Source organism: Capsicum annuum, chromosome 6 (genome assembly GCF_002878395.1).
Source record: "Capsicum annuum cultivar UCD-10X-F1 chromosome 6, UCD10Xv1.1, whole genome shotgun sequence".
In the NCBI taxonomy this organism is placed as follows: Eukaryota; Viridiplantae; Streptophyta; class Magnoliopsida; order Solanales; family Solanaceae; genus Capsicum; species Capsicum annuum.
In genome coordinates, this window is record NC_061116.1 from 224930674 (window position 1) to 224984486 (window position 53813).

The 53813-nt window shown below is 33.9% G+C and overlaps 2 protein-coding genes and 1 non-coding gene across 4 annotated transcripts; 1 reads left to right on the top strand and 2 right to left on the bottom strand.

Moving 5' to 3' along the window:
• The first annotated feature begins 7347 nt into the window (after nt 1–7347).
• Nucleotides 7348–7420, top strand: TRNAR-CCU. The gene has a single exon. It is a non-coding gene; the product is annotated as a tRNA-Arg (tRNA).
• A 2229-nt stretch (nt 7421–9649) lies between these two features.
• Nucleotides 9650–18376, bottom strand: LOC107875405 (eukaryotic translation initiation factor 2 subunit beta). Its single transcript, XM_016722115.2, has 10 exons — nt 18185–18376; nt 17353–17405; nt 15889–15997; nt 15630–15682; nt 15111–15165; nt 14945–15033; nt 14284–14429; nt 13822–13964; nt 13575–13660; nt 9650–9875 (listed from the first exon to the last, which is right to left on the bottom strand). Exons 2-10 carry the CDS (start codon nt 17389–17391, stop codon nt 9798–9800), a joined length of 798 nt encoding a protein of 265 aa, XP_016577601.1. The 5' UTR covers nt 17392–17405; nt 18185–18376; the 3' UTR covers nt 9650–9797.
• A 22179-nt stretch (nt 18377–40555) lies between these two features.
• Nucleotides 40556–42625, bottom strand: LOC107875404 (zinc finger CCHC domain-containing protein 10). 2 transcript variants are annotated; one of them, XM_016722113.2, is made up of 2 exons: nt 42479–42625; nt 40556–41726 (listed from the first exon to the last, which is right to left on the bottom strand). In XM_016722113.2, exon 2 carries the CDS (start codon nt 41659–41661, stop codon nt 40867–40869), a length of 795 nt encoding a protein of 264 aa, XP_016577599.2. In that variant the 5' UTR covers nt 41662–41726; nt 42479–42625; the 3' UTR covers nt 40556–40866. The 2 variants fall into 2 exon arrangements, with proteins under 2 accessions (XP_016577599.2, XP_047270138.1); XM_047414182.1 differs by lacking the exon at nt 42479–42625 and adding an exon at nt 42384–42445.
• Between the last annotated feature and the right edge of the window lie 11188 nt (nt 42626–53813).

A 53813-nucleotide genomic window follows, 5' to 3' on the forward strand; every position in this document is an offset into this window, starting at 1 on the left:
TTTTGTATTTGAGCCACAATTTTCCTCTCAACTCAACGTCACACGAGTTATGTAACTAATGATCTCATTGCCGGCCTACTCAATAGTATATTTTATATTTATAGGCCTTTCTTGGGGTTAGGGAAGAAACTCGTCAAAACTAACTTATGAACAACACCTATGTGGTGCATCGGGTGAGATTGTTTTTCCTTTGATTAGAAATTTTGGATTCGAGCTCTGAATATAAAAAAATTCTTGATAGAAAATGTTTCTTCTGAATAGACTCTACGCGACGTGAATTTAAATTAATCAAATTTTAATGTAAATATCGAACACCGAATGGAGAATTAGAAAACAAAACTAACTTATGATAAAAAAGATAAATATGAATTTAAATTTGGGGCATCGTCGGTATCTTTTTTTTTTTACATTATCAGGTAACTTTTACTTGGCGGGTCATTCATTTCTCAAGTAAAAATATAAAAATGAAAAACCTGCTACAATAAGTAAAAATTACATAATGATGAAAAAAAAATATATAACAACGGTGCACCAAACTTAATGTCAATGAATATTTGCGTTAACTTATGGTGCATCCTACTTGTTGTTACCATGATTTTATTACATTTGTTAATAGTGTGTACTAGTTTCCTATATGAATACGGCCTTTGTGGGTAATTCAGTGTTTGATTCGGAGAGGTTTTTGCCGGTTTTTTTTTTCAAAAAATTGACAATAATAATTAGTAATTCAAATTCATTGTGTTTAATCTCAATAATGTTTAATTTTAGATTTTATATATAGAAAGAAGACACATATGCTTCTACATTTAAATTCATTAGTTTATAGAATGGGTCCAGAGAAACAATTTTGTCGTAAGCGTACTATCACTTTCGTCGTGTTTGGTGGTATCACAATTTCTTATAATTTGTTTTAATAAAATTTCGAGTAAATGTTTTTTAAGACTTTGGGAAAATAATTAGTTTTATATTCAATCTCGAAGGATCTGCCCCCTCAGACTATTTTTCCAGAAATTATTTCATTATCTTTTTGTACATAACTATTTAAAGAAATTTATTCAATTTTGTTCGTAACTAATGACACTTCACGGTGTTGACAAAATTTCAATAGTCCTATTATTTTGCATTCATGCCACGTAGATTTTATTGAAAAAATGTCCTCTGTTAAAATATTTTTCATTCATAGATTCAAATTTGAGAATCGAAAACTTATATAAAAATGAAGAAATTTAATTTATTTTATATTAATCGTGATAGATAATGTTGACAAAATCTGAACAAAGTTATTAAAAGTAGTAATTTCTTAATTATTCATACATGTGAGATCGTACTTTTCTACTTTAAAAAAAGAGAATCAAGGACTCTTCAAAGTTCTAATTAGTAGTACAAAAATTTCTGGAGGATTATATTATAAATTTTGATTTTTCTTTTTGGTTTCCCGTTTAAAGTCGAAGTTTGGTGCTTCATCACTTTCAAATAGAAAATGTCTTAAAGGGATAAATAAAACAAAATTTAATACTTAGCACAATTTGACAGGTCAACTTGAACATCGAGATAACTAACGTCCGTCAAGTTTGACGGGTTATTTTTTTTTAATTAGATTATGGAGAGTTGGTGCCTGGTAGGTTAATACTTAATAATCTAATACTGCAATTTGCCATCAATGTCAAAGTGATATATATAGCCATCAACGTCAAAGTGTTATATATATATATATATATATATATATATATGTGGCTGCCACCTTTTCAATACAACCATCACATGTTTATTTATTTTATTTTATCACAAATAATTAAGCCAGCAAATACTATTGGTTTAGGGGTTAATGGTCTTTTTCTTCTGGTATCAGTATCTCTTAGTATTATCTTTTTTTTTTGGATTTTATATTAATAATATATATTATCGAATTATATTTTGTTATTATTGTTCTTTTCTTCTTCATCATATTCTATGTAGTTTCTTTTCTACTTTATTTATTTTTCTTCTTGCTTCTCATATATTTTACTTATATCAAGCTCACATCCATAAAAAATAGCCTCCATACCCACACAACATACTATATACATATTATGCTTCTTATATTCCACTTAATAAGATAACACATGTATGTTATTATATTGACTTCGGGATAATAGTTTTGCTATTGTTAGGTCAAAAGTTTTATATGGTATGATCAAAGGACTACCTTTCTATTTCGTTACTTTTCTCAAATATCGTGTTTTAAACTTTATTATTTTTCCTTTTTGAAACATTGAAAAAAAAACTTTAAAAATAATAATAGTCAAACTTAGATTTCTAAAGCATATATAATAAAGTTAATTTATAAAGTAAAGTCTCAATAAATTATTTTTTTAAGCGAAGTATCAAATATCAACCGGGTGTATTTCCTCTTTTCTGAAATATTTTGAATATATTATTATTATTATAGTATCAAATTAACATAACCCAAATAAAATAAAACGAAAAGAATACTTGTAACCTATTAAACTAAATTACTGTTCAGCTATAAATGTGTCGCCATCAGAAAACCATCCACCAACTAATATGGAAAAAGAATATTTAAACCATATGACCAATAACATTTGGTATTAGTAGTTTATTAACTAGTCGAGTAATGGCTAGAATTTTTCAAACCATGTATAAATTATATTATAAAGTACAAAAGAGGACACGAAATGTTCAAAGTTCAAACCATGAACTGCACCTACAACCGGAGGTGGACCCACGTGTAGTGGAGTCGAAAAAAATTGTGTCTATATATATACTATAGTACACCCAAAGTTGATAGATAGTGCATCTTGGTGTGTTGGTTGACACTCACACTTTCATCCATGCGATCAAGGGTCAATTCCCAGGAATTACACAACATTTTAATATAAGTATGAATGAAAAATATATGAATAAATTTTTTATTTTTTTTTTATAAAATGAAATATCAATTGTTTAGCCTTCGTATAGGAAAAGTATGTATTAGAAATTAGAACCTAAGCTGCACATTAAGCGAGACGAGCACTCAACATATTTTGAGTCTTACTTCGAGACTTATGTGCGCCTTTGACAACACTGGTACACCCACATGAATTCAATGCGAGATAAAGTAGTTAGTGAATTCGACCGACGATTTGTATGAGTTTACTAACCCAAGTCATTTTAAAGTTCATAAAGGGTTGACACGCATTTTTCACATGTTTGAGTAGATATGAATATGGGCGAGTGAGATCAAATGAATATGATGTGAATTTACATTTTTTTTTTCCCTCAAAAGGCCTAATATTTGTATAAATAATTTCTCCTTCTTTTCCATTTTTCGTGAGTAACTTTGTTCAGACACATTGAATCTTTTGGACCGAATAAATCTGGACTAAAATAGTACTTAAATGATAAAAATCTTTTTCTGCTTGCACGCTTCAATTAGCTTAATTAAGCCCATACTCTGTGTAATTATAAATGAACTTTTACATTCATTTTTAGAGCAAAATTTATGAGCAGTCATCTAGCTTGTGTTCATTAGTGAAAAGTCATTTAGCTTTGACTCATCTTTCACATAAGTAATTTCGTCAAAATATTGCTAAAACTCTACCTAAAATGTGTAATAAAATAACAAAAAATGCTTTTATGTTTGAGGATAGGTTTAAAATAATCCCTCGAATAGTCAAATATACTTTTAAGCAACATATGTATTTAGAATAAAAGTTGGCTCCACATATAGAAGCCTTCTAATCAGCTGATTTAGATGATATAAAACACAGTAAATAAACTATTTTATCTCTCATGTTTAATGAGTTAAAATAATCTCAAATTGGATTGTATTTATACTGTCTTTGATCGACTATACAAATTTATCACCTCAAACTTGATCCTAAAATATTCTATTTTATCCCGCGTACCAAATTAGCTTTAAATGTAAAATACAACATAAGCAGGCTATTTGGACCAAAAAAAAAAAAGTTTGCCAAAACCCAAAAGAAAACAAAATGCTAAAGCAAGAAAGAAATACAATTGTTGAATATGTGATTGGATTGTCCAATTATCTAAACCTCCCAAAATGTAGCAAAGAAGCGCCTGTAGCTCAGTGGATAGAGTGTCTGTTTCCTAAGCAGAAAGTCGTAGGTTCGACTCCTACCTTTCGCGTCACTCTTTATTCTATGGAATTTTACTACATTCAACATTCATCGTCTTGGGTGTTATTGGGTTATTGGTTCGGTTCGACCCCTACCTGGATGATACAACTAGGGAGGGGTGTGCAAAAACCGAACCAATAAAAATGTTATTGGATTAACGATTTTTTTAAAAAAAATTATTGGGTTATTGGTTCGGTTCGACCCCTACCTGGCGCGTCACTTTATTCTATGGAATTACAACATTCATCGGCTTAACTTTTCGATGATACAACTAGGGGTGTGCAAAAATCGACCGACTGATAAAAATGTTATTGGGTTAACGGTTTATTTTTAAAAAATTATTGGATTATTGGTTCGGTTCGATTTCTTCTTATTGAGTTATTGGGTAAACCGATAACCCAATAAGAATATATATATGACTTATTAGATATTTCTCTTTAATTTCTGCAAATTAACAAACATATTATTTCAATTACACAAACTCTTAATTTCTCCTAATAACATTTAGTTCAAACTTTAAAATTATTGTAAATTAAAACACATTATATAGGATTTTTGTTTGCAACTAAGATTTGATTTTTTTTCATGTTAGTTACTACTATTTCTATTTTATGAGTATTTTCTTATTGGTTAAATCGAAAACCGAACCGTTAAGGACTAAAAATCGATAAACCGAAAACCGATAAAAAATATCTTACTGATTTGGTTATTAGTTTAGCATATTTAAAAACCGAAAATCAATAATATGTAAAATCGATCGAACCTTAGATACAACATTTTCTAGTTAAGTTCAAGTGTAGCATTGAAACAAAATGAAACTTAGAGAGTTAAAGAGTTCTGAAACAAAAGAGCAGAAAACTAAGTTTTGGGAGTGAAGGCATTTTTTTTTTTTTTCTGAAAATGCTTGTTCATTAGATCAATTTGATTGTCCTTACAACTTTGTTGTGCATTCAAGCATTGAAACTCAACATGCTAGCTAACAACCACATCAAATATGGTAGCATTTAAAACCTTATTTCTTGAATAATGATATTTCAAATATAGGTCAGGGAATGTTAAGTATGCAATTGGGAACAAAACACCCAAGGACATGAAATGTTAAGCAAGGGAAAAAAAAAAGAAAAAAGAAAAAAATGCAATGCACTTGGTATGATTATTCAAATATGATCATTCCTGGCGCGCGGAGTGAAGCTCCATGTTTTCTTCTAATAAGGACTTGCCCGCCTGCATGCCTTTCATGAAGAAATTGATTTTTTCAGTCCTTGAAATTCTTCATCCTAGTCTGAAAAGTTAATGTCTTTAAATTCCTCATGATAATTTGGTGATAAATTTCTTCATTTCTCTTCTGGCTCTTTTTGAAGTGTGTCCTCAATCATATCAAAAGGATTCGGTCAAACTATTAACATCATCATCATTGTCCGCTGCTCGTGTTGAATGAATCATGTATGTTATATTCTGATCGTGATTACTATGTAGTAGTTGCATAGAGCCAGCTGAGCTAATCTTTTGGGATTGAACATTGGTTTTGATCTGAAGCTCATCTCTTGTGTCGTGATACCTTACGTACATTTCCTCAACGAGGCTGACTAATTCGAGTCTCTTCAGATAATAATTTTTCGACCCTTTTAATCAGATGCATCTGTATCACCTTCAATGAGTTTCAACATCCTTCTCACATGTTGTGACGTTGCTAAAAGAAAAAGAAAAAAACAGTGAAATTAAAGTAATAATATAAAGTAGTAATAAGCATATACATATTTAATCTTAAATTGCACTCTGTGTTTTTCTTTTTCAAAATTTGTACTTGCTTGGATTGATGAGGCACGGTTATTGTTATTGTAGAGCATATATATATAGACAGGCTACTCTCAAGTCTCTCATCAGTAATGAGTCATTTATCAGGTCCAATTACCTGTATTTTTGTTCAATCCAAATCTCTATTTAAAACGAGGTAAGAAGGCTTCTTTCATTCATCAATTCTTCCGCGTTGTTGTTCTCCAACAGATCGATCACTTTGCTGTTCTCCACAATAAGCCAACGACTCTTTTCTTATGAATCAATGAAGCGCCTTGTCTAATGATAGGCACCGATTATTTGTTTCAGTGCTATAGTTCTTCAAATATGATTGTATTACCTCGCAGAGTCACAACAAATTACTCTGCTGGATCTTTTCGATATATGTCCTCAATAACATGGTCAAACTCCGGTCCATTATCATCATCATCATCTGTTAAGTATCTCATATCGGAAAGGGATGACTTAAGCAATTCTCCCCTCACGAGCTAGCTTCTGAGGTTGAGTTAGATTCAAGGTCTATTTCTTTATCTCTTGAGCTAGGTCTTCAACAATATCGAAGTAGGAATCACCATCACTAGAGCAAAGGCCTCTTAACGCAAGTATATCTACTGCTCGTGATGACTGAATCATGTTATTCTGATAATGATAGATAGTTATTAATAATGGAGTAGTTGCTTGAGAGCCAGCTGAGCTAATTTTTTGGGATTGAAGGTTGGTTTTGAGAACCTGATCTTTTGTGTCACGGTAACGCGCCGCCAATGAACGGTACACGACGGACATTTCTTCAACAAGGTTCAATAATGCATTTCGACCCTTTTATCATGTTCATTTGTATCGCCTTCAATGAGTTTCAACATCCTTTTGTGCCATTTCTAACCAAAACAAAAAAAGTGCAAGTAATACTATAAAGTACTAACAAGCATACATATTTAATCTTAAATTGCACTTTTTTGGTGTGTATTTTTGCTTCAAATTTTTACTTGCTAAGATTGATGAGATATTGTTATTGTAGAGTATACAGTAAGGCAAGTCATTTATCAAGTAATCTCGATCTCGTATCCCTCACAACAAATAATCAGTGCAATTGAACTTGTAAACTAATAAGATTCACTTATTTTTTTTCTTCTTCTGGTGATGACTGATTTATAGTAGATATATGCATGTGACCTTTTTTCATTTTAACCTCAATAAGAAGAGATCATTGCATGCGTAAAATCTCAAATTTTAAAAATCCCTTTTTTTCTTTTTGCTTTTTAAATTTTGTGCTCAATTAAATAGATTCACATAAATTAAAATGGGATGAGTAAGATATATGTTGACCATCCCACCCCGCCACGCCGGGACCCCACACACAGAACTTTTGTTAGCTCTCGAGATATGCGTGTGCATCAAGTTGAATTATATTACGAACCGACCTACAAGCAAAGAAGCGCTTGTAGCTCAGTGGATAGAGCGTCTGTTTCCTAAGCAGAAGGTCGTAGGTTCGACCCCTACCTGGCGCGCGGCATTTATAATGGAATTACAACAATATATTTTGGTCAAGTCATGCAAATTATTTCAACATGTTAAAAAGAAGAAATATATATATTTATGGAAATTTTCATGAATTTTGATTGAGGTTTTACACATACCTCAGCCTCCAACTCATCATCAGTCCCCTCATGTTGCAACTCTTCTCTATACTGCTCCACCAGATGAATTGTCTCCGTCGTCGAGCGTCCGGGCATAAATCTAAACTGATTCTCCGAAATAGACACTATCCTCCTCAACCTCCGCTCGACCACTCTCTCCCAACTCTTCATCGTGTGACTCAACGACTTTAATACCCCATGGTTGGTGCAACTCTGGATGACACCCTTGTTCTTATATAAATAAATCTACTTTAATTCTGGTTCACACTTGTATCTTGAAAAACTTTTTGCAGAAGCAAGTGGAGCAGGAGGTGCATCAGTTTTTGCTTTGCATTGATAATTACTCCGCGTTTCAGTTGCTTAGACCCCGAACCGGCCAGGTGCAGGCAAAGGAGGCGGAGGTGGTATATATTGGGAGGTTCATTATATAACCTTGTGATTGAAGATCACGTAGCCCTCCTTTTAAATGAACATTTAGCTGCTTAGAGCTATGGAATTTAGGTACTGGGATTAACATTATTGGAGCCTTATGATCGAATAAGATCTGAATTAGGAATGTTCTTCATGAGCTCTCCTGTCTCGTGTTCATAGCGCTCAGCCAACGAACAGTGTATGCGGTAGCATTTCTCAACAAGGTTTATTAATTGTTTGTCTCCTTTGATCATACATTTCGACCTTTTTAGCAAATGATATTCTGCATCTGAATCTTCAATAATTTGATGGCTATCCTGCCGGCACTACTAAGGAACAACGCCCTGCTATCGATCAGCTTCTCGGTAGATACGACACTCAAATTCGTCAATCCTATGGTTTTGAATTCCATGACTACCCCGGTGGGTTTGTTGAAATAAAGCCAACTATTAATCTGAAGGAGTTAAATGCAATTTTGAGATAATGATGAAATTGGCTAACCAGGATACAATGAGAAGGAGTGCAATGTTTTCAAGTACAAGTGTTTTTGAAGATTGAGAGAGCCAATTATATGATATCGGGATACATATAATTTCTATCAAAACTTCTTACATACATTCTGCCAAAAGAATCGGTGATGGTTTTGAAGAAGTCCTTTCGTGCAATGCAAAAGGAGAGGAGCCGGATTTTAGTATATATTTGGCAAGAAGAGATGAATGTAATCCTAGTTTAATTTGATTTTCTACTAGCATTACAAACAGGATATGCTCATTTTCCTTCAGTCACAGGAAAATCACAGTGGTGAAAGTCCTGGCATCCACAACTACGACTGTTTTCCAAATTGAAAACAGGAAAAAGGGAGTCAGAGATGACATGGTTGCATACTTGAATCATGCAACCAACTGATTACTTTTCATCTTCTGTGAGAAAAGATGGGGTTCAACTTTTTGACCATATAATAAATTTCTCAAATCTAACAATGCAATGGGGTTCAACTTTCTGACCATATAATAAATTTCTCAAATCTAACAATGCTACTTGCAGGATATATTTAGTATAAAGTATATTATGAAACGTGTAAACTTCAGTGCAGCAAGGTCATCTCTCCCTCATATTGGCCGGGGCTCGGGGTAGTCCCTTAGTTCATTACTTGTGTAACTTATTTGAACAATATTTTTCTTCCTTGCAAGAAACTGAAGATTTAGCCAAGACAAATTCATGGATCGTTTATTCATACTAATTCCATTCAAATTAATGTTTCGCAATTTCATTATCCAATCTTTTGATGTCTAAGGGACCCTTTGGATGCACATCACTCCTAAGATTTCGTGGCTATCTGCTGCACTTCACCAGCTTTACTGGCATATGCACAAAATAAATAACAATATCCTCATTACCTTTCAATAAAAATAAATATTTTTCACTAGCAGAACTAACTTGTCTCACGAGAGAAGACTATAACCACTTTCAGCCCTTGCAGGTGCAGCAAGAACAGGCCTGAAAACAAAAGTATAGCCAGATCTATAGAAATACACAAGATACATCAACAACAACAACAACAAACCCAGTGTATTCCCACATAGTGAGGTCTGAGAAGGGTAAGATGTACGCAGTCCATACCTCTACCTCTAAAGAAGTAGAAAGACTGTTTCCGATAGACTCCCGGCTCGAGACACAAGATACATCACATCAAGTTAAATATTAACTCTCTTCATAAAGCAAAGTAGCACCAAATGTCGATATGTTCCCTCAGGTTAAACAGAAAACAAAACATACAAAACTCCAACATACTCTTTTATGAGAAAATATTGTCCAACTAACAACCCCCAAGTCCAAATCAGGTCCCAGCTTTACGACGGCCAACACGAGCAACGAAACCAGCCTTGATGGGAGCCACTGATCTTCCGGACCCACACTGCAAGAAAATAAACAGCCAAAACGACTTTGCATGAGAAATAAACAATATAATCCCAACTTCTTTTCCATTTACCCTTTCCTTTGAAAATAAGAAAGCAGTCATTTTCCTACCCTCCTTTTTGAGGTAAAAAGAACGGAGACATTATTCACCACTATTTCACACTACAGCAGTCTTTCTTGTTTATTTTGATTGGTTAGAGAGATGGGAATACTTGAGCATTCTTGAGGCAACAACAACAACAACAACAAACCCAGTGTATTCCCACCTAGTGGGGTCTGGGGGGGTAAGATGTACGCAGTCCATACCTCTACCTCTGATGAAGTAGAAAGGTTGTTTCCGATGGACCCCCGGCTCAAGACACGAGATACCACACAAATACATAGTAAAGCACAGAAGCAGATTACATAACATAAATACGGCACCCATAAGTAATATAAAACAGAGGAAAGCAGAGGAAAGCACACAGATTCGTAATAAAACATGGAACACGGAAGACGGAATCATAACAGGAATAAAACCCCCACCAAGTAATTCCCTACACTAGCGACCCAAACTGGCCCTAATCCTCTGCCGAAATTCGCGCCCTCCAGACCTTCCTATCTAGGGTCATGTCCTCGGTGAGCTGTAACTGTTCCATGTCCCGCCTAATCACCTCGCCCCAGTACTTCTTCGGCCTACCCCTACCCCGCCTAAAACCATCCAACGCTAGCCTCTCACACCTACAGACAGGGGCATCCATGCCCCTCCTCTTCACGTGTCCGAACCATCTCAATCGTGCTTCCCGCATCTTGCACTCCACTGAAGTCACACCAACCTTCTCCTGGATAGTCTCATTCTGAACTCTATCCCCTCTAGTCAGTCCACACATCCAGCGCAACATCCGCATTTCTGCCACCTTCATTTTTTGGATGTGGGAGTTCTTAACTGGCCAACACTCCGCTCCATACAACAAGGCCGGACGGACTACCACCCTGTAGAATTTGCCTTTAAGCTTGGGCGGCACCTTCTTATCACACAGCACCCCCGACGCGAGTTTCCACTTCATCCATCCCGCCCCAATACGGTGCGAGACATCCTCGTCAATCTCACCGTTACTCTGGATCACGGACCCAAGATACTTGAACTTATCCCTCTTACATACCTCCTGTGCTTCCAGCTTCACTACTACCTCATTCTCCTGCCTCACGTCATTAAACTTGCATTCCACATACTCTGTCTTGCTTCTGCTCACCCTGAACCCTTTAGACTCAAGAGTTTGCCTCCACACCTCTAATTTGTCATTCACACCCCCTCGAGTCTCATCTATCAGAACTACATCGTCTGCAAAAAGCATACACCACGGCACCTCCCCTTGAATGCGCCGCGTCAACACATCCATCACCAAAGCAAACAAAAAGGGACTAAGAGTAGATCCCTGATGCAATCCTGTCAGGACAGTGAAATGCTCTGAGTCTCCTCCCGCCGTCCTCACCTGGGTTTTCGCTCCATCATATATATCCTTAATTACTCTGGTAAATGCCAGCGGTACTCCACTCACCTCCAAGCATCTCCAAAGCACCTCTCTGGGGACTTTGTCGTATGCCTTCTCCAGATCGATAAACACCATGTGCAGATCCTTCTTCCGCTCCCTATACTGCTCCACCAACCTCCGCACCAGGTGGATTGCCTCCGTCGTCGAGCGGCCGGGCATAAATCCGAACTGGTTTTCCGAAATAGACACTATTCGTCTCAGCCTCACCTCGACCACTCTCTCCCAGATCTTCATAGAGTGACTCAATAACTTAATCCCCCTATAGTTATTGCAACTCTGAATGTCCCCCTTATTCTTATAGAGAGGGACCATGGTACTCCACCTCCACGCCTCGGGCATCTTTGCCGTCCTGAAGATTTCATTAAACAATCCAGTCAACCACCTTACACCAGCCTCTCCAACGAACTTCCAAAACTCCATCGGTATCTCATCCGGCCCCGTCGCCCTACCCCTTCGCATCCTGCGGACAGCCTGTCTAACCTCTTCTACCTTAAAACGTCTACAATAGCTAAAATCCCGACACTCCTCTGAGTGCTCCAGTTCCCCTAACACAATAGCTCTATCCCATTCGTCATTCAAGAGCCTATGAAAATACGACTGCCATCTCTTCTTAATGTGGCCGTCCTTCACCAACACTCTACCGTCCTCCCCCTTAATGCACCTCACCTGATCGAGGTCACGACCCCTCCTCTCCCTAGCCTTAGCGAGTCTAAACAACTTTTTCTCCCCTCCCTTCTCCTGTAACCCTGCATACAAGCTCTCAAAAGCAGCCGTCTTAGCTGCCGTGACTGCTGACTTCGCTTCCTTCCTCGCTAGCTTGTACTCTTTCCTGTTTACCCGCTTCTCCTCTTCGTCCTTACTTTCCACCAACTTAGCATACGCCCCTTTCTTGGTCCCCACTTTCTTCTCCACCTCTTCATTCCACCACCAATCCCCCCGACGGTGCCCGGCCCGGCCCCTAGAAACACCCAACACCTCACTTGCATTCTCCCTGATGCATCTTGCCGCCCTGTCCCACATACTATCCACGTCCCCCCTACACTCCCACACCCCCATTCCCGCCAACCTCTCCCCTATCTCCCACGCATTTACTGGCGTCAGGCCGCCCCACTTAATTCTCAGTCTACACTCCTTAGTCCTACTCTTTCTATTCTTCTTTATACCCAAATCCATAACCAAGAGCCTATGCTGGGTCGAAAGATTCTCACTCGGGATGACTTTACAGTCCTTACACAACGCCCTATCCCCTTTCCTAAGCAACAAAAAGTCAATCTGAGTCCTTCGAAAGGTGATCAGGTGCTCGTCCTTCTTCGGGAAGCCCGAGTTCACCACCACCAGCCCAAAGGCCCTCGCAAACTCCAGTAGGGTCGCCCCCTCGTCATTTCTCTCCCCAAAACCAAAACCACCATGCACGTCACCAAAGCCTCCCGGTAGCGCCCCGATGTGCCCGTTGAAATCCCCTGCTACAACAATCTTCTCCGAACTAGGCACGCCTCTCACCACCTCCTCCAAAGCCTCCCAAAACCGCATCTTCTCCTGCCCCTCCGATCCCACTTGCGGCGCATAAGCACTACACACGTTCAGGGTAAACCCCCGAACAACCAACTTAATAGTCATCAACCTATCGTTGATCCTCTTCACCTCCACTACCTGACCTCTAAGCTCTTCATCTACTAAGATGCCAACTCCATTCCTACGCCTGTCGCTCCCAGAGTACCACAGCTTGTAACCATCCACATCCCTAGCCTTAGACCCTACCCACTTGGTCTCTTGAACACACGCAATGTTGATCCTCCTCTTCCTAAGAATCTTCACAAGCTCTATGGACTTACCCTGAAGGGTCCCTATATTCTAAGTCCCAACCCTCAGATATCACATGATCAAAAGCATAAACAATTCATTCAAGAAAAGCAACCCAATATAAATTAAGATAAATGGAAGGCCTCACTCATCCTGTATCAGTGTATCCCATGGTTTCAAAGGGAACAAGAACCTAAAAAAATACCTACACAATCATCGGCCACATAGATTATTATCTCTATTTGACTGATGGAAGAAAATTGGAGAAAAAAATACAAAGATATGCTTTTTACATTCACAGTTGTTAAAGTTGTTAAGGTTGAATACAGATAATAAATGGATATCGCATCTTATTATAAAAATACCTTTTCACATCTGAGGAAGAAAAGACGGTTCTCCTTTGTGAGGATAGTATCTGGACTTTTACAGCCATTGCAAATGACATACTCATCTGAAAGCAAAAGAAAGTTGACAAGAAAGAGCTGTTATATTGTAGGATGCAAAAATGCATAACACAGCACTAATTAATAAGTAAAAAAGAAAAAATGTCGTCTCTGAAAAGTTGCAGCCTGCAGCCTACGTATAGATCAGGGATCGGCAACAGGAACTTACTGACATATCGCCGGAGGATTCCTTCGAAATTTTTAGGAGCAAATCTTCCCTTGATAACCAATCTTTGCTGCCCATCAAGTGACCCACTAGTCCCCATTTCAGCCAGCAAGAAAGTCATAACATGCTCAGGCTGCCTATGCATCCTATAAATAAGGAAGAATTATTCAAGTAGTGCAATGAGGATAAAACATTCAGAAAGATAAGATATTACAGTGGTGCTCCAAGTTTTCATTTCCACTTTCGAAAGACAAGAAAATACTACAGTACTGGTGCAAATATTCTCTACAAGTTGTCAGCTAATAAAGCAATTCGCATATGAGGCATTTTGTCAACACAAATAAAAACACACATCCATGATACTGAACATAAAACATTGAATGGAAAACGACAAGTGGACGATAGAAAATGATGCAAAGGTTACAAGGAAAGAGAACCAAGTGGAAAAAAAAAAAAGAAGCTTACGTCTTGCAAAGATCCATAAAATTCACAAACACAGTTTTCTTTGTGCCTTCACGAAGAACTTGAGGTGGCCTCATAACTGTCCTTCGCCTATCTCCAGCAAGCTCAGGGTTATTCTCACGTAGAATATTGAATACTCTGCCCAGAAGCTGCAAAACGAAAGCAAAATCAATTGTCATCAACAAAGAGCCTAAAAGCAAACCAGTAGGGTGCATCGGGAAACGACGATCAGACCGATGCCAATAGTTCTGTATAGCAAATCAAGTAGGCAAGCTTTGCATGAAGAAGTACAATGGACATCCCCTCTTAGATATACTCCTAGTCTTAGCACAGATTCCTATATTAGAACTGTATACAAACGATACTGACCTTAAGCATAGCTTGTCTTACGGTGTTGAGTTATACATCAAAACGTTTAACATAGGCATAAGATAACTGTCAAAGTACCAAACATTTGACAACTTTTCGAAACTTAGGCTCCTTGGTTTCACAACTACACAAGGTTTCTATTCATACACTGGTTCTGGGAGGTTGGTAGTTATGCATTATTACTCAGTTCAAGTTCATGTCTGGACCAGCTATCTACTAAATTGGACAATCTAGTGCATTCTAAAAGTGTCTCTTAGCAGGTATATGCAGAAAATACGAACAATTAAGAAAGTACCTCCTCATATTCATAATCTCGATCAGTTCCCTCCCAAGGTAACTGCTGCAGGACAATTTCTCCAGCTTCTTCATCTTCTTCAGGGTGATCTATAAGAACAGAGCAGGTTATTATCTCAAGTATAACCACAATTAAACTCAACAAAGCTGAAAATCGAACATCTCACCATCCGCATCCTCGACAATGCTTTCCTTTTCATCACTCAGGAGATCAGTGTGTGCCTGCACAATTTTAAAATGGCTTGCGATGGGTCATGACGTGGATCTCAAGAAAATACTCCTAATACCCTATATCAATTGAATCTCATTGAAACATTTTGAGGTGCTACGAATAAGCCTTTGACTATTTCTGTGGCACTTTAATCCTCATGAAATCCAATAATAAAACTGTCCATGTTTAGGTCCGGAGGGGGGGGGTTACGAAAAATGGGTTTCTTGGGGTACAGAAGAAAGAAATAAAACAATTGTCTTTCTTTTCCCTACCTCCTCAAACTTCCCTTAGTCATCTCTCCACTCCCACCCTTTTTTTTGTTCCCTCTCCGTGTAAAAATATATGTTATATCGCACCATTCAGTCCTCCAGTGTCCTCTTCCAGGAGGGATTGGTGCCAGAAAATAGATGCGGTTGCAAGGTATTCACTGATAATTCAATCAAAAAAACTCCATGTGAAATTGAACAAAACTAACCGGCTTCTTCTTCTTCTTTTTACCAGAAAACGTAGCCTCAAGGCCCTCAGAAACTGCATAAGCAAAACAAATGAGAGAGATCACATTCAAGTTTAAAATGTTCTTCAGTAGTCTTTATCTTAGGAGGGTGTGTGCATGTACGAGAGTGTGCGCCGGGTTTCAGGGAGGGAGCATGAGGCTCAATAGGCGACTATACACTACCACCTCCCTTGAGATTATGGAAAAAGTTCGGTGAAACCAGGTTTTACAACTAACGTACCAGTTAAATTCTCAGTTTTTTCAGCCAAGCTATCAACAGAGTCATCTGCAGGATCTTGAATTACAACCTTCTTCTTTTTCTTCTTTTTTGTAGGATCAAAAGGTGCTATCTGCAAATATGCAGCAAGAGGGGAAAAGATAATGAAACCAACCAACACAACTTAGGTTACAAGTAAATCCTATGTTCTCCTGTATGACGCGAACGGTTAACATTAAATTGTGTATTTCATGATACTATTAACAAAATCCAAGCTATCAGAATGTTCAAAAAGGAAGAAAGATCCGTGTATGATTGAATTAAGCATCCGTCATTTTCACTCAGGTACTTCTATTGAGGCATGCATATTTAAAGACCAATTCGCCAAGTTAGAGTGTGTAGAGAATTGTGATTGTTCTGATGCCAGTGAACTGCTAATATTAAATTGTCTATCTTTACTATTATTAGGGGATCAGTATCTGTAACTGTTTAATAAATTTAACCACTGCAATTTCTTTTAAGCATCTGCCTTCACATTTGGTGTTGTCAAGAACCATCCGAACCTAATGAAAAATATTCCTTGTGCATATCACATGATATTTTATTGCTCTCTGATGCTGGATGAGCTCACTTGCATCTTTCATTTCCACCATTGCCTTCCAGCCCAACTATCACCTCTAAAATGAACTATGAATAGAAAAGCTTTCTGCTACGTGTTACATTCCACTAGATAAGAGAGGAAAAAAGCCCATCTCAGGAAGCTAAGTTGCGCATACTCTTCACTTTTGATGGAGCACTCGTGTCGGATTCTCCAAAAATACACTACTTTTGGAGAATACAACACACACTCCCATTGACACTTTTGAAGAGTCCAAGCAACACAGTCGGGAAGTATGCTTCAGTTTCTACTTTTATTTATATTCTCTTCAAGGTCATTGTAGTCAGTTTTCCTCAGGATTGATTTGCAACAGGAACAGGAACTCCTATTATACAAAAATATTTATTGATGATATCCTAACTCCCCTTGTCCACATAATTACAACCAACAAAGAACGTTGATATATCTATGTCTTGCCACTTTTACAAGTTAAATAAAGAAGCCAAAGGAGACAAAGTTAGAAGATGATTTCATACAACTGTTAACAACAGACTTATGAAAAAATAAGCACTTCGTCCTGACAACTAGAATATAAATATTTCCCAATTATTGCTTGCCTTCTAAAATTGTGAGAGCATTCTTCCAAAAATAGAAACTCAATCTTTAATTAGGTCTTCTTATTTCACGTGCCTTTTTGTTGGTTAAAACTCTTTAAGAAGTATTCAAGCAGCATAGTACCCTAAAGGCAGGAATTATTACTCTCATAGTCGGACAACGCACAAACAAAAAGGCCTTACCAAGAGATGATACAAAGAGATATAGAAAATACAGAAACTTCAAACAACAATACTCTAAAAGAGGAATGCAGACAGAGGAAAAGCAGAACTTACATCAGCCACCAGCTCGTTTTGATTCTCTTCGTCAGCCATGATTGCACTAAGATCTAAACCAATACAAATCAACAAATTAGTGAACACATATATCTGGATGTGTAACTTCTCTGAATGCTAAAGAGTACAATATCAACTTCAAACTATCTCAATTCTCAATCTGGTCCGGAAATTTAATAAATTTACATAGGCAGAAAAAAACGAAACATGAATGTAATATGTATTGTTACTAGCACAAAACACTAAATCCTTTTGACTAGCTTTTGTAAATGATGCTTAAAATACATAATAACTCATCCAAACAATCGCAATCCTCAATCATAAATTCATCTAATTAGCTTTTCTAGATGCTCAAAAATACATAAAAACTCAGTCAAACACTCGCAATCCTCAAAAAATAGAGAAAATCGCAAAAATAGCTCCAGAGATTTACCTTGTTTCAGGTAAATTTAATGTGTATTATTACTATTACATGATCCCTAAACTCATCTAACTAGTTTATCTAGATACTTCAACTTACATAAAAGCTCATTCAAACCACAAAAATGGAGGCAATCGTAACAACCAGAGATTTACCTTGTTTCAGCTAAATTTAATGTGATAATATTACTCGCGTAATATAAACCCTAAATCCTTCTAACTAGCTTTTCTAGGTGCTTAAAAATACATTTAAAAAAAAAATCAAACCATCGAAATCAGCTAAAAATGGAGAAAATCGTGAAAATCGCTCCCTAAATTAACCTTGTTCCAGCAAATCCACACAAAATTGTAAAAACAGAATATCAATGTATTATTGTCTGTAAATAAGAAAAAAATAAGATGTAAAGCTAACCTTTCAATGGTATGATTCGTTTATCGTCGCGGCCGATGGAAATGCCAAGTCCCTTTTTTCTTTGTATTGGGATACACTAGCGAGAGTAGCGCTGTAATTGCCCTTATTATAGGGCTCGGTTTTGGGCTACTAATTGGGCTGCAAGGTAGTTACTTGGGCCGCAAGGCTGTTATTCCCTACATGTAGCCCACTGTTTTAGTCCTTCGAAAGAAAATCTAAAATTTATAACTTTACATTATAACAATAAATCCCATATTGACAAAGTAATTACATAAATCTCAAGGTTATAACTAAAATCCCCTACTTTTTTATTTCTCAATTCTTTACTTTCTCTCTCTTTCCCATATTTGTTCCCTTTTTCCTCCCATTTAACAATTTTTTGCTTTCTCTCTCTTTACCATATTTGCTCACTTTTTTCTTCCATTAAACAACCCATTATTACTCCATTATTGAATACCTTTCTCATGCTCAAATTCAAGCTATCATATTTAGATGATACGAATTTGTAAGTTATCAAACATTTATTGAACTTATATACTGATTTTATTCACTAATTTTTAATTTTTTTTTCAACCTTACCAAATCACAACCTGGTTTGATTTTTGGTTGCATATTTGTTTTTAATGAAATTAATTGCTTTTGCAAATCCATTTCAGTGTGATAGTTCGATAATATCACTTTTTTTACAATTATTAAAAGTCAGATCTTTGTATTTTTTGTTTTAAAGTTGTTAGTTCTTATTCGGATTCTTGTTTGGTTGCATGTTGATTTTTATGAAATTACCTTATTTTGCAACCCCATTCTAGTTTGTTAGTTGATTTTTTTCGTTGTTTTTCATATAATACAAGTCAGATCTTTGAATTTCTTGTTTATAGTTGCGATTGCTTAATCAATATAGTATAAATTTAGTAATGAATTCTCGTCCTAGCTTTAGTTTATGATTTAGTCAGTTAGATGCTCAAGAACAAATATTTTCGTTGGTTTTGTTCTTGGCATATTTGATATTATACATTTATATTATACGATTATACATTACTTTATTTATCAGACTAATGTATAACATTAGTCTTCTGTTTTATATTCAATTATATTATACAATAAGAAGGTGTACATAAAAGAGACAGTTTTTGTAATAAGTGGAATTATACGTTGTGAATGTTTGAATATTGTATAAGATGACATTATACATTCTTACTTTAGCCAAAGTTTTGCACTTTTTAATATTGTATAAGGTGACATTATACATTCTTACTTTAGTCAAAGTTTTGCACTTAATAGTGTGATATTATACATTATGAAATATTACATTATAATGTATAAGTTATAATATATCAGTCATTATACATTACTTATTTTGAAAGGTGACATTATACAATCTAACAAGCTTATAGGTCATACATATTTAAGGTGAAATTGTGTATTATGACATTATACATTACTGCAGTCTATTATTTAAATGCATAAGTTACCCTCATACATGTCTAACTGTTGTTTAATTATGGTCTGATTTATTTTTTAAATGTATAAGTTATCATCACACATGTGTAACTGTTGTGTAATTAGGGCCTGATTTTATCTTTCCAGGACATGAAGTATCGATTGAACCGTTTAAGTAAATTTAATTTTTTTTACATGTATTGTCAGACCCCTTTTTTTCTCACTCCCCAAAAGAATTAATTTTTAAGTTTTGAAAGGGTTTTATTATTAAAGTGACAAAAGATGAAAATTGTTTCGAAAAAGGATTCATTAGTTTCAAAACTCAGAGTCGCCACTTAGCATAAATCAGATGTGCCAAGTCACCCGTGGATATCCTTTTTCAACACGATTTTGACTCTATAAAACTGATCCGCGAACAGAGATTCCGGCTAAGGAATTCTGTTGACCAAGAGGAAGGTGTTAGGCACCCCTCGTGGTTCAACCACGGTCACTTGGTGGAGTATATCGGCTAATTTGGACACTGTGAATGTATAAACAACACCAAACATAAATAAAACGATCAATCAAGCACACAAATTCAAAAACAATGTTCAGTCCAATTATACAGTCCAAAATAGAAAAAGAATACGAAAATGTAAATCCTATTCTACCCTACACTAATTTTATACTACGCTCCCATGCTATCCGATGCCTCGAGCCTTCATCACGGACGTCCTCTAAATACAAAATACTTCGGGGCATTCCAAGGCGAATAAATACAAGTGATCGCGGGGTATTCCTCGATTAAATGAATACATTTCCAAATGCAAGAACTAAATTTAAACCGTTCAACTCAAATTACACATTCAAGCATTCAACAAGAAAACTTATTCTTAAATTTTTGCCTACCCGAACCAACAATCACCTATCCATTTCAACATATCATAATTTTATCACATTCCAACAATATTCATGCTCATTACGAATTAAACAAAACAACAATAAACCAAAGCTAATCTAAATTCAACTTTTTTTTTTATCAATTTCTCAATTTCATCCCCCAAATCCATTTTTAACCACATTATTAAACCAGTTCGATTATCAAATCACTTTTCAAAATTCGAAACCAACAACACATACCCCAACGAAGATTCAAATATTTAAGCATACCAATCATTCATATCCACAACAACAATTAACATTTTGCTCGAAATATTCAAAACCGCACCACAAAATCACGATATTAACCAACTTCGATATAATAAAAAAGTAGAGTTGAGAGATGGACCTTTGAAGGATCGATTTCGTTGATAATAAAATCAAGAAAGCCCGGACTATAGAATTCCTAATAGGACCTCAACAATGACGAATTTCAACTCCGTATTGAAAAATTTGAGACCCAAAACTGAAGCTCCGTAAACCCAATCGAACTTGAAAATCGACATTGTTCACGACACTGTTCACGGCACTGTTCACGATACTGTTTTTCTCTCAATTTTTTTTTCTCTCTCACGCTATCCTCTCTTCTCTCCCTCATTTTTTTTTTGTTCTTCTTGTGAGGAAGATGATTTGGTGATTGTTTTTATTCTGGAGAAGATGATGATGAAAGAATGAGCCTCTCTTTTTCCCTTTTAGAATTTTTCTTTTATATTTTTTATTTAATTTTTTTTCTTTATTTATTATCATATGTGGAAGTATATAATTGGTAGCTTATGTGAATAAGTGTGTGGCATGTGGAAAGATGAGAGTGGTGTGTGGAAAAATGAGTAGGGTGTGTGTCTTTTGCATGTATCCAATAAAAAATGGAAAGTGAGGTGTTGAGGTGGCATAGTGAGGTAACAAAGATGCTATGTATTTAATTATTTTTAATTTTTTTTTTTTGGGAGAAATTATCAATTAAACAAAAGTATGGTAAGGTGAATAAAATAAAAATAAAAATAAAATAAAATAAAATAAAATAAAAATGTCTAAAATATTTCTGAAAAAGGATAAAATTACGTGTCTACATGTATAACGATGTTATAATTATTGAACGGATGTTACTTCATCGTTTTTTTTTAAATCAGGGACTGTGACGTTTTTGTGTCTGCCTATGCAGAAATATTAAGTGAAGGGCAGCAAATCCATTCATGTGGGTTTGATGTTGGAACTCAATGTGCACACTATGCTTCATTACAATGGCATTACGGAGTGACAAAGTCAAAAGAAGGGTACACGAGTGATAATGAGGATCCTCCTCGACCGAGGAATAGTTATCTCTAAACAATTGATGAAAGTGCATTTGTTACTTCAGAGTAGAATTTTTTTATAATAGTCGTCATTGAAACAACTAATTTTTTTATGTTAAACGGTTACAATGTCACTTTTTGAATGTTAATTCACATTTTATGAATGTCCTTATTTTTATTATACATACATATCTTCAGAAGAAATGTTTTGCAATTACTTACACTATATTGTAATGTTACTAATATAGTTTGGTAGTTATTGAGTTTGTCTTACATTTTATTAAATATAACGTATAAAACTAAATTACAAAACAATGTGCTATTGTGTATCAACATATTGAATTTTTAGCAGTAGGTAAATTATGTTATAAGTTGATAATACATTGAACAAATGTCTCATACGTTAAAACTTATATATTACATAACATCATACATGTTGTTAAACGTTCATGACTTAATAGAAAATAAAAAAAATATTTAACGCCATACATATTTAAAAACTATAACACTATATCATATATTAGTAACATACTTTTAATGTATTTTTTATACTAAATACTTTGTGAATGTATTATACATTTACACGAAAGTATGATCTATAACCATACACATAAAGCAAAATGAAAAAGGTAACTTAAATTTTCACGAATTATGTTACATAAGTCTGTCATTTCTTATGTTGTTTAAATAAAAAATAATACATGTGGTCAGTTAAAAATCATTGTTGTCGGTAAAACATCATGCATGTTAATAAAGTATAATAGTATATCATGCATTACTTATATATGAAAGTTTAATGCATAATTGTGTAATACACATTACGTTTCAACAACTATTTACTATAATAGTTGCCAAATTACATAGTATATACATACCCACAACAGGTCGACAAAATTCAAAACCCCTTATCATGGGATGTAAGGCAATAAACAAGTATTTAACTCGTTATCTAATATCTTATGCATCCGAATATGCGATTCTGGATACATTTGGTCCAACATATTGATATAACGGGGCATTTTTCGATATCCATCTGCTGGTCCACCTCTAAGCATCACAATCACCTGTTCTTTTGCGCGTCAAACTTTCATGTAGTTAATATCAAATCCGTAAACAACCTTCATCTTTTCAATTATGTCGTAAACAACCTTCATCTTTTCAATTATGTTCTCTGGTGTGTGTATTCTATTATGATTAATTAATTTTGGTGCTGTAAATTCACTCACAAAAAGAATTTTTAAGACTGCAAGTATGCCTCGAATCAAATCTTTTTATCAAAAATATTTTCGAACGATTCATACAAAACGCCTTCAACACCCACTTGTAGTCTATGTTACGACAGTGCAGTACATATCTGCATCAATTTTTTACACCGAGTCATTGTATTATACAAAAGTTCTACAAATCATAATTTCAGTAAAAATAAAAAATTTGGGCTTGACACAGTTTCATTATACATTCGCTCGAATGTATAATCATATGTTATACATTTGAAATTTTATGATTAAATTCCCCAGAACCCAACTTCAAAACATGAACTTTTTCAAAACGTCTGATAGCATATTACCATACATTAAACAATCAACAAATAAAGACAACACTTATATATCATACCTTTGTTACAACGACCTTTAACGCAATCGAACCATATTCACTACCTTCAATACGAAGTACAGACCCTGTTTCTCTTTCAAACTCGATTTAATCACTTCAATTTTTTGCGTACTTCGTCGAGATTCAATTCCATGGCGATCGTAGCAATCAATTTCAGAAAGTTAATACTTTTAGAAACAATAATGACATCACTTTTGTATGATTTATAACTGATTTCCGACTCCCAGACGTCGAAATGATCCGACAATATGGGGATGTTCATCTTTTTTTTTTTTCATAAATCAAGAAAGAAGTCGGCTTTTTTATTCTCAAGAACGTATATCAATAGTTATGAAAATTAACAGTAATGTTTAAGAGTTTTTTTTTTAATTTAAATTTCAGTTACTATATTAACTCATATACTACTTAATTATAGGTATTTAATGGAGTAATTTAAGGATATAGGTATTTAATGGAGTAATTTAAGGATGTGAAAGATATTTTCTGATAGCTCTTTTCCTTAATTGTAGGCAAAATAATTTTGTCATACATCTCACGAATGTATAATAAACCCACGAATATATAAGTATATTTTATAAAATAGGGAGAGAGAAAATCTAAAGGAATTTTCTGTAAATACTTTCATATTACACGGGATTTTTGTGGTTTACACAAAGAAAATAGATTTAAATTAGGGCAATATAAGATTTGCACCGGGTAGGGCCCATTCGGAGATAGCGCTCGTACCAAGGATTATTCCATACCCGAATTATTCCATACTCAGAGCTCGAACCCGAGACCACTACTTAAGGGAGGAGCAGCCCCATCCACTTCACTACATCCTTTGGTGGTGTCGCAATATAAGTTGAAAATAGTACGTAGTAATAATTTTACTTATCAGTTTTAATTGTTCATACGAGGTTATTTGGTTGAAAAGAAAAAAAAAACATAAAATACTCTCGTTGTTTTAACTTATTTGACTGATTTAAACTTAGACATCAATTTAGCAAAATAAAGAAATTAAATTGTTCGATTTAAATTTGACACTATTTATTTGTTCGATCTAAACCTGGCATGAGTTTAGAAAAAAGTTTTAATTAATGTGATCCTAAACATGCTGTATGTAAAGTTGGATTTAGTTGTCAAAAGAAAATGTGTTTCTTTTGAAACAAACTAAAAAGAAAAGTAAAACGAATCGAAACGAGGAATAAGAGGTTACTTTTTCTTTTATCTTTTTTTGAATTATATTACTAATTTATTTTTGCTATAGACACTCATTTCTAGTTAACTTTCAAGTAATTATGCATGTAAAAAGATTTAGGAGTCGTTTGGTAGAATGTATTGATAAAAACAATATATGTATTAGTCTTATGTGCTACTGGTACTTTCTTCCGTACAAATTTTTAGTCTATGTATAACTAATGTTTGCATAAGCTGTATACTGAAGTATGTATTGTTAATACCAACCTTTTCTATGTATTAGTAAATAATAAAACAAAAGAGTTTAGCACATGTATTAATTTGCTTAATGACAAAATTACCCCTAAAATCGGTCTAAAACATTTTCCAAAATCTATTTTAAGTTTTCAATACAATTTTATGAACTTGCATATATAGCAGATGCAAACTTCGCATCCAAACCTCTCATCTATTCATTCTAAACCCAATTTGACTGCTAACTAATTTTAAGCTTTTAAAAAACAATTGTTGAACCCCTAATGCAACATTTGTTCATAACTCCTAGCCTTTGTGACACAAATCTTAGTTTGAGATGATAAGTGTCTTAAATCTGAAATGCACTAACACCCAATAACCTTATCATTGCTAGTTAAGAAGAATCATAGAAGGAAGAGCTTCTCTTTCTTACAAATAATAGTTCATCTTCTTAATTAGATTCTGAGATAAAACATTGCTCATATATACCTTAATTATTTAATTATTTTGGAGTGTGATTACAACTATTTAATTTTATCTTGAAGGAAGAAAATGAGCTAGTGAAGTTTTTAAGGTAAAAGAATTTTGTTGATAAAAGTGTCTAAAGTTAAAGGAGGGTATTTTTGTAAATAAATATTATTTTATTGAAATTATGCAATGTATGTTAATTTGTAATACACCAAACCAAACACCTGATAAGAAAAATCGCAACATTACTAATAATTTCATTACTAATGCAAACTTTATTAATATACCATATTTTGGATTATTCCTATACCTCTACCAAACGACCCCTTAGAGTGTATAAAATAGCTCAAATATAATCTATAAGCATATAAAAAAAACTGAGTTTGTGATTTATTAATTCATAATAATAAAAAAATATTTACACACATAATTGATGCCCGATATTTATAGCAAATCATATAATAACTTCTTTATGTTAAATTTATAGTTTAATTTTGTGTAAATATCAAGTAGAACAAACAATAACAACATATCAGTGTAGTTCTACAAAATGAATCTGAAGATGATAGAGTGTACGCAAACCTTACCTCTACTTTAAAAATGAAGCAAAAATATTGTTTTCAATAAACCTATGTAAATATCGAATACGAGTAAATATTTTCCAATAAAACATGGTCTTGCTTGTAAGGTTGATGGCATGTATTCATGTCTAGGATGGGCATAAAATACCAAAAATCGAATTATTGAATCGAATTGAAAAATTTGGTAATTGGCATTCGGTAATTTGGTATTTGGGAGTAAAATTTTAAAATTACGGTATTTGGGTTCGGGATTGGTAAAAATTATTACTACCGTTTGATATTTGGTATTTCCCGAAATTCTAATTATAGTTAAGTGACCCATAGGCCACATACCTAGTCCACACTCCAAAGGTTACATACTTGTGTGAATATTGCCCAAGCTAACTTTGAACTGTTAAACACAATCATAAAATAGACTTTTAACTTTACACAGCAGACTTCCTTGCAACCAACATATGACAATTTTTGAAGAAAATATCACGTTAAGACTGAAAATCGGGGCGAGGAAGGGAACAACAAAAGAAGAAGTCTTCATGATATGATACATAACATCATTGGTGGCTGCACTTGCCCAACTCTAATGTTCCTAACGTAGGTCGGAATATGGATTTAACCAAGGGTATTTGATCAAGCTTTCTTAATCCTTGTGTTCATATGTCAACCGCGGATAGAAGCAAAACTCAGCATTTGAAGACAACATAACATATATTACTCTCCATCACATTTATAAAAAGTAATATTATAACTTTACATCAGATTTACATCCAGTTCGTGTTGCATCCAGTTTGATGTAAATGTTATTCGTGTTACATCTAGTTCTCCCCTTCTTGGAGCTGGATCAAACTACAATAACATAGGTTTTAAGATGTTTCATTAATTGAGTCACACGTATTAACGTGTAACAAGACCAAATAAAAATGATTTTTTCAGGTGTAAAACTATGTATTCAGAGGTGTCAAACTACCAAACAAAATTGAATTTTTCTGAAAATGTTGGTTGGAAATCACCACTATTATCACCAAATAGGATCACTACAAGCATGTCCAACTTTAATATGGTAATATCGAATTCCGTACCGAATTAAAATTTAATTTACCGATTACCGAATTACCGAACCAAAGTTTAATGGTATGGTATTTGGTACCTACTTTCAATTACCGATTATAGAATTACCGAACCCAAATTATAAAAATACCAAACCGAATACCGAATGCTCACTCCTATTCATGTCTATGTCCGTTGAAGATGGAAAAAAATAATATGACTAGAAAAGTCAAACAAGTGTGGCATCCTTAAACATAACGTTGCTTGGTGGAAAAGTTAGAAAAGTCAAACAAGTGTGGCATCCTTAAACATAACGTTGCTTGGTGGAAAAGTTTGAATTGTTTTTTCTTGAAAAAGAATGAAAAGACTTAGAAGGAAACTACAAAGTTTTTAAAGACAACTACAGTTTCTTTTTCTCTATAAAGCTGAAAAAGAGTATACACACCATGCTAGTTGAACTTTGTGAATCACACATACAACAAAAGTATGCTAAGAGAAGCACAAACTAAACTTGATAACATGACATGTCCTCACCACTCAAATATTGGAATGCTAATGTGAAGAGTATTTGAAATTAAAAAAAAATCATTTTCGATATAAAAATCTTCACAAACTTCTAGTTCTAGCCCAAATAAAGTTTGTGTCAACAACATAATCGTTTCAAATATTGCATTTCAATTTCAAATTCAAAACCCTCTTTTTCAACTTTAATTAAATTGTCAAAATGCCTTATTAAAGTATTTAGCTAGATTGCTCTCTCGTGTCAAAATCTACAAAGGGGGAGACAAGGAGTATATCTTTGGCCAACTACACAAACATTCGGTTCCAGAATCACCATTTAAATCATACACGCTGTAGATAAAAATTTGTTGGTCTACCAAATGAAATTCAGATATATATATAATTAACTAAAATACAGTCAAGCTGACCTAAATTTTAGGTACATAGGGCTGAAGATCAGTCATTTTTACTTGCACTTCATTTGGATATAGCTAAATTCAGTCATTTTATAAGTCTTTTCTTATATGATAAAAAAAAAAAAAAAAAAAAAGCAAAGCCACTCAAAAAGAGGTTCATTTTATAGCGCATGAGGGTTTGAGGGAGGACCAAATATAAAGTGCCTAATTAGTCCGAAATCAAACCACTAATTTGATTTAAAGTGATGACTCTAGTGCATTGAGAAATCTCATTTCTCATCTTGGAGTGCATGGTGATATGTTGCTCAGCTCACAAGAAAATAAGTCATCAGCAACACTACCCATGACTCTAGAAGGGCAACTAACCAATTATCGTACTAATTGTCACCAGAGGCGGCTCAAGCAAATCCATAGCCTAAGACAAAGATCAAACGGAGGTCTTATATTTTTAAGAAAAAATAATTATTTTTATAAAGTCTATTTTTAAAATTTTATAATCGTATTTAATAATTCTTTTTTAATTAATAAAATAGTCAATGCATTAAAAAGTTTTTACTATATCAAACTCCTAATTGTTTTATATATAAAAAATTTCTTTTCTTTATAAATAGTATTTAATATATTTTTTAAAATTTGTAATTTATTATTACTAAAAAAAACATGAGACCCTCAAATTTTGGGGGTCTTAGGTGGACGCCTTTTCTCCGAAAGAATTAAGCCGCCTCTGATTGTCACTATAAATAGAATCCGGATAACACTAAAGAGCAAGGTCTTTTAATGGCTTAACAATCGAATATCTAGTATCCAAAAGTAAAAAAGGAAAATAAGGAGGAAAAGGCAGAAGAAGAAATGTGCTAATAACTTGACTCGATGGATGGAGAGTGCCTTCCTACTCTACAAAATCAAAATTGACCTTGCCTCTTGGTCACTATTTATTTTTCAGTGTTCCAGCAATGTTTGGACTTGGTGTTTATTTATAGCAAGAGGTTTGGAAAACGAACAACATGGATTTGGTTCGAGATCAAAACAATTCTTGAATGACGTCAGGAATGAATCAAAAAAAAAATCTTTATTGATATATGTTTTTTTTATCTTTTCAGATATGTAGATAGAGAGAGAAAATGTCCTACTTTCTGGTGAGCTGGGTCGTCCCAAGCAAAATCTCAATAATATAAGAAATTGAAACTGTTCAACTGAGAATCTGTTATATGTTTTCCTCGATCTTTGTTATAAGTATGCAATACGTTTATGAAAACTTACCAACAATAATGTTTACTATATATGTACTAGGGGAACACGGGCCCAACATGATGCATGTAAAGAAAAATTAGCTGCAATGCATAAATGCGTAAAACAAACTATTTACTTTATAGTATTTGTCAAGGAGCCAAGGTTTACATGAGGTTATGCATATTTTATTTACATAGATAACAAAATGTGATGCATCCTTAACTTGAAGGTTAAGATGCATAATTATATAGTTAAAACCTGTGGTATAAAATTGAGAAAGGTTAGTATTTTGAGCATTTTGTATATGAAAACGAAAAAATTGGCCATTCAATATGATGAAAAAATTGATCATGCAGTTGTTTACATATATAAGCAAATAATTTCTGTCTTTGTTATGCATTGACCCTACTTTCTGGTGAGCTGGGACGTCCTAAGCAAAATCTCAACAATATAAGAAATTGAAGTTGTCCAACTGAGAATCTGTTATATGTTTTCCTCGATCCTTGTTATATGTATGCAATACGTTTATGAAAACTTACCAACAACAATGTTTACTATATATGTATTAGGAGGGAAGGAGCTTGTGTTAGTACGGGCCCAACACGGTGCATGTTAAAAAAAATTAGTTGCAATGCATAAATGCGTAAAACAAATTATTTACTTTATAGTATTTGTCAAGGAGCCAAGGTTTACATGAGGTTATGCACATTTTATTTACATAGATAACAAAATGTGATGCATCCTTAGCTTTAAGGTTGAGCTGCATAATTATATAGTTGAAACCTATGTATAAAATTGAGAAAGGTTAGTATTTTGATGAACAGTTTGTATATGAAAACGAAAAAATTGACAGTTATTGTAGGCATTTCAAGGTGGAGGAGGTTAGCGAGGTTTTTCGCAGGATGAGGAAGGGTAGGGCGATGGGGTCGGAGGAGATTCCTGTGAATTTTTGAAAGTTTACAGGCAGGGCTGGTGTAAGGCGGTTGACAGAGTTGTTTAATGACATCTTTAAGACTGTGAAAATGCCCGAGACTTGGAGATGGAGTACCATGATTCCTCTATATAAGAAAAAGGGTGACATTCAGAGTTGCATCAACTATAGGGGTATTAAGTTGTTAAGTCACACGATGAACATTTGGGAGAGAGTGGTCGAGCGGAGGTTGGGAGGATAGTGTCTATTTCGGAGAATCAATTTGGATTTATGTCCGGGCGCTCGACGACGGAGACAATTTATCTGGTGCGGAGACTGATGCAGTGGTATAGGGATAGGAAGAAGGACCTGCATATGGTGTTTATCGACTTGGAGAAGGCATACGACAAAGTCCCTAGTGAGGTGCTTTGGAGAAGCTTGGAGGTGAGTCGGTTTCCAGTGGCGTACATCAGATCGATTAAGAACATGTATGAGGGAGCAAAGACTCAGGTGAGGACGGCGGGAGGAGATTCAGAACATTTTTCGATTTTAACGGGGTTGCATCAGGGATCGACTCTTAGCCCATTTTTATTTGCGGTGGTGATGGATGTGTTGACGCAGCGTATTCAAGGTGAGGTGCCTTGGTGTATGCTTTTTGCAGATGATGTTATTTTGATTGATGAGACGCGGGGAGGTGTGAATGATAAATTGGAGGTTTGGGACAAACCCTTGAGTCTAAAGGGTTCAGGTTGAGTAGGAGCAAGACTGAATATATGGAATGCAAGTTTATTGACTTGAGGCAGGAGCACGACGGGGTAGTGAAGTTGGGGTCCCAGGTTGTTTGTAGGAGGGATAGTTTTAAGTATCTCGGGTCGATGATTCAGGGAAATGGTAAGATTGATGAGAATATCTCCCATTGTATTGGGGCAGGTTGGATGAAGTGGAGGCTCGCCTTGGGAGTTTTATGTGATAAGAAGGTGCCGCCCAAACTGAAAGGCAAATTCTACGGAGTGACAGTCCGGTCGGTCATGTTATACGGATTGGAGTGTTGACCAATCAAGAACTCTCATGTTAAAAAATTAAAAGTGACGAAAATGCGGATGTTGCGTTGGATGAGTGGGCTTACTAGGGGTGATAGGGTTAGAAATGAGACTGTCCGAGAGAAGGTTGGAGTGGTTTTGGTGGAGGACAAGATGCGGAAAGTTCGACTGAGATGGTTTGGGCATGTGACGAGGAGGGGCACGAATGCCCCAGTTCGTAGATGTGAGAGACTACCTTTGGATGGCTTCATGCGGGGTAGGGGTAGGCCGAAGAATATTGGAAATAGGTGATTAGACGTGACATGAAGCAGTTACAGCTTACCGAGGACATGACCATAGATAGGAAGGTATGGAGGACGCGAATTAAGATAGAAGGCTAATGCATGTGGGGGATGCCCTTGGTACGTTAGTGTAGGGTATTAAGGTGTGGGTGTCTTATCTCTATTGTGCCATTTTGTTTCATGCTTTTATTAGGAATTTGTTTAGGCCAAACCCCTCGATAGCCCCTCAAACTTGTCCCTAAAATTCATTTAGACCCCTAAACTAAGGCATGTACCTATTAAACCCCTAAACTCCCCCCCCCCCCCCCCCCCCCCCCCCCCTCCAATTTGGTTCCAATTGAGCATTTTTTGCCCAATTAGCAGAATGTTCAAGTGTGTGTAATTCACACCTAATGACGTGGCAAAAAGGACTAATTAAAAGCTGACACATAGCATTGTGGGTCCAATAATTATTAAAAATTAATTATAAATTTTTTAAAAAAAATAAAATAAAATGGGGTCCCCTTCAACATCCCCCATCCCACCCCCACCCCCACCCGTTTGTTCTTCTTCTCCATTTCTTGCCACCTTCTCCATCTTCCATTTTTTTTTTAATATCTAATTAATCAATAATAAAAAGAAAAATAAAAGGATGTTTTCCACTACCTTGCCACCCGCACGCGACTCCCGCTCCATCTTATTATCTTGTTCTCCATTTCTGAAAAAAATAAATATTCAACATTTTTTTAGAAATCTTATTTCTTTTGCAATCTAATTCATATTTATTGTTATTTTTCTTCTTCTTGTGTTGTGGATTCATTAGAATTTGAATTCTTTAATAATATCAATAAAGTAATTTTAGATTCATATCAAGTTAGCCGGAAAAAATGAAGTTCACCGGAATCAAATTTACTCCTCAAAAATATATCAAATTTGCAAAGAGAAATGTATTAATATGCTAAAAAGTTCATGACTTTCTCTGTATCTTCTTAATTGAAAATTGTTAATTGTTAAGAAATTAAAAAGAAAAAAAAATAAAGATGAAGAGTGAAGAAGATGGCTAAGAATGAAGAAGATGGCTGGGGTCTTTGTGGGGGTGGGGTGGGAGGTCAAGGGGGGGCTGATTTGGGGGCTGGTTTTCTTTTTTTTCTTTGAATTAAAATTTGTTATTATTAAAAATATATTCAATAAGTTAAAATGTGATTTTTTTTACCAAAAAAGAAAAAGAAAAATTACCATTTGAGACCCATTCACGCGCTCAAGGTTACATTCTCCTTGCCAAAGCAACATTTTGTGCCTGATAGGTACTAAGTTTAGCACTTGAGGGGTTTAATAGGTACAAGCCTTAGTTTAGGGACAAGTTTGAGGTCCTATCGATGGATTTGGCCATTTGTTTATTATTCTCTATCTTGAGTGTGAGAATACACTGGTTTGTTGTTGTTGTTGTTATGCATTGACCCTACTACTCAAAACAAGATATTGTTTGTAACAATTCTGGTACGTAAGATACTTTGATAAATGGATTTAAATCGTATCAATTGTTAGATGGATATACAATAATTTTATGGCTCATATTGTAAACCCAGAGGAACTGTCAAATCTCCTTGTTCAGTTCAAATTACTGAAACCAACAACATACATATTCAACTATATAGTATCAACAAATCGTTAACTTGATGACCATTAGGACGTCTGATATACCCAGTATAGTCCCACAAGTATGATCTCAGGAGGGTAACAGTCTACCTAATCGGATAAAGAGATTGTTTTCAAAAGATCTTCGATCCAACGAAAGTAAGAACACAACATTTCATGATGGTATAAGCAACAACAGGCCAGTAAAAAAAGTAAGCATACAAAAAAAAGAAAAATAATAAGAAACTATACCTTCCAGAAGGCAGCATGACATGACATACCAAAAAATTATGATTTAGAAGATTTTCATTGTTAGCACAAGAGTAGAACGCATTCTACAAAGAAATAAGACAGCAGCAACTTAATATCTTATCTTAAAATAAAAATAGACAAGGGTGCATAACTTAATATGGTGAAATTATAAAAGTATAAGTTGAAACGTAGGTGTTTCTAACACTTTAGCCAATTTTATTACTTTGGCACTATCTGCTTTCAGAAGAAAATGCACATCTAAAACAGTCCTTGATAGTAAAATATATTAGCAAAAATGTCCTTAATTTTAGAGTATGGTTTTATTATGAACTCAACATCATTGTTCTTCTATAGAATCACAACATTTTATATCACCAGCCTCTATGTCTAATATATTGCTTAAAAGTTGGTTCCAGAAGTTAGGCTAACCATTATTAAGTAGAAAAAGACAAGTTTATATCAATTTACAGCATGAACAGATTTGAATATATATATAAATTCAGCATGTATTCATCTAAAAGATCAAACTATTTAGCACTCTAAAAAAGGGATCATATGTATGTTGAAGAAAATTCAAGCAAACAAAGCAAGTTAAACAACATAAAAAAATAAGCTAACCAAACTAAAACTGGTAAAACAAAATGAATTAATAGAAATGTTATAGCTGATAAATATCAGGTCACTGTTGCATTGTAAAGAAATTTTAGGTCTAATTTCACACCACAATGACAGCGGAGTATCAAGTCTACACCAAGCGAAGCTACTTTGTAAGCAAATAATACACGGAACAAAGTAAAATGAGTTCACAGTAATCTAGCTGGTAAATTCAGTCACTACCACGTTCAAGGAGATTGTACAAGTCAATACAAAGGGGTGAAAATGTTAAAAAGTGGTGAAAGACATAGAACAACTATCTGCTAATCAACTGAAGAAGATAAATTATTTTGGGATAGTAGAAATGTTGCTCATTTTGCATTTATTCATTTCAATAAAGACAACGTGAATGCAGAAAGTAGAATCTACCAACTATATGATGAACCAAACCAAATACAACAATATACATTCTTAAGATCTTATTCGAGACCTACCCAAAATGTATTAGGATCAATGGATAGTTAGACATTCTTCTATCGAAATACAGAACACAGAAACAATCCTAAAATACAGAAGAAAACAGGACAGAAAAGAAATGCCTTTTGACAATCACAACTATCTGCTCATCTTTTAAGCGGCAAATTAAAACAGCCTCTTTAACTACAGAAATTTTGCAGCCTACAGCCAGTGACTGTTTTAATTATGCAACTCATAGGCGTTAGAACTATATAGTCTACTGTTTCCGAAAACAAAACAACGGACAATGTGCCAGAGGCACCAACTTAACACAGTAACAAAAAGGTAATAAAGGATAAAGTAGGAGGCCAGAATCTATATTGTAGAACCACAAGTAGTCCAGGTAAGCTTACGGAGTAATATTGCTAAGAACTTTTAAGCTTTTCAGGAGTAGTTATTATTTTGTATGAATCTTAAACCTTAATCACAGTGATGCCATTCTAAGAATCAAATATGTGGCAGATTTATGAAATTTGACAAATAACTCGAAATTTATTTTTGGTTTCCAACTAAAAGATTCAACAATCAATCTCCAAATAAATCTCTCGGCCAGTTTCGACCTTATAAACATGTACAGAAGGCAACTTCGCTTGAGCAGTGATGAAAGATGATGACTTTGAATTTAATGATATAACAAGCAATCTGCTTCATTTAATTTCTAAATGAAACACCACATGCAATAGAGACTAGTGCTTTAATACTTTTGCTTGACAGATTTAAAATAGTTTAAAAAGATCTGACAAAAAGTTTCGTTCTGTGACTGAAATTTCTAACCTCAAACAACCCATAATAACTTCACAAGACACCAACGGAAACAAAAGATAAGTCAATAATGGCCAGCTCTGTTCCTTGATACAACAACACATAATTGCTAGTATCATCCCATACATACGACACAAAGCCCACCAACAAAATTCAGCAAAAAAAAATTTCCTTAACATTCAGAAAACATAACCAACCCTAACTCAGCTACAATTTTCCCAGAATCAAAAGAAAAGGACCTAACACTAACCCTAATTAAGCTGCCAATCTCCCAAAATTATACGAAAAGGGATAAAAAGAAGTCCGCGAAACAAAACACGCCCAGTACCTCAACTGCAAAGAACAGCTCAAAATTTTCAAACAGATTGAATTTTTCACAACACAAACGCTAATTTCACTAACCCAGAACTTCATTACAACGAATAAAATTTATATAATTGAAAACTCGGAAAGCAAGATACCCGACAGAGAGTAGACACAGCAACAAAATTTGTTTTTGCTTTGTTAATCGTTATTTTTACATGCTTATTAATGGGGATAATGGAGAAGACAACACAGAGATAAGAAAGGAGAGAATGGCACGTATTTGATGCCACGCGCATAATAAAGCGGCACAAACTCATCCGCATCTCACGTGCAATGACAAAACTATCCTCACACAAATTTCTTTTGACATCAAACAACATGTCAAAACCCTCCCTTATAAAGTGTACTAATGCAATATGCATTGGAAAACTTACCAACTGCTAAATTATCAAATGTTTCTATTGGCAAGTCAAACTAGGTGAAACCTGTTATGAACTGAAGCAGTCAGATGATTATGATTGAAAGAGCTGTTTTATTCAACTTCAAACTATTAGTATAAATAGAAGAGCAACACAACTGAAATAGAAAACTGGATTGCTAAAAGATTGCATACAACAACAACAACAAACCTAGTATATTCCCACACAGTCGGGTCTGGGGAGGGTAAGATGTACGCAGCCCATACCACTACCTCCGGAGAAGTACAAAGGTTGAACTAAAAAACTGCATAATGCCTAGAAAATAGGAACTATACTAGGATAATGACAAAATAAACTGTTATCCTAAAAATCTGCTGAGGTCTTTTGACTCATTCCTAACAGCTCCTGAAACACAGTAACATCTCCTGGATCAGGAGTTGCAAATTCCCAGCTTTTCTCTAAGAAACTTGAACCTGCTTACATGAAATGACTTGGTAAAAATGTCCCCTACTTGATTATCTGATTTGCAATAGAGTAAAACCACTTCACCGTTCTTCTGCACTTCCCTCAAAAAATAAAATTTGATATTGAAGTGCTTGGATCTTCCATGAAACAAGAGAACTTTGAATATGGCTATGGCAACTTGATTATCCACAACGATCGCAGTGCTTTCTTCTTGCTCCAGCTGCAGGTCAATTAAAACTTTCCCGAGCCATAGTGCTTGATTAACAGTAGTTGTTGCTGCTGTGAATTCTGCTTTAGCTGTTGACTGTGCTACTGTTTCCTGTTTCTTTGAGCACCATGAGAAACACCCTAATCCAAAAGTGAAGCAATAACCGAAAGTACTTTTCATATCACCAGTTGAGCCGCCCCAATCACTATCAAAATATCCATAGAGTTTGAAGTTCAGACTGTGGCCAAATTTGATGCCATACGCTAGAGTTCCCTTTAAGATACCTAACCACTCTTTTGGCAGCTATCATGTGCAACTCACTTGCACAATTTTAAAACCTGGATAAAAACACTCACAGGAAACAAAATGTCAGGCCTTGTTGTCGTGAGATACATCATGCTCCTTGATCAACTAGCTCAGCTCCATCATCCTTTTTCAGTTTTTCTTTTTGATTCATCGGAGTACTCACACTCTTGCATTCTTCCATTTTAAATCTTTTTAGAATCTCCTTAATGTATTTCTTTTGACAAATAAAGACTTCATTTCGAGTTTGCTTGATCTCCATTCCCCAAAAATAAGTCATCTCGCCAAGATCGGTCATCTCAAAGACTTTCGTCATCTCCTCCTTGAATTCTTCAATCAAAGCTATATTATTTCCTGTCACAAGTAAATCATCGACATACAGAGAAATAATAATAATGTTAGAGCCAACTTTCTTGATAAAAAGAGTTGATTCACTTAAGCTTTTTTCAAAGCCTAAGTCTAGCAAATGGTTATCCATTCAGCTATACCAAGCTCTAGGAGCTTGCTTTAGCCCGTATAAAGCATTCTTTAATAGATAAACCATATCTTCATGTCCTGGTACACTGAACCCTTCTGGCTGCTCAACATAAATTTCTTCCCGCAGTACACCATTCAAGAAGGCAGACTTCACGTCCATTTGAAAAATCTTCCAAATTTGTTGTGTTGCTATAGACAAAAGCATTCGAATTGTATCCAATCTAGCTACCGGGGCAAAAGTATCAGAAAAATCTACTCCCTAAACTCGTGCGTAGCCTCACCACTAATCTAGCTTTGGGCTTGTTTATCGAGCCGTCAGGATTGAACTTGGTTCGAAAAATCCATTTCTAATCACTTTTCTATCTTGCGGTCTTTCCACTAGCTTCCAAGTTTGGTTCTTTCCTATCATGGCCAACTCCTCCTTCATTGCATCTATCCATTTTTGATCAATTTTTGCTTTCTCATATCCTGCAAGTTCAAAAACAACATTGCATCTTTGATAAATATCAGAGAGAGACCTTGTTCCCCTAATAGGTTGATCATCCACCGATTCATCATAATCAAGCTTTGAATCATCATCTTTAACTCGAGACTCTTCATTCCAGTCTCATTGCTCATCTTCAAGGAATTGAATGTCTCTACTTACCACAATCTTGCCTGATTGAGGTTGAAAGATCCTATAAGCTTTAGAAATCGAACAGTAGCCAATGAAAATCCCTGGTTCAGTCTTCTCATCAAGCTTATCTCTTTTGACCTGCGGAACATAAGAAAAACACATACATCCAAATATTTTGAGATTTTTTACAGTAGGTTTAACACCATACCAAGCCTCAAAAGAAGTCTTCTTTTCCACTGCCCTTGTCGGCAGTCTATTCAGCAAGAAAACAGTTGTGTTCGCTACTTCTTCCCAGAATTTTTTCGGCAGATTCTTCTCATGCAATAAGCACCTACTCATATCCATTATTGTTCTATTATTTCTCTCACTCGCTCCATTTTGCTGTGGAGAATAAGGGACAGTGAGCTGATGTTGTATTCTAGCTTCTTCACAAAAAGAATTAAGCGTGTTTGATGTATATTCAGTTCCATTATCTGATCTAATGACCTGAATCTTGCAGACGCTCTGATTTTCTATCCAAGCTTTGAACTTCATGAAAATTCCAGCAACTTCGGACTAAAACTTCATAAAATAAATCCAACACATTCTTGTTAGATCATCAATGAAGATAATATAATACCTGCTTCCATTGAGCGATCGAGTTCTTTGTGGACCACAGAGATCGGTATGAATAAGCTGCAACTTCTTTGTAGCTCTCCATGTGAAACTCTTAAATGGAAGCCTAATCTGCTTGCCAAGCAAACAAGCTTTACAGCTTGAGAGATGCTCCTCCAAGGTTGGTAAACCACTTACCATTTTGCTCCTTTGCAAAAACAACAAAGCTTTGTGATGAAAATACCCCAACCTTTAGTGCCAAGTTTCCGCAACGGAGGACTGACTTGTAAAAGCTATTTGTTCCTCCACCAACGGATTCAAGGAAAAACTTTTTCCCTACATTTTGATTCTAAACATTTTCTGACCGCTAGGATCACTGATTAGACACGCCTTGTTTTCAAATAATAATTTGAATCAATTTTCCAGCAGTTGTCCAACACTTAATAAATTTTGATCAAGTTCAGGAACAAATAAAACTTCATAAATAAGTTTTGTACCTTTATAACTCTCAATTGCTACAGTCCCCTTTTCTGTCGCTGGGAGGTATTCTCCATTTCCAATCCTAACTCTTGATTTAACTGATTTGTCAAGCTATCTAAAAAAATTTTCATCACTGTTCATGTGGTTCGTACAACCACTATCAATAAGCCAACTTTCACTTGAACTTTTGCTTGCGTAATAGGTAGCTACAAACAATTGTTTTTCTCGCTCTTGATCTGTAATTTGTGCTTCATTTTGTTGTTGTAAACACTTCTCTTTGCAGATAATCTCGGCATGACCAAGTTTTTCACACTTTCGGCATTTCATATCAGGCTTTCTCCAACACTTGGAAGTGTGAATGATTTCTCCTCCCACAATGTTGACAAGGAGGATATTTGCCTTCTTTGTTGTTAGCGGTGGCAGTAGCATTTTTTCCAGATATAGCTTCAGAGTTTCCATAATTTCCCTTCTTTCCTTTTCCTTTATTCCCCTTGGAAGAACCTGAATCAAGCTACAACTTTGCTTGAATCAAGCTGCAACTTTGCTTGCAGGTCTCCCTCGATGGATCCTTCTTGCCTCATCATCCTTCGTTGTTCTTGTGCCTGCAGAGCACTCAATAACTCTGCCAAGCTAAGCTTTGACAGATCTTTAGTATTCTCCAATGAAGCAATAGTTGCCTCATATCTTTCAGGTAAGGTTACAAGCATCTTTTGAACTATTCTATTGTCATTAAGTTCAGTTCCAAGTATCCTTACCTTATTTGCAATCAGAAGCAACCTGTCAGAATAATCCTTAATGGTTTCGGATTCTTTCATTCTCTGCATCTCGAATTCTCTGACCAAGTTCAGTACTTTTATTCCTTTGATTCTTTCATCTCCCTCGTACTCTATCTTGAGGAAATCCCAAATTTCTTTGGTTAATTTACACGTCATTACTCTGCTGAAAATGGTGGTAGAAACTGCAGCAAAAAGACAGGATTTAGCTTCGGACTTTGTTGTTCTCCTCTCCTTGTGAGCTTTAATCTTTAATCTGAGCCATGGTTGGATTCTCTGGCAAAGGAAGCACTTCATAGTCTTCCTCGACAGCCTCCCACAAATCGCAGGCCTCCAAATAAGCCTGCATTTTCATTACCCAGGCTTGATAATTTTCTCCGCCGAAAACTGGTGGAGCCATAGCAGAAAAAGAATCTGCATTCTCCATTGTTTGAATGGTGTTTTGCAGCCACAAATTTGGATAAACACTCAGAAAAAAAAAAAAAAAAAGCACTCACAAGTCCCTTAAGAAGTAAGGCTTTGATACCAATGTTATGAACTGAAGCGGTCAGATGATTATGATTGAAAGAGTTGTTTATTGAAAGAGATGTTTTATTGAACTTCAAACTAGCAATATAAACAGAAGAACAGTACAACTGAAATAGAAAACGGGACTGCTAAAAGACTGCATAATGCCTAGAAAATAGGAACAACTATACTAGGATAATGACTAAAAATAAACAACTATCCTAAAAATCTGCAGAGGTCTTTTGACCCATTCCTAACAGCTCCTGAAACACATCTTCACAGTAACAAAACCACATAATACAAGTTTTACCAATGAAGTCCAACTCCAGAAAAGGACAACTCGTGAAAGCAAAATGAGTAAGACAATTTCAAGCAAGCAAGGGAAATACAGTAACATAAGAGCTGGAAAATGAGTAAGCTAGGACACGGAAAAAACTAACACAAGAGACAACTATTGCCACACTGAATTCTACAGCCACAAGATAAGCTTATGACAGAAATCTACAAAACCATATCCGCTCGAGACATGAAAATCCTAGTTATCTAGATGCATTGCTCAAAAATTATCTTTTATCACATTAGAACAGAAACATGAATATTTTCAAGTTTTAAGCACCCGATACCACATATGGAGTTGTCATTTTGTTCAATGCTTCACCGCTTTCTGCTATGCCTCTTGCTGCTCTTCTTACGGCTAGTCCGCTCTTCAGCATCAGACTCAGAATCTGAGTATGAATCAGAGGATTCAGATGTTGAGCTGTATTTCCGGTGTCTTCTCTTCTTCTTCTTCTGCTGCTTCTTTTTCTTCCTCTTCCTCCTCTTATCTTCCTCTGAATCAGTTGAACTATAGCTTGAGTCACTCCCAGAAGAATAATCTGACCCTGTGACTGATGATGCCTCACTGTCAGATTCGAACACTGAAGCCTCACTATCACTTCCTGACTCTGTATCTGACTTATGCTTCCTCTTACTCTTCTTCACAGATTTTTCACTCTTCATCTCCTTCTCAATATCTGGGTTTTCTAGATCATAAGATATTGATACTTTCATCCTCAACTTTGGATTTTTCAGTTGCTGCGTACGAGATGGTCGTGATATATACACCCTCTCATTCTTGCACTCATAAGTCCAGTGCCCTGTCTGGAAACATTTCTGACATTGTGAAGTAGCACCAAGCGTGGAACCTGAAGCCTTGTCTTTCCTTTCACCCAGTCTCACCTGTTTCTCAGTACTCATTAAATACATCTGCCTCTTAGCTTCTTTTCTTTCCTGCCATCGACTGGGTCCTTCTTCCTTCTGGCCATATGCATTGACATTTCTAGCAGCAGCAGTAGCAGCACGCTCAGCTTGAGCACGACTCAAACCCTTAGCAGCTGACAAGGCTGCAGCTTTAATCCGTTCTGCTGCATCCTGAGCACCACCACCTTCTTCATTTTTAGAGGATGCCATAACCTTGGCTCTCAATAAACAAGAGTCCCCTCTCTTTTGAGTTTATCTTAGTCTATACCAGTATCCTGGACAAGAACAACACAAAGATATAAGCTTGCTAAATACATAACCAAATACCAGCCAAAACATTAACGGCAATCAAAGTATATTCTTCCAAGCACAATTTTTATTATACAATTTATACTCTTCATGCCCAAACAAAGATCAAATTATGCCTCAGCTCCAAGCCAGTTCAAGTTAACAGAAATTATCAATAACGGGAAGTAATGGGGTATTTAAAACCAATCAGTGTTGAATGCATTTGCTTAGACAGACGTAGGTACAGCTCAACAATTACACCTACTTGACTTGTTTAACACTATACTTCGATTCTGCCCTTTTAAAAGTAACATCCGCTCTAATAATTCCATCGCAGTCTACCTAAACTACTGGAAATGTCAATTAATTAAACGAAACTGATTAACGACATTTAAAAAAAAAAAAAGAAGAATTAAATCTTAACTGTTGAATACCCAGAGTAAACAATAACATTAATAATATGCAATTCACACGAATCAAAAAGTCATATAAATTCAAAATCTTTGACAACCTAAATCTCTTTTTGCCTAATTCAACAAACAAATCACGAAAACACAAAAAGAAAGATTGGGGAAACAGAATAATAATTCGATACTATCTCATAGACTATTATGACAATCGTAAAAATCGCTTCATAAATTAACCTTGTTTCAGCAAATAAACACAAAATAGTAAAAAAGGAATATCAATTTGTGTGTATTACTATCTGTAAAGAAGAAAAATAAGATGGAAAGCTAACCTTTCAATGGAAATGCCAAGTCCCTTTTTTCTTTGTGTTGGATACGCTAGCGAGAGTAGCGTTGTAATTGCCCTTATTATAGGGTTCGGTTTTGGGCTACTAATTGGGCTGCAAGGTAGTTACTTGGGCCGCAAGGCCGTTATTCCCTATAAATTTGTTCGATTTAAACTGGACACGAACCTAGCAAAATAAAGAAATTAATTTGTTCGATTTAAACTTGACATGAGTTTAATTTATGTTTACTGTAGACACTTATTTCTAGTTAACTTTCAAGTAACTGTGCATGCAAAAAGTTTTAGGAGTCGTTTAGTAGAGTGTATTGAAAAAAAATAATGTATGCATTAGTTTTATGTATTGCTGGTACTTTCTTCGGTATAAATTTTTAGTCTATGCACAACTAATGTTTGTATTAGCTATACACTTCTGTATATTGGAGTATCTATTGTTAATACCATCCTTTTCTTTCTATGTATGAGTAAATATAGTAATACACCACCAAAGAATGTGGCGCAATGGATGAGACTGCTCCCCCTTAACCACAGATCTTGAGTTTGAGCCTTGGGTATGAAAAAATCCTTGGTGGAGAGCGCTACCCTCCGAATGAGGTCCTACCCGGAGCAAATATGGATTTAGTCAAACTCCAATACAGGTACCGGACATCGGATGAAAAACTAAAAAAAAAAATATATTAGACGGAATACATATACAGGCCCCTGAACTATTTCACTTTTTCCGTACAGGCACCTCAATTAAGTCAAGTACCTATTGAACCCTTTACTCCTTCACAAATGGTTTCAATTGAGCCCAATTTGCTGACGTGGTCAAAAAAAATGCGTGTAATACACACACCAATGACGTGGCAAAATGACAAATCAGACAACGACATGTGGCATTTTAACTTAAAATAATTATAAAAATAATTTTTTAATATAATTAAATTTTAAAAAAAAAAACATTAACACCTCCCCAAACACTGCAGCCTACCCGATCCTCCCCCCACCTCCCACTTCCCCTCTTTCCTTCCAAATACACAGATCTCATTTTCCACTTCCCTTCTTCACTTTTCTTCTTCCAAATACACAGACACTATTTTTCTCTTCTCTTTCAATTGAGAAGGAAGAAAAAATGGCTTAACAAGAACGCCATCAGTTTCACTCCCTCCCATCTGCTCAAACACCTACAATGCCTCATCGACCTTGTAACATTTGCATAAATGATTGATAAGAATCCCAAATGTCACAAAATTTGGTTTAACTTTGTTTTCTTTCATCTCATTCATAAGCAAATTCATGTAAAAGGTGTTAGGCCTTATCGCATTTTCCACTTCGACAAAACTTAGTAATCAATTTAGTAAACCATACATCACCCAAAACAACACCATGCTCAAAGAATCTCACAAGAAGTCCATAAATTTCCTCCACGCTCATCATTTTCTCAACCCAAATCCTTTTCCACATAGCAGACAAAACGATATTCATCGTAGTATTGTTTGGAGGAACATCACTATCCCTTTTAAGCATTTCGTCGAGCACCTTGAACCCACAATCAATATTCCCTCCACGAAGCAAACAATCTAACAACAAATTAACCACGCTCGTGTTTCTTGAATCTGGGTCTAGCTCTTTATATACTGATACCTCTTCCTCGAGCATTTTAGCTCACCCAAAGCATCGTATAAGAAGTATCGCAGCATTAATCGATAAAGGAATTTTCCCCTCCTTAGCAAATCAAAAGGTTTAAAAAGCTAACTAGGTACATCTGCTTCTTGTTCATCACGCATTGCTTGTTCAAGAATAGCTTGAAATGTAAAGGAAAGAGAAGAAGGATTTGCTGACATTTGTTTGAGAAAATGAAGAAGACGGGAAAATAAAAAAGAACAGTAGTTGAGGGGCAAGTATTTTTAAAAATAAAAAAATGAGAAATGAGATAATTAAAAAAAATAAAAAAGATTCAGAGATTTAAAAAAAAGAAGCTAAAATTTAATGTTTTACGTTCTTAAATTGAGTGCAGTGCACGCATTATGCCACATTAGCGATTGTGTTCAATTGATACGTTTTGTGAAGAAATAAAGGGTTCAATAAGTACTTGTCTTAATTGAGGTGCCTATACGGAAAAGGTGAAATAGTTAAGAGGCCTGTATATGTATTTAGCCTATATATTAATATAAAAGACGTCAACACATGTATTAACTTGATTAATAACAAAATTACCCCTCAAATCCCTCTTAAACATTTCCTAAAGTCCATTTAAAATTTTCAATACGATTTTACGGAGTTGCATATATAGCAGATGCAAACTTCGCATCCAAACCTATCATCTATTCATTCTAAACCCAATTTGACTGCTAACTAATTCTAAGCTTTTAAAAAACAATTGTTGAACCCCTAATGCAACATTTGTTCATAACTCCTAGCCTTTGTGACACAAATCTTAGTTTTAGTTAGGAAGAATCAAATTAGGAAGCGCTTCTCTTCTTACAAACAATAATTTATCTTCTTAATTAGATTTTTATTCCATTCTTTAGATTAAACATTGCTCATATATTCCTCAATTGTATGATTATCTCAGAGTGTGATTACAACTATTTAATTTTATTTGGGGGGAGAAAATGAGCTAGTGGGATTTTTAAGGTAAAAGACTTTGTTGAAAAAAGTGTACAAAGTTAAAGGAAGGTATTTTCGTAAATAAATATTATTTTATAAAAATTATACAATGCATTAAATTTTTAATATATCAAATCAAACGCTGCATAAGAAAAATCACAACATAACTAATAATTGCATTACTAATACATTATATTTTGCATCAATCTTATACACTCTGCAAACGACCCCTTAGAATGTATAAAACAACTCAAATATAATCTATAAGCATATAAAAAAAAACTGAGTTTGTGATTTATTAATTCATAATAGTAAAAAATATTTATACCCATAGTTGATGCCCGATATTTATAGCAAATCACATACTAACTTCTTTATGTTAAATTTATAGTTTGATTTGTGTAAATATCGAGTAGAACAACAATAACATATCAGTGTAGTTCCACAAAGTGGGTCTGAAAAGTGTAGAGTGTACGCAAATTCTACCTCTACCTCAGAGGTGATGTAGAAAGATTATTTTCAATTAACCTATATAAATATCAAGTATGAGTAAATATTTTCCGGTAAAACACTGGTCTTGTAAGGATGATAGAAAACATTATGACTAGAAAAGTCATACAAGTGTGGCTTGCTTGGTGGAAAAGTTTGAATTGTTTTTTCTTGGAAAGGCAATTCCTACTAGTCTTAATGGAGTATACACACCATGCTAGTTGAACTTTGTGATCACACATACAACAAAAGCATGCTAGGAGCAGCACAAACTAAACTTGATAACATGACATGTTCTTACCTTTAAAATATTGGAATGCTGATGTGAAGAGTATTTGAAGTAAAACAATCATTTTCAATATAAAAATCTTCCCAAACTTTTAGTCCAAATAAAGTTTATGTCAACAACACAATCCTTTCAAATATTGTCTTCCAATCTCAAATTCAAAACTCTCTCTTTCAACTTCAATTAAATTGTCTAAATGCCTACTTAAAGTATTTAGCTAGATTGCTCTCTCGTGCCAAAATCTAGAAAGGGGGAGGTGGGCGGGGAGTATATCTTCGGCCAAGTACACAAACATCCGATTTCAGGATCACCATTTAAATCATACATGCAATAGATAAATATTTGTTAGCCTATCCAAATAAAATTCAGACATATATATAACTAACTAAAATACAGTCAATTTGGCCTACATTTTAGGTACATAGAGTTGAAGCCTAATTATTTTCACCTGCCTACATTTTAGGTACATAGAGTTGAAGCCTAATTATATTTACCTGAATTTCAAGTATAAATATTTAAACTTTGATCATATAGAACTTGAGACACCGCATTAAATACTGATATACAAATAGGATACCCCACAAAAATTTACTATATCTTCTCTTTATTCTTTGTTGCCATTAGTCATTATACTTCCAACTATAAATGGACCAAGGCAAAACCACCAAAGCTCTAATCTCGTAAAGCCTCTTGGGTTCTGTTAGGCCCTTGGGTTATTGGATGATTACACATATGCATATATTGATTTTGGTCTGGGTCCAATTTATCTTTTTTCTGATTTGAAACCTTTTCATAACTTCTTGAAGGTGGCTAAATAGGGCACATAATTTTTGTCTGTTGGTGTCCATATACATGGGGTCATATGGATCATGTTCTAGTTTTAAAGATTCAAGAGAATTTGAGATTTGAAGTCAACGCGTCTAGATAATCAGTCTACTGCTATTTTTGGTGATAAAGATTGATCCCTATAACATTGAATTCAATTATTTTGCCCCATGTTAAACTTAATCTAACTAATGTAGTGCAACGTAGAGACTGATTCAATTTATTTTTATATTTTCTGATTAAAACAAACAAAATCGAGGTGTATAAAATGAATTATGAGCAGTCTTATTTAGTCCCGTGCTCTCAAACATAAATGATATATTCATGATACATGCTTTATGACCAACGCATGAAAAGAAAAAAAAATAGAATGATATTGTGAACCATTTCAACCGTTCTATAGAGTTTATTCTATTATAAGTGCATGAAACGATGATAGATATTGTGCATAAATAAGTTTATTCTAAAGTCATTTTTCTTCATAGTTGCTTCAATCCTTAACTTCATATTTCTTAGACATTTTTATAGCTAAAAATAACTTATTTTAAAACATTATCAGTCTTTAATAAATATTTTTGATAAAAATATTTTCCATGAAAGTTTAGTCATGTCAGACACACTGAAAACTAAAACCTATTTGTTCAATGAATTGCTCCAAAAAACGAAGAAAAATAATGGCAGCATTATTGGTTTAGTAATATACCTCATGTTTTTCTTATGACAAATATTTATAATCTACTCCACTATAATTAGATCAGACTCTTGGTGTATTCTAAAATAAAAGACTATACAGTAAATATGAAGTGGATTTGCCAAAAGGAGGGACACATCTAAATGTGACATTTCATTCTCGATTATACAAATCAATTGAATATTAAAAATATCAAATAAATCAGTCAACTAATTAGAAACAGACTAAATTGGCACAATTTGACCATTATAATATTGCTTGTCTATTCTTTTAGGGCCCTATAATTTTTTGCTCATGACCACTCATAGGCAAAAGTCATAGTCTCAACTCCATTCCAAATTCTACTTTCACAGTCTTAACAATGAGTTTAAGTTTTTACCAATAAGAATTATAAATGTTAATGTCCCCTTGATTAGAAAAAGGACAATGATAATAAGTTACATATGATGAGGACGACCTGTATGTATGTAGATCTTATAACTTTTATATTTAATAGGTATATATGTTGTTTCTTTTAAATCCTATGTTGAAACTAAGTTGAATTAGTTACTTTCTTTGTGTCACTTAATTTGAAACTATTCTTTAATTACTACCTATAAAACAACAACAACATATCCAATATATTTTCACATCAGAGGTGAGGTGGAGGTGTTGTTTTCGATAGACCATCCACTCAAGACAAATACAACAACAACAACATACCCATTGTATTCCTACATAGTGAAGTCTGAGGAGGGTAAAATGTACGTAGTCTATACCACTACCTCCGAAGAAATAGAGAAACTGTTTCCGATAGATCCCCAGCTCAGGATCAAAGATTATTAAACAGACTCTGGACAAATACAATTTAGAAAAATGTAATAGAGGTAGAAGAGACAATAAGGAACAATAGAACCACAAATAGTAACAGAATAATACTACCATAAAATATAAGTACAAGCGAACTACCCGAAACAACACATATCAACAAGAATCCAAAAGGAAAAAACCACAAGCATAACTCTACGACTACTAGCTAGTAAGAACAATATTTCTACCTACTAGTATGGACACACTCCGACCTCTCAACCTTCCATCTTAATTTAAGTTAATTACACATTCTATTTTTATTACTATAAAATGATATTTATATTTTTAATGTATATATATTTTAAATCATACGCATATCTTTTATAAGTTGTTTATGATTATAATTTTAAGAACCTATTAAACTAGTACATCAAATAACAGATGGAGACTTGGAAAACAAAGTTGACAACCACCCTGCTACAATAAATGATATTATTAGCAAAGAAGATTGTCATATCATCCATTAATAAAAAATACTCTCTTATTGTAATTGGTCCAAATGTAAAGACAAGTAGTAATAATAAGTGGAATATTTCAAGTGGAAGGCGGCTTATATATACAGTTGCTTTGGGGTCTTATTTGGTCACCAACCAATTGACCCTAATCAATCCTATTTGTTCCTATTTATCTTCTTTTTCCCACCTTTTTATTTATTTAACATTTTTTGGGTCCATATTAAAGTTTTTTGATTTGTGGAATTTTGGTTATTCCTTAGCCGCCCTTACCCTTTTTGTTTCTCATTCAATGTTAGATATTTTAAAATTTTAATTAAACTTAAAATCGTACATATTAAGTTCTTTTTTTAAAAATAGAAAAATATATTTGATGTTCGATATCCACATTGAATTTGACTAATTTGAATTCACGCTGCGTAGGACTCTATTTGGGAGAAGCGCTTCCTACCAAAAATTTTTTCATATTCAGAATTCGAATCCAAAACTTTTAATTAAGGGAGGAATAACCCTATCCACTGCACCACATGGTCACACATATCAAGTTCATTTATGAAAATACTTTAAACAAACTTCTCTTTGTTTTATTTTTAGAAGTTCGAATTCGAATTTTCTAATCAAAGAAGGAACAATGCTAATTACTCCACCACAATTTAAATAATAATAAAACTAAAATTTTCATTAATATGAAAAAATAAATGCACAAATTTTTTTTTTAAAAAATAAACATGTACTATTATATAATAAATAATATATATAAATGATTTTAATAATAAATAATACTTCCTTCGTCCTATTTTACTCATTTCAAATTAACTTTACACATTGATTAAAAAATAATTAATAACATGATTACTTTATTATAGTATCTTTATTAAATGATATTTATATTTTAATTTGAAGAAAAAAAATTAATATTAAGAAAAAAATTGTCTTAATTGATGAAAAAATAAATAAAATTAAAAAATTTAAGAAAAATAAATTAAAACAAAGGGAGTATAATTCTCCATTGAAATAAATTCAAACAAACCCCTTCACCATATCAAGCTCCGTCATAATGATAGCCGCCGTGACTTTGTGGTTCTTCATTAATTTGACAATTCAATTTCTAACTACGTGTCCCACTAGGGTGCCACACATATTGTTTGAAAACGAAGTACACAGGGGAAATTGTTATGCTGAATGATATTGATTTCGTCCTTCGGAGACATCCAATAAAATTTAATAAGTATTTTGATATATTAAAACAATTTTAAAGTTAAATTACGTTAAAAAAAATAATGAAATATCTATCATGTGAATGGGATGGAGGATAGGAATTGATGGTAATAGTATAATTGATTTGTTCTATATATTTTTACTACGATCAAAGGCATCGATAGACACTTAAATTTGTTGTTAAAATTTACTTACACACTTAAACTAAGACATGTTCCTGTCAGGCCCCTAAACCTTCACATTTATTTCAATTGGGTCTTTTTTTACCTATGTGGCACTGTGCGTACAGTGCTATCGTGAGAGGCCCGTGGGGAGCATTTTTTTTACTAATTTATGAATAAAATGATGTCAAGTGGCATTGAGGGCCCAAAAATCTTTTAATATATATATATATTTTTTTTAAACACTAAAGGCTCCAAAAAAACTTTTTAATTAAACAAAAAGCATTAGATGGTCCCCAATTTTTTTTTTAATAAACCAGATTTTTTTTTAAAAAAAAAAACTCCCCACAAAACCCTCCACCCCATCCGATACCCCTGACCCCATCTTTTTTCTCTCCATTGCATCTTCTTCACCATTCTTCTTCTTCATTCTTTTTTTTTTGGGGCTAAACTTAATTCTTATACCATTTTTTCTACTTTTTCTCCTTTCTTGTTCGTACTTTTGAATTTGATTTTAAAAAATTTCGTTGTTATTCCTATTCTTTTCCGCCATTAGAGTGCCGAAAAAAATGAAAGTTTACTACATTTGAATTGTTGGATTTTCAACATATTATTCATCGTTTCATATCCCCACCCCACTACGCGTCTTTATTTTTTCATAGTACCCCACCCCGCCCCATTGCTGCTATTTTGTTGATATGAATATGGTGGAAACTAATTATCAAGCTAAGAAGAAAATTAAGGTTTTTTCTCATAATGTGAATATGTTTTAGTTGTACTGTGTGTTAGTGTAAAATTTGAAAAATTATAAAATTATTTCATGGAGAAGAAGATGAACATCGGGAGGGAAGACGATAAACGCTAGGGGTGGGGGAAGGGAAGCAGATGAACGATGGGGGAGGGGGGGCTGGAGGTAAGGGGGAAGTTTTATTTTCATCTTTTAAAAAATTTTATAATTTCTTTTAATAATTAATTTTTTATTTTTAAATAATTTTATAATTATTTTTTAACAATTTGGATCCTCAATGCAAACTTTTATTTTTATTTTTATTTTAAAATTTTTTAAAATTTCTTTTAAATAATCAGTTTTTTATTTTTATTTTTTAAATAATTTTATAATTATTTTTTCATAATTTGGATCCTCAATGCCATTTTTTATTTTCATTTTAAAAAAAATATATAATTGTTTAATAATTATTTTTTAAAAAAAATAATTTTTTAGTAGTTTATTTCATTTTAAAGAAATTTTATAAATTTTTTTAAATAATAAGTTTTTTATTTTTATTTTTAAAATAATTTTAGAATTATTTTTTAATAATTTTCTCAATGCCATTTTTATGTACTTTTTAAAAAAATTATAATTATTTTTTAATAATTATTGGACCCACAATGCCACGTATCAGCTTCCAATTAGCTCGTTTTGTCACGTCATCGCGTATGTGCAACACACATTTTGAGCTTTTTGCTGATAGGGGGAAAAAGATCCAATTGGAACAAAATGTAGGGGGTTTAAGAACCTGATAGAAGCAAGTCTTAGTTTAGATGTCTAAGTAAATTTTGACAACAAATTTGAGTGCCTATCGATGTATTTGTTCTTTTTACTACTTTTAGTTTTCCATCTGATGAATGGTACCCGCGATAGAGTTTGACTAATTTAAATTCACATTGCATAGGATTTTATTTGAAAAAAATACTCTTTACCAAAGATTTTTCAATATCTAAAGAAGGAATAACCCAACCGCTGTAGCACCCTTTGGTGGTGATTTGCTCTGTATCACATTAAGATATCAAATTCTAAAAGATTGCAGCTTATGATCAACTTTAACGCACACGCTGACCAAGGAGCAATTTTAAAATTCTTTAACCATTGCAAAATATATTTTTTTCATAATAGTAACGAAAATGATACGAATATACTCCTAAACTATTGTAATAGTACATATATCTCCTCATTATACTTTAGGTATATTTATACCTTTACCATTAATAATTTGATACATATATAGCTCTGCCCCTAACGATGAGCCACGTGTCAAAATCCTAACTGTTGAACTTTTTAAAAAATAAATTATTAATCTAAATAATTAAATTATTCTAAATCAATTTCCAGATCCAACCCGATCCCATTTTTTCCAAGAACACACCACAATACCACACGTTCATACACACAGTAGTCACCGAAAACACATACACCATTACTGATGCATACAAATACACAACACCCTCACACATATACAGACTGACCCACACGCCATCACTTTCATTGAATAGACAGCAATATAACACACAACACACACACAGAAAAACACACACGATACACACGCACACTTCACCAGTATATAAATTCATTATATATATATATATATATATTTCTGTTATATAAAAGAGGTGGTTTCGACCACCTCTTGCAATTACCAAAAAATCAACTACTTCCACTTAATTACATATCATATCTCAATATATAATAATTTTATTATTTCATTACAATGGTTTAAATATTTAATATATTTTATTAATTTATATTAATTAATTATAACTACATATTGGAAATAAATTTTATTTATTTAATTAATTATCTATCATGTTCAAAACTAATTTGTTACCACAAATCACAATAATTAATAATTTAAAATATTTAAAAGACATATAGAAATTTTATTGATACTTACCCCAAAAATCCCTCTATTCCCACTTAATTACATACAATGCCCCAATATATAATAATTTTATTTTTTCATTTTAATGATTTAAATATTTAGTATATTCTATTAATTTAGATTAATTAACTATAACTACATATTAAAATTATTATTTTTTTAATTAGCTATCATGTTCAAAACTAATTTGTTACCACAAATCACAATAATTTGTTACCACATATAGAAATTTTATTGACTCTCATTATTTAGCAATGCCACATAAGTTGAGATAAAAAAAAGTGCTGCAAATCATAATAATTAACAACTTAAAATATTTAAAAGATATATAAAAATTTTAGTTGACTCTCAAAATTGTATCGAAGCCACATAAATTGGGACACATGGAGTAAATATATTATTTGATAATTACATAAAATTATTATAAATCACAATAATAAACAAGTTAAAATACTTTTTAAAAAATAGATAAAAGTTCTATTCAACTCTCAGAATTTTATCGGTGCAGCATAAATCATGACAAAATAAAAAATTATCTTAATTAATTGCATCAAAATATTTAAAGTAAATCAATTTTATTATTTTAATTGACTTTTATATAGAAAATTAATCTTTTCATTTATTTATTTATTTTAGTAAATTTAAATTTTAAAATTATTTTTTTCTTATATAGAAATACTAATATTTAAACTGAACTGTAAATTTTTAATGTAAAAAATTAATAAATTTAATTTAATAAAATAGATTTCTAATGAATATTTTCTTAGAATTTGTGTTGGGTCAATATGTATCAAGTTAAAAAGAAATAAAAAAAATATATAGTAAAATTTTATTATTGTGATAGATAAATATAATGCACTATCCAATAATGTTTAATGCAAATATAGCATCCCGTATTTAATTAATATACTATTTCGGTGAATTATCGATGATTATATTGGATACGATAAAATTATATTAATTTTATAGTAGTAATATAATTAGTCGCTCTTAATTAATTATTATGAGTCATCTAGGTATTAAAAAAGTAAATAATATTTAATGAAAAATAAAATAGACATAAAATGCGAAATTAACTCTTAATGTTTTAAATTAAATTTTTGT

Bases quoted from the DNA above. Each gene is read 5' to 3' on its own strand.
- LOC107875405 (XM_016722115.2), bottom strand. From the start codon at position 17,391: ATGGCTGACGAAGAGAATCAAAACGAGCTGGTGGCTGAT. The intron at 15,683-15,888 runs GTACGTTAGTTG...TTGCTTATGCAG, and splicing joins AAAAACTGAGAATTTAACTG to TTTCTGAGGGCCTTGAGGCT. The intron at 13,965-14,283 runs GTAAGCTTCTTT...CCTTATTTATAG, and splicing joins TTTATGGATCTTTGCAAGAC to GATGCATAGGCAGCCTGAGC.
- LOC107875404 (XM_016722113.2), bottom strand. From the start codon at position 41,661: ATGGCATCCTCTAAAAATGAAGAAGGTGGTGGTGCTCAGGATGCAGCA.